Here is a 72,089-nt window from a genome sequence, read left to right on the forward strand (position 1 = left end):
CGAGCAGTATCTACATACTATCTTTATTTACTCTGCCTGGTTGTTCTATGTGTAGTATCCTGTATAGGGGTAGAGTAGATGGCATTCGTATATACTATACTTGTGACCTGGTTGGTCGGTTCTCCTGTTTGCATCGGTGACCTGTTTGGTCGTTCGTTACTTTCCGTATATTGACCTCTCTTGGTCGGTTCACGTTGTTACTTGATGACCTACACGGTCGGTTAGCCCCGAGGGGCAGTGATTGTCGGCTGATTGCCGACGGTTGGCTATTGATCATATCCGCATTGATCGCCACAGCTCGAGTGCATTTCACGTACACCAGCGGGTTGATCCCCCGCAGGAGGGTGTTCTTTTCCGGAAAAGTGGTCGTACATCCGACCCGTGAGCCCAGCGGTGTTCTCTTTGTGCTAGGGTTACATGCCAGGTGTGAGCAGATAGTGGCTTTTGCCTGAGGTCCTTAGACCGACACGGCGGTTTAGATTGGGTACTTTTGGGACTTCTCGTCCGGTTGACGCATATAGCTATAGTAGCGGTTGTTGCATATGTACTTCTAGTTCTTTCTTTACAGTTGTCTTGCTACTATAGTATTGATATCCTTGTATGCTTGCAGTTGTACATACAGTAGCGGTAGTTGTGTTTTCATATATATATATCTCATTCGTTCATTATCGTTGCTACAGCATTTTACTTACCCATACTGTTGGTTATCTCTTCCTGATCCGGTGAGTACTCCTCGCCTTCTTCGGCTTGCGGTACCCACTGGGAGGGGAGACATGTTTACATGTTCTCACCTCCCTCACCATTTTTCAGGTATCGCGGGCGATGAGTAGTGGGACGAGACGTGAGGTACGTGTGTAGCGGTCGATAGAGCTTCCGACCCAGGTTATTTTCGATTTAGTTATTACCCTCGGTATTTCTGTTGATATATAGTTTAGTCGGTTTATATGGTTCAGTATTTTTATTACTTTGGAAAATGTGGATTTCTGGATTTTGTAAAATAAAAGGTTTTCTACCCCTCGTGGTAGCGTTTTTAAAAGAATAAAGGTTTCTGTGTAGAAAACAGCTTTCAAAAGATTTTGTGGATTTCTGTTTAAACCTCGAATGTAAAACTGTGTTGTGAATGGGGAATGTATGAACGTATAGCTATCTGTATATTCATTTGATTGTGGTTGTATACTGTTTGTACTGTTGTACTTGTGTGACGCCGTGCAAGTACAGGGGAAACTCTGTCCGTGTGAACAGTGGATTCCCTGTATTTGTGGCGGATCTGGCATACTTTGGGGTCAGGTTTTCAAAAAAAAAATTCAAACGCTTTTCCGCTGTATTTCAAACAAAAAGGAGACCCCGGGGCGTGACAGTTTTTTAGCCCTTGGATTGAGAAATGTGCGGTTAGGATGACGTGGAGCCCCTAGGGTTGAGTGGATGGTTGGTTGAATAGTATAATTTAACGTGTAAAAATAATAAAAAAGATTAATCTAACGGTAGAAAACTTGATAGCACCAAGTGCTTGGTGCTATCGATAGTATAGCAGCCGGCCTCTACTTATGGAGGGTACAACAATTGAGGGCAAAGATAAAATACAGAAATAAATCTCTTGAGTGATCAAAAACTTTGATTTGGTATATGGGCCTCTTGAGTGAGCCAGTATCTGAGGGACTCTACTTTGGTATACTAGTGCCCTTAATACTATTATGATGTTTAGATCTAAATAGAATACTAAAGAGAAGTGATAGCTCCTTTTGTATTTTACTATTAATTTCTAGATCACTTGCTTAGGAGACAAAAAAATTGGAGCATTTTGTCACGGACTTAGCGTTTTCGTTTGCAAAGTCCGTGCGGCACCCACCTTTCTTCGCAGAGATGGACAAGCCTTTGTCCCTATTGCAAGCCCGGCCTTTCGCATCCTACGACTAAGTATGCAAAGGAAAGAAACAAGAGAAAGAGGCAGACGTTCTCTCAAGAAAACTAAGTACTACACTACTTAGAAAAAGAGATTACAACATACAAACACACTCTCTCTTGTGTGCTTTGGCCTTAGCCAACCCTACTATTTATAGGCTCCTAAGTACATTGAATCTATCCACTCAACACACCCACTAACTAATACATAATGAGCCCTCATAATAGCCAAAAGTCCAAGAGTCACACCATAACTCATGGTAACTCATGACAGTTTTGCAACCCTAGAGTTTTCCACAGCGGGTTGGATTTGGGTCTCCTTGACAACCTGATTCAACCCATTTTCGCTAGCAGAGTTGGGCCAGAGATCGGGCTGCCACAGAATTTTTTCTAAGTCCCTGACAACTTGCTCTATTCGCACACATGCGCGTGCACAGCACGTGTCGAGTCGAGTCAAGCCGGGCCGGGCTGCGGACAGGCTCATTTATACTTATATTGATACTAAATTTTCTCTGATATCGGTTTGTTACGACAAAAGTAAAAAATATTTAGTTCATCTGGCATGAAAGTACTAAAAAAAATTGAGAAAGTGAGAAGAAAAATAAAGCACAAAAAAATTTACGTGGTTTGATTATTAGTCTTACATCCACGGGCGAAGACGCAGTAGTGATTTTCATTATAATCAAATTGATGTAAAAAAATGTACCTCTATTACAAAACTCTAGTCCCAAAAATACACTCTTACTTTTTCTTATCTGCCGTACCAAATTAATAGAATAAACGGTATATTCATAACGGTGGTTAAATCGCAATACAATTAGAAATACAAATTCACTCAGATAAAAAATAATCTTAATAAAATTAGGTATAAATTAAACTTAATTTAATGGGACAACCAAAACAAAAAGAATTAGAAAACCTTACGGTTTCAGAATCCGAGACATATTTAACAATCTCCACCTTGACTTGAATTTTTTATTTTCTCCACCAAAACTCCAAAAGCTCATGAAATGCTGTTGCACGTACAAACCAAGCTATAGAATACTTGAACTTCGTCAATGAAAGATACTTAATGAGGAAATCCGTGGGGTTCTCTAAAATGTCAATATATCTTTTTTTTCTCCGGTTATCCTTATGCAACCTTTGTTGTATGAGAAGGATAACTTACCGTAAAACGAAACTGCTGGAGCGATCAAACTTCTCAATCTCAAGTTTTGTCGATGTCTTAAGCACCCAAACGAATAATCTGACTTCAATACTAGTTTGTTAGAAATCTGCAACTTACACTAATATCAAATTTGCTTCGATACCAACTTATTATAAAATGAGAGAAGAAAAATAAAATACACAAATATTTACGTGATTCGGATACTGGTCTATATCCATACTGGTCTATATCCATGAGTGAAGACGAAGTGGAAATTTTCATTATAATCAAAATGATATACAAAATATGCTTATCTTACAAAACTCAAATCCGAAAATATACTCATACTGATTGTCATTTGCTAGACCAAATTATTAGAATAAATGATATATTTATAAAATGGTTAAATCCTACAGTATATTTAGATTTACATATTGTATTTATAAAAATGGTTAAATCCTACAGTATATTTATATTTATAAAAATGGTTAAATCCTACAGTATATTTAGAAGAATGAGGAAGAACGCGAGTAAAAAGACCAATTGACACAAAACTAGATTTTTCTTTTATGAAAAATGCTATATATGTATACTTAAATATAGAAGTAAATCTTACGATACATTCTTAGGCTTATAAAAATTCATTTGGATTTTTGTGAAAAAAAAATTGATTAGACTTGTAGAAAAAAATCAGTTATAAGAAAAATAAAATGTAAAATAAAAGGCTAAATTACATAAAATTTTTCTGTCAAAATTAGATTTTTCACTTTTCTCCTCTGCCATTTAAAAATCTACACTTTGCTTCCTTATAAAATAAAAAATATTCACTTCGTTCCCTGCCATTAGTGATTGCGTTTATAAAATATTATTATATATTTTTTTATGCCAAAAAATGTCCTCATCTTTCTCTCCTGTGAACATGATGAGGAGTAAAATGGTGAGGGGCAAAATAGTTATTTTATTATCACAGTTCACACCGTACCCTATGTAAATATTTTTTATTTTACAAGGGGATAAAATATAGATTTTTAAATAACATGAAAGAAAAGTAAAAAAATTAAGTATTGACAGAAAAATTTTTGTAATTTAGTCTAAAATAAATACCAAACCTGTGCTGTACCGACTGCGTTTACTCAAATCAAATCAAGAGACCGCCACTCCCTTTTCTTTGAGGGGCCGGACATCACTAAAGGCCAATCCCACCAAAGACACAATCTTTAAAAAAAGAAACAAAAAAGGAAAAAAAAAAANAAAAAGAAAGAAAAAAAAGGACCATGTAGAGACTAGACTCTAGAGGCAAAGTCACCCCACAAATCATAACATCTACTCATTTTCTTTTGTTGGCACACTAATTAATGCACCTCTCTCTCTCTCTCTCTCTCTCTCTCTCTCTCTCTCTCTATATATATATATATATATATATATATAAAGAATTCAGTGCTTGCACCTCGTGTATAAGTACATCTCATTGGCAAAGAAAAAAAAATTTAGAATTTACCGGATATATTACTGATCTGACGTCATCAATAATAAAATTATCCTGCTTAAATTAATACGTCCCATCATGATTAAAAAAAAAATATTTTTATTTTTATTTTCTTTCAAATAGAGAGATATGATTGGCTTATTACTTATAATATATTGCAAGTGTGATACAGTAGACTGCCTCCTTATTCACAGTAACGCTAAAATCCGATAATTATTGCCTCAAAATCAAAATCTAACTCACTATACGTATTGTACAAACAGTTAAAAAATACATGTATATATAGAGTCAAACTACTATACAATTATAGCACTAAGCATTTGTTGCTATCAAGTTTTTCGCTATTAAATCTATCTTTTTGGCCATTTTCACCCGTTAGATCATGCTATTCAACCAACCACCCACTCAATCAAAGAGGATTATCTTAACTGCACATCTTTTCATCCAAAAACTGAAAACCTAATAGCACAATAAGTTGATGCTATTAATAGTATAGTTTCCTAATTATATATATGGCTAGGGCTACTATATTTTTATGACTATAGAGCCCTTCATACTCATAAGTTGTTTTCAATTATTGAGCTTCCGAATTGATGATCCACTCAGTTAAATATGATCTAGAATATTTGAAACTTTTAAAAAATAAATTTCGTAATTATTTTTCGAAATCATAATAAAATTCATCAAGCGGATATAAAATGAACGATCAAATTGAACGACGTCTTAAAAATGGATGATCGGATCCTTCAATTTAAAATCGGAATTATTGATCTTTATCTATGTAGTGAATAGAATTTTCTATCAAAAATTCAATTGATTTCGATTCTTTTACACTGTTAAATTAACAAATATTCCATACCGGCTGTTAAAAATTATCAATTTTGTGGCATTTTGATCGTAAGGTAAATGATGTCGAAAAATTATAAAATTTGATTTCTAGAAGTTTTAAATGTTCTAGATAATGTTTAATGGTGTGGATCAGCGATTCGGAAGTTCTATCATCAAAAATAACTTATGAGTACGATGTCGATCGTACTCATAAAAGTATAGTAGCCCCACTCTTATATATATATATATATATATATATATATATAGAGAGAGAGAGAGAGAGAGAGAGAGAGAGAGAGAGAGAGAGAGAGAGAGTTAGGCTGCTATACTATCGGTAGCACGGAGGCCTCCGTGCTACCAAGTTGTTTTCGATGATGCGGCTTCTAAATCGACGATCGGCTCCGTTAGACTTGATTCTACACTATTAAAAGTATTGAAATTATTTCATAATTTTTCGACATCATTTGGCTAGTGATCGAAAGGTCTCAAAATTGACAATTTTAATGGTAGATGTGATGTGTTTGTGAATTTAACGGTGTAAAACAATCAAATAAAATGAAATTTTTATAGAAAATTCTTTTTACTATTTAGAGTAAGATCAGTACCTACTGATTCTTAAATTTCAAGCTTCTATCATTAATTTTTATGAGATTTATTTACAGCCTGTTCATTTTAGACTATTCGTTTGATATGTAAATGATACGAAAAATTATGAATTACGTTTTCATACTTTTAATAGTGTAGATCAAGTCTAACGGGAGCTGATCGTCAAATTTGGAAGCGCGCATCATTGAAAACAACTTGATAGCACGGAAGCCTCCGTGCTACACGATAGTATACCAGCTAGCTCTATATATAATATATATATATATTATATATAGGCTGGGGCTAATATACTTATTTGAGTAATACAGCCTTTTGTGCTCATAAGTTTCAACCGTTCAGATGAAAAAAATATGCGATTATGAAAGTGGTTACGGTTAGGTTGATAGTGGGCCCCTAGGGTTGAGTGGGTGGTTGGTTGAATAACATATCTAATGGGTGAAAATGTATTAAAGAAGTAGATCTAACGGGCAAAAACTTATGAGTACAAGAGTTCTATATCATAAAAGTATAGTAGCCGACTCATATATATAATATATATATAATATATATATATAATATATATATACTACTATATATATAAAATCCGGCTACTATAAATGTAATTAAAAAGATATATATATAACTCACAAATTTTTGACATTAATCCTTTATAAATCAAACAGTAGTACTTTTCTCTACTGTTGTTTTAATTTTTAAACCTTTGATGCCCGCTTTCAAAATACGGTATTTTTTATGCATTAGTTATTTAGATGGTGTTCGTTCCTACCTATCAAATCAGATTTTGATTTTAAGATTTTAATCATCGAATATTAAAGGGCTCTTTAGTTTGATGTAATTACAAATTCAGTATAATTAAAAAAACATGTAATTAAAAATATATTTTTTATAATTATACATGTCTTGATTGGTTGAATGCAGTAGAAAGCGCTGCAGCTACAAATAATCTATCTAATGTAAAAGAAAAAAAAATTTGATTAAGAGGTGATCGGCCAAATAAGCTTATTTTTCTCTTGAAAATTATCTTTAACCAATTTGGATGTAGTTTTTACTATTAGAAGTGAGTTCTTTGTATAGTTTCAAATGCAACGATTGATAAAAAAGTAATCAAATTAACTAAATATTGTATTTAGAGGTTGTTTGGTTTGGTGTAAATAGAGAGGTAAAAGTTCCATCACTGTTGGTGTTTATTTTATTGTAAGTCAAAAAAATAATGCAACTCAAGTTACGTTAAGTGTATATTTATTTCACCGAAACTGGACTTTGGGTTGAAGCGAACTTTGGGTTGAAGTGGAGTTTAGTGAAAATTATTTCTTTTCCGCTGTTTGTTTCGTAGCTATGGAAGTGAAGTTCTATTAGTTCTGCTGTCTGTTTAGTAGGAAGGATATGATGTAAAAGTATAATTTATATATAAATAATAAATATTTTAATAAATAAAAATAATATAAGTATATTTTTATATAATTAAAATTTAATTTAAAACAACTAAATAATTTTTTTATACATAAATTATAGTAATACAATAATAAAATTATAAAGTAAAAAAATTATTAATACTTAATTAATCAATTTTTATCATATTTTAAATGTACAAACTAAATAAAGAAAATATTAAAACTTAACTAATCAATTTTTATCATATTTTAGATATATTAACTGAATAAAAAAAATTAGTAACATGATTATGTATATTTAAATATAACCATCTTTATCTATTATATTATTTTATTATTTTTTCTTTATCTTTTTTCACCGTAATTGACTTCGGCCCACGATGGGGCGAAGTCAATTATACCGTTTAAGGTTAACTCGAGTTTCGACTGTAACTTTTTTACGGCGAGCCAAACAACGAAAGTGACCGTTTAGGATGAAAACGATTTCCCTCCTCTCCACTTCCACCCCACTTCTACCCAAACAAACATGCCCCATCCACTTCACCAACTTTTGATTTCTCCCTCTAGAGTACAAAACTCGATCAAGTTCCATCACAATCACTCTCTAAAAAATTTATTAAATATTAAAGCCTAAACTCTACTTCCTTTAGAGAGGATTAGAGTTACTTTCTTTTATAATGGGTTAAGATTACTTCTAAATAATAATGAGTAATTCAATTATTTAATAGTTTGGATTTTATAGAGATGAGTTTATCACTATATTTAAAAGGCAACGATATCCACTTACTTACATCAAAATAAATAATGAGACTTAAAAAATTAATTTTATCAGCATTAAATTACATCAAAATAAATAAAAAAATAATTAAATTTAACTTTCAGACCATACGAGTTACATTAAAATAAACAACAAAAAAATAACCACACTTCAGAAAAATGTAAATACTACTGCACTTGAGTTACGGAGGATCTAAAAATTTGTCAATTTAAACACTTTCTTACAATCGTAGTGCAATTATAACTGTATGCAATCGAATAGTCCTTTAGTGCGGTCCGTAGAGCGCACTTAATTAATCATACACAGGATGTAGGCAATAATTTCTTACATGTTTATAAATTGACTGGTCAAACATGTGCATTGAATTGAAATGTCTAATAAGAGGGGACACTTCCTCTTTCAAAAGCTTTGTAGGACCATTCATTCCTTTCCTGTTTGAACCTGCAACACAAACACACAGCCCCACCTAGAAAGATACAAATAGGGCCAATTTTTTTTTTTTGAATCCCGCAACCGCAACGGTCATCTAAAGATTGATGATCATGATCATGATCATCATCACCAATTATTCCACACCATAATAACCTCAGGCTAAAAAATTCACTGACTATCTCCAGCGCAGATGACAAAAGACTCAATAATTAATATCCAAACTTGTAAATTCGAAATATAATTACTATACATTTTTAGCTAAGTTTGTTTAAAAGAGGGGATGAAGAGGCAACTTGCGAGTTTACATACGCGGCCATTTTGATGATCGTATGCCTTACATATAATGTTGTAAAGCTTCGAACCACAAAAAGAAAAAAAGTTAGGGTAAACTTCAATTTACTTAATTAAGTGTGTACCCTGCGATTGATATTGCATTTAATTATTCTGTAGTTTACCAGCTGTACTTAGCGTAGTTATCTAAGGGCTTAATACTTGATCTCGAAATTTCAAGTTCGAAACTTAGTTACTTCATATTTTTAGCTGAGTTTATTTCCAAAAAATAAATAGAGCGAATAGCACCTATCCTTAATCTTAAAAAAATGAAAAAAAAAAAATCTTGTGGCTTAGTAAGTTTTCACTTTACTATTTTATAGTTTAAAAAATTACACTTAACAATCATATGACTTTATTTTTATTTTATTATAAGAACGTATGATGCAACTTATAAATTTTTATATTTTATTTCTAAAAACGTCTTAATTTAGTTTTTGTTCTCAAATATATTTTAAGCGAAGAAGAAGTTACTGCAGGCACCAGATTCGTCCGTACATCCCTGCGGCAAGCATCCATTAGCTCTTGATCCTATCTACTCATTTCAAACTCTACAATAACTTTATTCTACTATATTAATTTAGTTGTATCGAAAATTAAATTATTATAAAATATATTTTATTGTACTAGCTTGTGCCACTGTGATAATGCAAATTATGTTATTTAGCTATTTTTTATCATATGATTTATAGTAAAAAATTATAATGATTTTTATTTGTTGCAAAAGTTATTATTATAACTCATAGTTATCAATTGCAACAGTACTTATTAGTAAGAAAGAATGAGTTTTTAGTATCCGTACCATTTTTTTACTTGAAAATTAGACGAATGAATTGAAAATGTGAGATGACTAAATGATAAATATACTTTGTACAGACATAGAATATCCATAAGATACTTTTTTACTTATTTAATAGGTAAATGATATCTAAAAATTATAAAATTTAGTTTTTAAATATTTTTAATAGTGTAAATCAAGTCTAACAGAGCCGATCGTCGATTTGGAAGCCGCATCATCGAAAACAACTTGGTAGTACGGAGCCCTCCGTGCTACCGATAGTATAGTAGCTTAGTTCTATATATATATATATAGAATTAGGCTGGAATACTATTAATAGTAAAACACTATTTTTGCTATCAAATTTTTAACCCTTGGATGAAAAATTGTAGGGTCAGGATGATATTAGTCCGTTAGAGTTGAATGGTCTCCTAGGGTTGAGTGGTCCCCACTAGGTTATAGTATTTAATCCAATGATTAGAAATAATGAAAAGAGTTGATCCAAAGGCTAAAAAATTGGTAGCAACAATGGAATTTTGCTACTAATAGTAGCCCAGTCCAACTCTCTCTCTCTCTCTATATATATATATATATATAGAATATATATATATATAATATATATATATATATATAAAAATTAGGTTGAATACTATTAGTAGTAAAACGCTTTTTGGCTATCAGTTTTTAATCTTTGGATGAAAAATTATAAGGTAAGGATGATATTAGTCAGTTAGAGTTGAGTGGTCCCCATAGGGTTGAAGTGGTCCCCACTGGATTATTAGTATTTAATCCAATGATAAAAATGATTGAAAGAGTGATCCAAAGGCTAAAAAACTAATAGCGCATAATAAAATTTTGCTACTAATAGTAGCCCAGTCCAATCTCTATATATATATATATATATATATATATATAATATATAATATATAATATATATGTATAATATATTTTGAGGACGAAAAGTGAAGCCTGGAATAAGTTTGGGGACTAGCAGTGCAGTTTACCAAAATTAGAGATCTCGTACAAGAAAACAATGTGCCGACTTTTGTCCATTTAAGCTCCAACCTGTGCCCACTTAGGTAACACATATTTAACGCTAAGAAAGCGAAGAGCCACAATTCACTCAATTGTTGTTACATGTTCATCCTATTGTGCTTGTGTTTTTGAGTGTTGAGGATTGGAGGAGGATGGAGCAGCAGCAGCAGCAGCAGGGCTCATATTCAAACTTTGTTCCGCCGCCGCCTGCATATTCCGCGCACTCCGCTCCGCGGTCGGTGGAGACGCTGGTGGTGGTACTGGCGGCGATCACGATCGCCGCCGTGCTCGCCGGGATCTGCGCGCGCATCTGCGGCGGGCGGCATTCGGCGGGGAGCGCCGACCGCGACATTGAGGGGTGGGTCGAGAAAAAGTGCAGGAGCTGTCTGGACAGCGGCCTTTCATCACCGCCGCAGCCGCCACTGCCGCCTCCGCCAGAGGGGCAGCAGGGATCAAAGCCTGCTGAGGCAAAGAAGTGATGCAAGTGAGAAAAGAGCAGAGAGCGAGAGAGAGAGTAGCAGGTGTAGTAGACACTCATTTAAGCTTTGTGAATTCAGTGAGTGTGTATTACTTTTCTTCTCTTTTTTTTTATTAAAAAAAAAAAAAACTAGGCTTGAGAGTCCAACTTTTCTTGCTTCAATTTGCAGAAATGATGTTACAGGGACAATGACAGACAGGAAGGATCTGTTCCCACAAGAAGGCTCCAACTCTTTTTTTTTTTTTTTTTTTTTTTTTTTTCTTTTCGTCTTTGTCGAGGTCCTCGTTGCCTCAGCTTGTTTCACCTAATTATCTCTTCAATGAATGAAGTAGGTAGCATGCTACTTTTTTCTAAAAAAAAATTTATAGAAATGATAAAATTAACCGTTTATTTTTTTAAAAAAATTGTGCGTCTTCGTGATATATGAAAGATTGATTAGACTGTCTTTGTTTAGCTCTGTTGTGACATTTTTGTGAGATAGGTCAAATTTGTGATGTTTTTGCTAGAAATGAACCCAGGAAAGTGTAAATGCACAAATTTAGAGGGGTTTATAAATAGAGTAATGCTATATTTTTTAACCACTTCTACATTATTTTATAATTTGTGTAGTTTAATGATTGGAAATTTTTATGTCCTGGTGATATGCACTTTTCTTTCCCCTTGTTATGCATAAAAATGTATGAAGAACCCCTGATATGCACTTTTTTTTTTTTTTTTTTGTNTTTTTTTTTCGTCTTTGTCCGGCTTTTCATCTCTTTAGAGGCCTTGTTGCCTTACCCATGTAGCTAAGTTCATATCCTGAATGAATGAAGAGGGTAGTGTGCTATCTTTTTCTCAAAAAAAAAGAACACCTGGGTTACCGGCGTTTCTTAAACTGCCCTCTCAACTTTCATTTTTTGTTGAGATTTTCTCAACTTCTACTTTGATTTTTTTAAATTAAGTAATTTTAGTAAAAAAAAAAAGGGTAAAAATTTATCATAATTTATTGGTGATTTCTTTTTAGCAAATAAAATTAGACCGGTTTAATAGTTTGATAAAATTTACGAGGAAATTAATTCTATTTCAAAATGCCCTATACTTGAGGGGGTCTTAGTACATTTTTACTAAAAATGGGGTAAAGTTTAATTTGTTTCCACTAGTTTATTTTTAGTTTGTCGCTTGTGGTTCAGAAATTACGCTTAAAAATCTTACCATTTTTATTTTTATTTCACTCTAAGTGTATACCGTTAAACAAAGTTAAATAAGATAGTAAAATAAAAGTAAAAGCAAAATGAAAAGATAAGTTAAGCATAACTATATTTAACTCTGTTTAAGGCAAGATTCAAAAATTAGTAGGAGGATCAAATTCTTGATTAGAGTAGCCTTCAGATGTATGGATGGGCGCACTATACTGTCTCAATATTATAATCTGGTCCCCATACATTTTACAGTAATACTTCGGTTGTCGAAGGTTTAGAAAAAAAAAAAAAAAATTAATATATCTTTCAAAACTTTTAAAATGTTTAATATATCCTTAATTGACCAAAATGTCTGTAGTGTACTAAATTTTTATAAATTATCTAAATTCTAGTAAGAAATACTACTGGATACTATTTAGTATGTTTTAGTAGAGGTTGAGATTTGTTGGAGTGGTATGGCACAAAAATGACGTGAAAATAAAATTTTGGGATCAAATTCTGTAGAGTACTAAAAGGTCTATTGCACATATCGGTACGGAAAAATAGAGTACCGGTATTCAATAGAAAGTTCAGCCGGAGAAACTTTCGGATTCTACGAAGCTTTTATGAGTTACCGGTGCTCAATCGGGGTTTAGTAATGATACTAGATTTGGAGTACCGGTACTTACCTGCATGGGGATTGGGGACTGAAATTGCTCAGGTTGCAATATCTCTTTCCATGGGGACCTATTTGGAATTTTGTCACACCTGTATATAATCCCAACCTCTCTTTCACTCTCATTCTCTCTTTCTCAAGAGAAATTTTGGCTAAGTTGTTATCTCCTCCACCTTCATTTACTTCTTCTTCCTCTTTTCTCCTCTCTTTTCCTCCATGCATTCATGTTCTTTTCCTTCTCCATTCTCTTCCTCAAGGGGCTTCAACCTTTTCCAAATTAACTTGGAGTTAGAGGAGTGGTTTGGAGCTTTCAATCTTCAATCCCTTCATCTTCGACGTGGATTAGGGCAGATCTAATTGAAATAAGCCTTCATGTTTAGAGCCTCTATATAGCTAGTATGTTAATTTTGATGTGATTTGGAGATTTTGGTAGAATATGGCACGTTAGGATTTAATTTAGAGATTTGTAATTTGAGGATTTCTATTTGAAATTGACGAATGAAAGGCCTCAACAACTCCAATCGATCGAGGCTTCGATAAGGATTAAGCGAGTTGAGATACTTTCTCCATATTTTTATATGAATTTTGGAGAAATTTTAGATAAGAACTTTTAGGGGTACGTTTCGATGAATTGGAAAATTGTCTTTAAGAAGGGTACGAGAGTGAACTCACAACTTTGGATTGGAAAAACAACAGAATTTAGCTGACTAGCTATGTGGTTGACGCAATCTAACCGAAATTGGTGAACCCTTTCTATATCGTCTACTCCTTAATTGGTTTTAATATCTTGTTAATTATGTTCATACACGACATTCCTCTCACATGCATGTTAGTAGTATAATAATCTACATTATATGCTTTATGGGAGCTTTATGTTGAGCATGCTTTATAAGCTAGTTGTTCTTTCCTTCTTATAGCGTGTTGATCGAGTCAAGATAATTGAGAGGGACTTCTATTTGTTGGGACTTGATCACAGAATTTATGAACACAACATGTAGAAACAGTGTTGCTAAGTTGAGAGAACTTGTTGACGACTCTCGTGTCGAATACCTGTAGGTTATATTGTTGTTGAGGATGATGCATGAGAGCAAAGTTTGCAGCTGACTGTTAGATGTGACTCGAAATTGATAATTGACTCAAGTTCGAATTTTTGGCTCGCTTACAGTTTCGCGGTGTGACCAAATTAGAAAATAAAATTGTAAAGAAAAAATGAATGTATGTGGTGTTTGTTAAGAGTTTTTCTTTTCGTTTTTGCCATAAAAGCGTGAGATCGTGGTTGGTTGTACTAACTGAACATTGTATTCCTTTTTTTGTTTTGATAGTGAAGCTCTCTCTTTCCTCGCCCGTGATTTTTTCCTGTAAAGAATTTTTCACGTAAATCTGTGGGTTTTATTTTGTTTCTGCTTGTGGTTTGTTTATTTTGTGTTCGTCATTTCGTTTCCGTTTGTACGTTTGTCGTAACACTGACAAACTCAGTTCAATTAACACATGCTTGTGAGGGTGGCTCTCTACAAGCCAAGACTCTTCGGAGATATAGCCAATGCGAGTAAGCTCACCCTTACTTTTGAGAGTTTAATTGGGATAAAAGTATATAGGAATATGCTTCTATATTTTTCGGTGGGATTACAAAAATATATGATAATCGACTTATCATTGCGATATGCGGAACGCAATATTACGTACAAAAATAAACAGAATATTTTTTCATTGTACTTTCTCATCGCACATAACACAATCTTTCCGCAATTCCAAACGAAGCCTTCATATTTTAAAAGGGTATTTATGGACGGGATTACGGTATATAAAATATCTAGAATAGGAATGGACCATTCTGATTTCGATTCTAAAGTTAATATAGAGTGAACCAAACATGCTATCTTAATATTTCTTTTTTATAATAAAACTTAAAGAATTTTCTAAACCCAAAGATAAAGAAGTGTAAGATCTACACTTCTTTATAGAAATACCAGTAGTATTTCTTTAAAATTAAAGAAATAATATTTAATAAGCCGTTCAAAATTTTAGAAATATCATATTTATTCCCGAATGACCAAAAATCCTTGTCAGTTTCAATTTTTTTTAAAAATATTCTCTTTACATTTTTAGGGTTTACTGATGGAATTAAATTTTATAAGAGCATTTGGGATATAAAAAGATAAATTAAAATTTTTTTAATAATAGTAAGGGACAAATAAGCCAAGCCCCAAAATTAAATGTCTAATAAAAGAACTTCTTACCCGTCGTTCCTTCGCTCGTTGTCTTTTTTATTATTATTATTACTTTTAAGGAAACCAGTTTTCTTAGCGAGAGTGTTAACATTGCGTTTACTAAAACTCTGAACAATTAAAACAAATAATACCATTTTATAGAAATATTAGCACCTTATGTTGGATTGTTGACACTAAATATAATGTCAAAAATTCGCGCTTTTGAAATTGTAGTTAATACTAACGATTCGCCAAATGGCATCAGAACAGAATTCTAGATTCAATAAGATAATTTCACATAATATAATTGTGCCGATACTCATGATGAGAGAGAGAGGAAGAGGGAGGGGGAGGGCAGAGGTCGGATTAGACTGAGTTACAATCGGAAATAATAAATAATGTGTATTGTTCTGCATATGAATAGCTCAAACTGTTGGAATTGTAATTAGCTCACCCAATCATCCAACACGTCAGGTCGCTTAAAGTAACTTTTTATTTTTTTGTTTGAATGAAAATATATATGTAATAATCACTAAATAGTGAAACAAATTAAGTATGCTACTGTTATTGGGGAGCGAGTTAGGACCGATTTGTGTTCGTTCGTTTAGTAAATAAGTCGAACATGAGCTGACTCGTTAAAATATCGAGCTGAAAAATTAAGCCCATGTTCGGTCGTTTATTAACGAGTCAAATAAGAGTTAGCTCGCGAACAATAAATTAGATTCTCATCCCTACTATTGGATAAGAAGTTAAAAAAAAAAATTATAAATTTCTTTATATTTGAGTTGGCTTAAAATCCAAATAGTAAAAATTTATAATATATATATATATATATATATATAGTAGAGCTAGAATACTTATAAAAGTATCATCCAAGTGATTTTTGTGTGTTTTTAGCCCTTGGATGGAGAGATGTGAGGTTGATATGATAGTGGTAGGTGGTGATAGGTGGTGGTAGGTGGAATAGTGTTTGATCCAAGGGCTATTAGTAATTAAAAAGTAGATCCAATGGCTAAAAACACACAAGTATCACTTGGGTGATACTTGTAAAAGTATTCTAGCCCTACTTATATATATATATATATATATATATATATATATATTATTAAGTTATATATAATATATAATATATAATATTTATATATATAAGAGTATGAGCTAAGAATAGTATCGGGATACAAACGGTTCCGTTGCCATTATTTATTTTCGATTGATAGAGCTATCAAACGACGATCGGACCGTTGATATGAATATACATTAAAGTGTTTAGAATCAGAATTTCAAATTTTTTTCGGAAATCATTTGCCAATATCAAAAGGTTTCAAAATTTATAATTTTAGCATGGTGATTATGAGGGTTTTTCTCGTTTACGGCGAGTAAAAATATCCAAATCAATTGAAATTTTGTTAGAAAATTCTTTAAATATTTAAAACAAGATCAATACTCTTATTTGACATCAAGACTCCTATCAATTCATTTTTAAAGAATATTCATTTCGGCACAGTTCTATTTGTGTCCACTCGATGATAAGAAACAATCTCTAAAAAGCTATAAATTTTGAATTTGCTAGTACTTAAGTCTGGTATAAATCATATTCAACGGATGGCCGATTCATCGATTGGAGGTACCGATCATCGAAAACAAATGAGGTGGCTAACGGAGCCCGTTAGCTACCGATATCATCTCCCCAGCTCAAACTATATATAGTATATATATATATATATTATATATTATATTATGACAAGAGGCCTGCTGTGCTCTCAGGAGACGGAGGCCTTCCAGTGCTCCCTGAGCCGTATTTCGAGGTGATGGAGTTTTCGAAATCGAACGATCCGCATCGATTAAATTGATCTAAGCGTTATTTAAAGTTTCTAGAAATAATTTTTTGCGATTTTTCGATATCATTTACCTTAGCAATCGATAAAGGAATTCAAAATCAATATTTATTAACGGCTGAAAATAAAATGCTATAAAAGTGGGACTATAGCCCCATAAAATTTCTCGATCAGAAATATAGATCTTGTTGTAGATTAGAATAAAGAATTTTCTATCAAGATTTCTCATCTGATTTGAATACTTTTACACCGTAAATTCAAAACGCATATAGCAACCATTTAAAATTATGGATTGAATCTTTCTGATCAAATAGCGTAAATTGATATCGAAAAATCGCGAAAAATTATTTTTTAGAAACTTCAATACGCTAGATCAAGTCTAACGGAGCGACTCGTGATTCGAAAATTCCCATATCGAAAACAGTCAGCGAGCACGGGCCTCTGTGCCTCCTGATAGAGCCACAGCAGCCCTGCTCTTATATATATATATAGTCTTCAGTGTTTTGAGTTATTTACTTCTTTCAAAGGTTTTTTTGTTTTTTTTTTTTTTTTTTTTGTTTTTTTGAGAGATAAGGTAGCACCGGCTAGCCGCTTCGTTAATTTCATTTAGAAACTTAAATTAGCTGGAAAAGTGAAATCAACTAGGATTGAACTATACGGTCATCGAGTTACCAACCACCAAGTCCTTTGCCACTTGCCTAAGAAATGCTGTTCGGTTTCTTTCAAGGTTTGTGTAAATTTAAAAAGAAAATATATATGTACTATATATATTAATATATATGTATGTATTTAATGTAATATATATGTTATATATATAATACAATATACATACATATAATATATAAATATACAATATATATATGATTATTAATATATATATATTAGTATATATATATCAATAAATATATTATATATAATATATATATATTTGTATATTATGTTATATTATGTATATATATACATATATATACATATATATATACTATTATACTAATATATATAACATAATTACATACATTATATATACATATATACATATATATATATATACATATATTATACATAATATACATATAGATAGTATACATATATATACATACATATATATATATATAGTATATATATACAAATGAATACATATATATATATCATATATATATTTATAAATATGTTGATATACATTATATCATATAATATATATTATAATATATATATATATATATATAGTGAACGGTACCATGCTATCGGAAGCACGGAGCATTCGATGCTTCCAGAGTGTTATTCGATGTGCGGACTTTCGAATTGTCGATCGGCTCCGTTTTTACACTTGATCTAGAGTATTTGACAGTACTAGAAAATAAATTTATGATTTTACGATATAATTTGCTATGTGAACGAAGGGGCTCAAAATCAACTGGCCTGAAATAAAAATCATTACAAAATGTAATAATATTGACAGTTTAAAATTTTAAAATCAAAGAATGATTATGTTTTTTATATAGTATAGAAGAATCTTTCTACTCAGAAATTTCAGTGATCTTGCGATATTTGTCACCATTTAAAACCTTGCAAGCTCACTTACCGGCAATTTGACATTTGTTGATTTTTGACGCCATTCTATCACTAGGCAAATGATAATCGAAAAAAATAATAAAATTTATTTTCTAGTGTACTCCAAATACTTAGCATCAAGGTTTAACGGGCACGATCGACGCATTCGAAAGTGGCAACATCGGAAAACGCAGCTGGAAACGGAAGGCTCCGTGCTTCAGTAGCATGGTAGCGCACTATATTATATTTATATATTTAGTGGGCTAGATACTTATAAAAGTATATGGGTGACTTGTGTTTTTAGCCTTGGATGGAGAGATGTTAGGTTGAGATGGATCGGTGGTAAGTGGTGGTAGGTAGGTGGTAGGTGGAAATGTGTTATCCTTAAGGGCTATTATATAAGTCAAAAAAGTAGTCCAATGGACTTAAAACCTAATGCACATGATGTAGATATTGATAAAAGTATCATAGTCAACTCCTCTCTCCTCCTATTCTCTCTCTCTCTCTCTCTTCATTCTCGTCTCTCTTCTTCTCTAATATTATTATATATATATTATATATTAGGCTACTATACTATCGGGTAGCACGGAGGCGTCGCGTGCTACCAAGTTGTTTTCAATGATGCGGCTTCCAAAATCGACAGATTCGGCTCCGTTAGACTGAGTCTACACTATGAAAAGTATTAGAAACTAAAATTTCTTAAATTTTTCGATATCTTCATATAAAACAAATAGTTCTAAAACTTGAACGCTGAAAATAAAATCTCCATGAAAAAATGATTGAATTAAAAGATTTTAAATTCAAGAAGACATATAATGATCTACTCTAATAGTCGAATAGAATTTCTATAAAATTTCATCGCATTTGGATTGTTTTACACGGTTTAAACTTGCAAACACACCACATCCCATTAAAATTGATCAATTTTGAGATCTTTTGAATCAATAGTCAAATGATGTCCAAAAAATCTAAATTTAGTTTCACATACTTTCATAGTGTAGACAAGTCTAACGGAGACCGATCGTCGATTTGGAAGCCGCCATCATAGAAAACAACTTGGTAGACGAGCGTCGTGCTATCGTAGCATAGTAGCCGGATCTATATTATATTATTAATATATATATTATATATATTAGAGGAGAGAGAGAGAGATCTGAGGAGATGAGAAGGAGATGACTAGAGAGAGAGAGAGTGAGCTGGATTACTATGTAGAAAGGGCTCTGTTGCCACCATTTTGTTTTCGATGATGGAGCTTCCAAATCGACGATCGGCACCGTGTTGAAAATGCATCTTACACTTGAAGTATCTAGAAAGTTCAAATTTATACTTTCGATATTTGGTTTTCTTGTCATCAAGTGGGCGTAAAAATAAACGGCTGAAAATGAATATCTCTAAAAAAGTGATGATAGAATTTTGTATCTATGATCGAAGAGTTATTAGATCGTCGTTCTAATGTTTAAAGAATTTTCTAACAAAATTCATGATTTTGATAGTTTCACTGGTTACGAGAAAACCTCATCAGTCAACATTAAAATTTATCACTTCTTGAAAACCTTTGATCATAAGGTTAAAATGATGTCGAAAAGATTTGAAATTTAATTTCTTAAATACTTCAAGTAATATGGATCATGTTAACGGTGTTCGATCGTCGATTGGAAGAGCCTCCATCTAAAAACAACATAGTGGCAACGTAGCCGTTTGCTATCGATTAGCATTCCAGCGCTAAACTATATTTATTATATATTTATATAATATATATATATATATATAGTAGAGCTATTATACTATCGGAAGTATAAAGTGGTTGGTATTTTCAATTTTTGGGCCCTTAGATCAACCCCATTGATCATTTCTAACCATTGGATTAATATTATTAATCAATGGGGACCACTCAACCCTAGGGGGACCACTCAACCCTAAGGGGACCGCTATCATCATAACCGTAGAATCTTTGATCCAAGGGCTAAAATATCGAAAGCACCAACTACTTTATGCTTCCGAAAGCATAGTAGCTCTACACTGTATATATATATATATATATATAAAGCCGAACATGAGCGAGCTAATACTAACTCGTGTTCGGCTCGTTAAAATTTTGAGCCGAAAATTAAACAAACTCATGTTCAACTTGTTTATTAAACAAGTCGATCGATGTCGAACTTATTTGAACTAAACGCGAGCCGGCTCGGGAACATGAGTGATACAATAGAGGTATCGTAATTCTTGGCCTAGATATTTTAGAAAAACTATATAAAGCCGAACATGAGCGAGCTAATCCTAACTCATGTTCGGCTCGTTAAAATTTTGAGCCGAAAAACATAACTCGTGTTCAACTCATTTATTAAACGAGTCGATCGATCTCGAACTTATTTGAACTAATCGCGAGCCGGCTCGGGAACACGAGTTATATAATAGAGGTATCGTAATGCTTGGCCTAGATATTTTAGAAAAAACTTCAAAAACTCTCCTGTGGTTTCGCACTTTTTCACTTTAGTACCTTATGATTTAAAGTGTATTAAGTTAGTACCCTGTGGTTTCGCACTTTCTCACTTTGGTATACTGTGGTTTAAAGTGTATCAAATTAGTACTCTCTGGTTTTATTTTTATATCAAATTAGTATCCTGCTGTTTCATTTTTTTCTTTTTATTATTTATTTCGAGATATTTTTTTTGTTAAATCAGTGACAAAATTAAAACTAAATGGTAGTAAAATGAATATTCGATAAACTTAGGTAGGGTATCTAAGTTTTTTGTATATAACTTAATGAAATATTAAACCACGGGATATTAAAGTGAGAAAGTGTGAAACCACGGAGTACTAACTTCTTTAAACCACATACTACAAAGTGAAAAAGTGCGAAACCACTTAGGGTATTTGAAGTTTTCCCTCTATTTTAAAGAGGGGCCTTGATTATTGGATTGACTTGGTAAACATCGTGTATATAATTCGTTTGTTTTTTCCCCAACTCCATCAAAATCAGTAAAAATTAATTACAGTTTACAATTTTAGCACAAAAACACTAGTGATGAATCTAACATTAGAAAGGCATGAACTCCTCGTCGATGATTTTTAACCGCTTCCTCACGTCATGCTGCTGCACGACGAGGACCGATGCCGTGACCGAGAACTCCGACGAGGCGAGGATGTCGCCGACGGGCCCTATCTCAGGGCACTCCGCCCACTCCGCTAGCCCATCCGTGATCACCGAATTCCGACTCCTCCCCTGCCCGACGATGAACAGCTGGTACTGACTCTCCAGTGACCGCAGGACCTTCACTATCTCCGCGCCGTCGCAGACATGCTTCTCGACGTAGCCCGCCGCCTTCTCCGCCACGTACCGCTCGTAGAACTTCGTGAAGTACTCGTCGTCTGCACGCGTTTGAGCCTCCTCCTCGGAGGAGGCGAACGCCGTCATCCTCGCGGAAGCGCGGGCGCGTGCTGCGGCGTTTGGGAGGATCCGGATCACGGTGAGCTCAATGCCCGGGTGCCGGGACATGCGCGCCGCCAGGGTCAGCGCCTCGCGGTCGTCGGCGCCCCCGATGAAGATGGCGACCACATTTTGCGTCGCTTCGGAGACCGACGATTTGTTCACTCGGCCTTGCCCGCGGTCGACTAGAATTCCGACCGAGCATGGCGCGTATTGCAGAACCTGCATGGAGAATTTTTTAAGGTCATGGATTATACTACAAGGTCATGGATTATACTACAAGATAATCTCAGTATAATTAAGGATATTTTTTAAATGACACTTAAAAAAAAAAACGTCCGCAAGCGTTCTTATAATACAGCAAATACCGGCGATTCAAAAAGCATCGTTATTTGCTATTAGTTTTAATTTTTAAGCATTTTAAAACGTCAAAATATATTTTACCGACACTTAACATAAATGTTGGTATATACATAATGACTATTTATTTATTGATATTTTTAGATATGGCACAGATGTTTTAAAATGCTTAAAAATTAAAACTAATAGCAAATAACGATGCTTTTTGANATGACTATTTATTTATTGATATTTTTAGATATGGCACAGATGTTTTAAGCATTTTTTTGATATATCAAAAGAGTCGTTCTTAATTTTTTATTTTTTATTTTTTATTATTTATTATTTATTATTATTATTTTTTTGTAGTAATTAGGAAGTTAGCTAGGAGTTTTCACCTTCTGGTTAACTTGTCTATGACCTGGGTGCCCTAAGTCCATAGATCCGTCAAGTTTCTGTCTCTTGTGGAAGGGCAGCACAATGAGCACCGCCAGTACATCCTCGGCATAGCTGCATATATCTCGGTGCATGTCGGAGAAGGAGGAGACCGCCAGTAGGCGTTGAATCTTTACTCCGTCGTTGCCGTCCTGTTGTTGGTATGCGACGAGCGCCTCCCCTACCAGCTTCCGAAACTCTACCACACTCTCGTCTCCGACGGTGACGACTTCCTGCCCGTCGCCTTTCACCAGGGTCGCGGCCGCCCGGTCGGTCATCTCGACCATGTCGATCGCGTACACCGTCAAACCTCGCGGCCCCGAGCCCCACCGCACCGACTCGATAAAGTTTAACGTCATCGGTATGTTGTCCGCCGCGTATAGCCCCGTCATTATCCGCACATCGCTCGTCGGATCGAGGAACTGAAGCCCCATCAGCTGCCGCTTCGCCCGCCGCCGAGACCGGGCTGCTATTGTGACGCCCACCAAGGGTGTTAGCATCGCCGTCCCGAGCACCGTGAACAAAATTGCCACGAATAACTGATCACTAATCATGGCACTATTCTAGGGAAATAAGGCCAAAAAAAAAAAAAGTTCTTTTAAATGAATCGAGACTATAAATCTTGTGCTAATAAATGACTAAATGATATATAATGTGCATTATCACAACGGCGCAAACTGTTGTAATAAAATATATCTGATGTACGGGAATCACATTGTTGCAGTGCTTGCGGAGTTACGTACCGTCGCTTGGTATGCGAAGAAGACGTGATAGTATCCTTTGATATTGAGGAGCAGACCTAATGCCAGCGACTCGAGCCAATTGAGTCCTTGGAAGCGGCCTGCAGCAAGAGTCCCCAAGACCTTTCCAGCGGCGGCGGCTGTACTGAGAATCGATAGCTTAGTCCATGACAGAGGAGTGTCGATCACGTAATCGCTCTTCGACGATCCTTCGACATTCCCGTCGTTCCTCAAGGAAAGACACACAAAGCAGACGTAGAGCGGAAGGATTACGGTGCTGAGGAGCAGGTTGATGTTGTTGACCAGCAGTCTGGATGCCCTCCCTTGACGCGGAAGCACTAAACCGATCAAGAAGACGGCCATGTTGGCGTCGCCGTGCAGCTTCGTGGCTACACCGCACAGCGCGAGAATCATCACCACCACCCCCGCAACATCCACGCCCTTCACGCGCTTCCCCTCCGGATTTCGCTCGCTGATCCAGTCCATGATAGGCTTTGCTACCCTTACAACCAAAGCCATTTCGATGATAAGGCCGAGCAAGCAGGACAAAGCTTTGAGTTTCCGATAGCCGCTGCTCAACAGCATCGCCCCGACGGACGTTAAGAAGGACGAAACCATGTCGGTGTGAATGCCGGCGCCGATGGCGAGGCGGCCTACGCGAGTGTTGGAGATTTTGAGTTCGGTGGTGAGACGAGTGAGGACGGGGGAGGCCGTGTTAGCGAGACCGGCGATCAGGCCGAGTCGCGAGTGCAAGTACAACAAATCTGCATGCTGCTCTTCTCCGCCATATGCATTTTTCGCATTCCTAGATTCCACAAGAACTGAGCTAAATAGCGCACCGACGACCACCGTAGAGAGCATGCTCACGTAGCCGATGATGGTGTCGGAGCCGGGGGATTCGAAAACCGTGAGGGGGTCCATCTCTAGGCCTAGGGCAAACATGTAGGCAGTGAAGCAGTAATGGCCAAAATTTTGGAGAATCATGGTTATATCCGGGCCGAAGCTCTCTCGAAGAAACCGCACCTTCGCTATCAGAAGCGCGATCTGCGATCGATATAGCAACCATTAGGTTTTATTCGATCTCTTCATCGAAAATATTCTTCGAATTCGCCAAATTCGACATGCAAATTACATACACGATAATTTTCATATTGTTACATAGGTATATATATGGCGCGTAAATGGAGGGTGTGAAGAATTTTACTCACAACTAAATCGGCAACGATTCGCGGCTGATAAAGTCGTCGAACAGCCAAATAGAGGAGTTTGCTGGATATGAGGATGAAGAAAAAGTGCACCAGCAAGACAGGGTAGGAGGAGACGATGGATGACCGCAGCAACTGACAGTGCTGCGCCTCTATAATCGCCGTAAAGTTGGTCGGCGGTGAAAGATTCAATGTAGACATCCTCGTGCTAGCGCTGCGGCGCAGCAAATTTACTTATTTTTTATCAAATGATACTTCTTACTATCAAGATGTGACTGCGTGACGATTCTTGCTGCACCCGCACGACCCTATCCATCCACGCCCGTGCGCTCGAGATACGACATCAATAAGAGAACATAAGGAAATGAAGATAAATTTGCGAGCTTCGATTGCCCATAATTCAGATTCACGCGATAGAGTCCGAGCTTCTATTACACCGGTTTGAATTCGAATTCCAATTCTAGAACAAGAGTTTTCGCAATGAGAAGACGAATCGAAAAGAGAATGAGAAAGGTTTTGTGTCATTAGTTTTCATCACATGTTTACTTTACATTGAGCCAGAATAATTGAAAGAGAAGGGATTAGGTTTGCGGTGGAGAAGGTTTTGTGGGGGTACCTTCTAAGTTTGTTGGATGTTTTACTATTTTTGTTTTTGCGCTTCATTGAGATGTAATGGTTGGTTTCGTACATAAGGAGTTTAACAAAACATGAAATGTAATTCAATAGTGATTTTGACGGCGGAAATAGAGTGCAAAATGGAATGAATGATTGGCAGGGTGTGGTGCATAAAATGAACGGACAATTATATCTATTGTGGAAAATAATTTAATTAATTTTAAAGCAGTTTTGATACATTAATTCTTTTACAATTCAGTGTTGTTAATTGGGATTATTGCTCAATTAAGCTTCAAAATATGGTAATTATTGGCAAGAAAACCTTGCCATTTTTATCTAATTAAAAAATAAAAAAATTTAATTAAAGATAAATACTGAATTAAATTAAGCAAATATACATTTGATCAATGTTTACACGCAATATAAAATTCTTTTCCACGGGCAGGTGTTTTGTGCTTAATATTTTTTGTACATTGGGTGCATGTAGGCCACAATGTACATATTTATTCCTATGCGAAGCGGAATCTGCATCTCATCTTATCTCATTACTAATTGAAGTTAATATTCACCAACTGCTTTAAATAGTAGTGTTGTCAAATTTTACTTTGTTATGTAACGCCCTAAGCATTTGTAAATGCAATTCGCTTTGATCTTTACAAAATGGGGATGAACCGCGATACAATTGCTTAGCGGTGTAACATCAAAATGGGAGATGGCGAGATATGTGAAACACGATACAATTTGAATACACGGAACATCTGATGATCCGTAACGCGTGAGAGATGGCGAGATACATGAAAGAATGTTAGTAAAATAAGCAACCCGATCCGTTTGTGGTTTTTGCTTACGTACGCTAGCTATCCAGTTTGTAAGTTTTTGCTGTCTTCTAATTCCAACAATTAATATCAGAATTTTTTTGGCTTGTTTTCGCTTTATGATCATACCTGGGATGCTTGTTTTGCATGCATGCTTTGTTGATCATTTTTTTTATATACATTTGTTCTGTAATCTTTTTTTATTCATTTTCTTTGTGAAATCGACAAAAAAAAAAGAGAATTAAATTAGTTTTGGTTTTTTTTTTTTTTTTTTACGTTGATCATGAGACATGCAAAAGTTTTTTAAAATTAGTTATGTTTTTTTTTTTTTTTTTTTTTTTTTGATAGACTCTTTTTGGAATCTAATTTTAGCTTATGATTTCTACCGTACTGCTAGCATTTTCTATGGTAAATATTATATTTGTTAAAATGTAATAAACTCCAGCATAANCTATTCCGTACATTAAAAAAAATTACATCTGCTGTACAATTTTTATTTTTTAAAAACTTTGTGCATCAACCCAAAAAAAAAAAAAACACAGCGTGGCGGACCCGCGTGCCGCAAGCGGGTCCACCACGCTTGATGTAGCTGATTTTATTATGCAAAAGGTGATGTAATAATCAAAGCTATATAAAAAAATATGCTTTGTACAGCGTCGGCATTTTTTAAATAAAATTTTGGCACAGATACTTATTTTTTATCTGCGTGATGATATTGCAAATCTCAATTCTCAATATATATTTTTTTAAAAGAAAGAGAGAGAGAGAGAGAGAGGTGTTTTTTTAAAAAATGGATGAGTTTTAATTTTTTGGATAAGTTCCAAATTAATAGAAAAATTAATAAAATTGTAATATTTTAAACCAACACTAGGTGATGATTACGAACTTAGGGAAGTTTTTGATTCCGTTGTGTCAGAAATAATGTTTCAATCTTGTTAATTTTTTAAAAATGTACCTAATCGTCGAAATATGTTTTGAATATAGTGAAATGACTTCCAAAAATGTCGTAACTGACCTCACTAGGGATGACAAACTAAATGGAAAAAATTATGATATTTGGTATAGAAAAATACAATACCTGCTAAATAAAAAAGAGGTTTTTAAAACTCCCTCTGTCAAAAAAGTTGTGCCTCTGGAAGGAACTACTGCAGAGCATGAAATGGTGGTCTATACTAAGTGGTTCAATGAGAATTGAACTGCTATTTATACTATGTTGTGTATCATACAAGACGATCTCATTAGACAGTATGAGACCTATGAGACTGCCAAGGACATGTAGAAAATCTAAAGATTCCTTATGATCAAATTTTAGTTACGATGCTATGTGCTTTAAATCTCAAATTTCAACAGTATACTAAAGACCTGAAACACTCAATGGCTAGCATCTCCATGTGATGAGCGTCATGATTAGGAACCTCAAGGCTGATGGAAACTAGCTCAACAATAAGCAACAGGTTATCACAGTGATTGTTCATTGCTAGACCCGAATGGTCCCAAATGAAGCTCCCAATGACGCACAATGAGAGTATTAAAACGTTTAATAGCATAGCATGCCATCTTGAGATCGAGGTAGAGCGCTTGGAAGTGAACCATTTTGTCACTCTTGTTGCATGCTCTGAAAGGCGCAGTGGGATCACACTCAAGTGCAAGAAGAATTAAAACAATGGAGCACAGAAGAGTCGGAATCAAGCTCCTTATGGTGAAGTTAGAAAACGTCACAAAGGCAAGTGCTTTGGCAGTAGGGATGCTGCAAAGCTGAAATGCTATAACATCAAGCAAAATAGTCACTTTGCTCGGAATTGTCCTGAGTCGAAAAAAGTAACCCTATCACTCAGCTCGCACTGTTTTGTTTGCTCTCATGCATTAGTAGCACATTCTCTTCCTAATTGGATTGTGGATACAGAGGCAAATAAACACGTAGTTCGTGATCGAGTAGGTTTTGTAGATTACCATCGAGTACAGTCGGACATGCAAGCCGTCACCCTTGGGAGTGGCACGAAGGAAGAAGTCCTTGGAGTTGGTTCGTACCAACTCAAGTTGCATGATCGTTGCACTTTACTTCTTCAGGACGTGCTATATGCACTGAGAATGTTCAGTTTTAGCTTTGCAACATTTAGGCTATTTCTTTCATTTTGACAAAGACCATCTTGATATTTTCTTTCATTCCGAGTGCTATATGCACTCGGAATGTTCTGTTTTAGCTTTGCAACATTTAGGCTATTTCTTTCATTTTGACAAATACCACCTTGATATTTTCTTTCATGTATTTTATTTGGATATGGTACATTAATTGATGATTTCTCTAAATTAGATTTGGAGGATGATTCATTTACATTTGCTTTTTTTTTTTTTTTTCTAATCTCTGTGACGAATCCGTCAAATGGCATGCTATATTAGACCATATAGGCTAAGAAAGAATGAATAAACAGGCTTGAAAAGGCTTTTTGCCATCTCTCACCAAAGTTGATCTATCTGTATGCGAGCCTTGTCTAGCTGGAAAAGCATGTAGAAAACCTTTTGGTAAGGCTACTCGTGTCTCTCATCCTTTGGAGCTGATCCACTCAAACATTCATGGGCCAATAAATGTGAGGGCCCAGCATGGTGTTGATATTTTCTTCCATTCATTGATAACTATTTCTGCTATGGGTATGTATATTTACTTTCTCGCTGATTTGAAGTTTTAGATTGCTTCAAGTGGTTCGTTGTGGAGGCTGAGAATCAAATAGAAAGAAGTGTAAAGGCGCTTCGCACTGATCAAGGTCGTGAGTATTTGTCTGATCAATTCAAGACTTATTGTGAGCAAAAGGGCATTAGTAGACAACTCACTATTTCTGATACTCCGCAAACAAAATGGTATCACAAGAACGAAGGAACTGTACTCTACCCGACATGGTTAGATTGATGATGGCGCAGGCTTATCTTTTCATAAATATTTGGGGGAGATGCTCTTTTGACTGCAGCCTGTTAGAAAATTGCGTATGGTAAAAACGCAGCGGAAAAAAGAAATCAAACAAATTTGATTTTGAAAACTCTCGAGATCCAATCTCAAAAACCACGCAATTAGGATCCCTCATGTTCTTTAAGATTAAAGAAGAAAAGCAAGATCGAATCTTTACCTTTTTCGCGGATAAATCTTCATCTCAATTTGATGATCGTCGAATCGGGTTCTCTTGAAGCCGCACACGCGTTCGGCCTCTACAGGTATCCGCACGAGATTGTTGATTTGATCAATATCCTCACCGGGGTGCTAGCTCCCTTGCAAAAGGACGTCTTTTTTACTAGAATATAGAAGAGAGAGGAGAAGAGAGATGACGGCTAGGGTTTTCTAAAAACTCTCGTATATTATATAGAGGAATATAATCCTCTTTCTAATAATAAAATGACAATTAAGGATAAAAACAAATCTAGATTTAAATTTATCCTTTCCTTAATTGGTTAGATCGATCAAATCCTAATTTAATTTGACTTGAACTTTATATTAATTTGATCTTATCAAATTAATAATGCAACATTTGCACATAAGTCCTCTTATAATTTACTAACTATTAGTAAGTCCTCTCTTGTAACATTTACACTTTAATACCACTAATTTGTAACAATTACAAATTAGTCCAATTATCAACATATTGACAATTAGGTCCTCCAGCGATTCAATAATCGCGATCTAGCTATCCGATCAATCACAACCTCTTATGTGTGTGACCCCATAGGTTCTATTCTATCTGGTAGTGAGATATATTTTGATCACTATCAACAATATCACTAAAACTCCTTTCAATGGATCGAAACAATTTCAACTCAGCCCAATGAGAATTATCGATCATCTAGATAATCCTCATGAGTCTCACAATCCACAAGTGACGCCTAGCAGCATGTAGTGGCATTCCAGTAGAATGGAATAATGAATCTCTTGGTGCAGTTACCGTGTGATACAGTCCTTCTATCATGAGTCCCGACTAGACGGAGTTATAGAATAACTCGCAAACCCCATCGTCTGTCATATGTTAAATTTATTCGACTCGAGTTTCTAATATCGGAAACCCTTTTCCGCTATTAACTCTGCCCTGGTCAAGGTCTTCTGAACTAAGTCTCATAAATCACATAGGACTAACACTCCTATCTACCAAGGGAGATAGATTCCATCTAAGTGCGCACCCTATTCCTATAATGAACTTACTGCAGCCAACATGCACCGTAAGGACCCGAATGGCTAGGGACCAAGTGTATGTACAGTCAAACTACAGTAACCTCATTGTGAATAGCCGAGGCACCGCAGGTCAAAGGACCAGTCACACTATTGCAACATTGAGTAAGTCACTGACGAGTGAGTAGACATCCAAGTGACTTCTCGTGTTGGTCACGCTCAGTACCCTTATTCTCTAACAACCACTTACATATTTGGTTCAGTGTCTCCACAGTGTCGACTCAAGACCCGTCTACCCAAAAGGGAAGCGACCTATGCAACAATCTGACCGGATCAATCACCATCCTTGTGATGATCTATTAATCAGGAGCATTTAGGAATTAACCACCAATGACACATGTCTCAAAATCTCAACTCTTGAGAATATATGTCATCATCTTATTAATTCCTTGGATGATTCATAGACACATAAACAACATGAATGAAAATAAGAACCCAAATTTATTCATAATATTTTAAAGTCAAATACAAATTTATGTCCTAAAAAGAATACATGTGTCGGTCTGGTTGGCTTCTAGGGCATACATCTAACATAGTCTACATCCTTAATCGAGTTTCTAGTAAATTAATACCTTCTACCCCATATGAGTTATGGAGTTGTAGAAAGCTGAGTTTACACTACTTACGTCTTTGGGGTTTAGCTAGATATGTTTACAGCCCCTCATATAAATTCGAAAAACTCGGCACTAGAGCAAGCAAGTATGTGTTCATCAGATACCCTGAAAACTCAAAGGGTTATGTGATGTATAATGAACACCTAGATGATGGACTGACCGAGATAGAGTCTCGTGATGTGGAATTCCTAGAAAAAGAATTTTCAAGCATTGCTGAAATATGAAAAGACGTCAGATTGTATGAGTTACAGGATGACGTAACTCCGTTGAGGGTGATTGATCACTTTACGAAGTCACTGAAGGAAGTGGTAGCGATCCTCCACTAGTGGGAGTGCTTCCATAAATGAGAGCATACTCCTGGAAGCCGACAATTTTGCCCTTAATTGCATAGAAGTGAACATAGACACATTCCCCGTCAGCATTTTGAGATCGAATAGGATATTTTTATGTGCACTCTACTCGATGATGACGAGCATGTTTCTTATAAAGAAGCACTACAAATACCAGCTTGTAGTGAGTGGATGGCTATTATGAGAGATAAGATAGACTCCATGAGCAAGAACCATATATATATATATATATATATATATATATATATATATATATATATATATATATATATATATATATATATATATATNAAATATTAGGACTTTTGCAGAGAAAACATATGAAAGTCAAACTTCTTAGGAATATATTTGCAATTCACAATGTTTGTAAGGACCTGTATGCAATTAACCCTAATATATGTGTACTTCCTCACTCTTGCACATACACAAATTCTCTCTCTCTTTCTAGCTTTAGTCCAAAAAAGTGCAAAAAAAAGTGGAAGGGAAGATGAAAGGTTTCAAACTTGGTGCAGCAGTTTTATATAAGATTGGCAATCCAGCTCGCTGTTCGTGAGCTAGTTCATGTTCAATTCAAAATGAGCTCGAAATTGATTGTTGGTTTTAATAAACGAGCCGAATAGAGTTGAATTTTTTGAGCTCAAAATCTTAACAAGCTAGCCGAACATAAGTTGGGGTTAGCTCGCTCGTGTTCAGCTCAATATAAATCGAATATACATATCGAACGGAGTTGAAACTTTTTAGCTCGAAATCTTAACGAGCCGAACACAAGTTAAGGTCAGCTCACTCATGCTCGGCTTGATATAGGTCAAATATATATATAGAATTGAGCTCCTATATATGTTTTTAAAAGTACAAGTCATTGGTGCTTGTAAGTTTTCAACCCTTGAATTAAAGGATGTACAATTGGGATGATAATGGTCCCGTATGGTTGAGTGGATTGTTGGTTGAATAATATGACTTAATTGATGAAAATAATCAAAGAGATAAATCTAACGGTGAAAAATTTACAAGCACTAAGTGCTTTGTGCTTTTACAAGCACTAAGTACTTTGTGCTTTTACAAGTACCATAGCCGGACTTTCTCTCTCTTTCTCTCTCTCTCTCTCTCTCTCTCTCTCTCTCTCTCTCTCTCTCNAAATTCTATCATCGAAAACGGCTCAGGAGCACGGAGGCCTCCGTGCTCCAAAGAGCACAGCAGCCCTGCTCTCTCTCTCTCTCTCTCTCTCTCTATATATATATATATATATATATATATGTCTTAATTATATAGTAGTGTAGTGACCCACGCATTACGGCGAGTAAAGAATAAAATATCAGTTTAGTACAAAAATAGTAAATATAATCTATATTATAAACAAAACACTTTTAAACAATAAAACTATAATGAAAAAATTTAATCGTTTCAACAAAACTATTAAACCTTATTCAAGAGATTGTACATAAATAATAAATATAGTCTATATTATAGACAAACACTTTTAAAAAATAAAACTATAATGAAAAAAATTTAATCATTTCAACAAAACTATTAAACCTTATTCAAGATATCACGCTCCGGGACCGCCAATTTGGTCAGTTCGGGCACGTACACAAACCACCGAACAGATAGAGCCTTCCCTGTCTGCCCAAGGCTCAACCACCACATTAGAATGTATAAAGAGTTTGCCCAGGAAAAACATCAGTATACATGACTTGCACGAGGGCAAGGATACAAGAGCGAGTGGAAGTAAATATCTATCTATTACAACCATACAATTAAATTTTGAGTACATTAACCCAAAATACATCTATTTTCATTTGTCATTACATACATTGTTCATCTCTCAAAACACATTCTTTACTAGTTCTTTAATCAAGTACAAAAGATGACAATGGAAGGATACAACTAATGCCGTGAGATCCTCTACCTAGGGTGCTATGCCCTTGCTGCGATCCTCAACTGCTCCGCTTGCGCTAGGATCTGCAAAATGGTGGGGTGAGAACTACAAAAAGTTTCCAATAGGTTCGGCCGCCGACCCTTCCGACTTTCCCACTAGGTCTAATCAAGCATAATCAGAAATAGATAGATACATATGTAACTCAAAACTAATGCAGCTACCATTCCTATAACATAAAACTAAAACAATATACTGTTATGCTCATGATGTATGTCATATTCGTTGTCATAACCCAATCATCTTGGCTAACCTATTGGTTAAGCCCAACTCACCAAACCAAATCCCTTTTGTCGGGGAGAATTTCGCTACAACTCGATGGAACCGTCTGCTGGGGAGAATTCCGCTACCGCCCAAGTGTGACAACTCCGGAACTCACAGCATGAGGTGAAGCGACCACCCTCAAGCACATTAGACTATATGTGAGTATGATCCAATCCTCTAATCATGAGGATATCATGTCAACTAATGTCATAACACTCATAATGTACCATTCTCTAGCATTCAATGCTTATAGGTGCTAATCAACTTATTTAGTCATAATGTCACCATGTTTACTACATTGTCAAGATTCACATTTTGGTTCATACATCTATAGGGTTCTCATGTGTCCGATATTCCATTCTCAATTTAAGTATAACTTTATTTTAGAAACATGCAAGAAGTTTCAACATATTACCATTTATTCCTATAATGCATGAATTCTATAGATACACATACATGATCAATATGGTGACTTAGATATAAAGAAAAATCCAACTGTTTCGAATAGCACTACCCATCTCGTAAGGATGCCAAGCTGCGGGAACTCAAGCCCCGCGATTCATCGTCGCCAATTTAACTCGACCCAACCCTAACGATAGCAAAACAACGTTTTTCCTCAACGGGACACCGTAGGTTCGAAGAAACTCCAATTCGAGTTGCCCAACGTGTCGAATTATCCTTCAATTAGGATTACAAGAGATCAATTTCATCATATAACTCATTTCCTATAAAACCCTAATTTTGACCCTAGGGTTTACATACACCAAGAATACCAAATTCTTTTGGGGATTCATGGACTACACTAAGTTCTCATATCTCATGAATCCTAAAAACATGCATTTTAGGGTAATAAAATCAAACCCTAACTCATATTGCACAAGAGACTCACCTTGACCACTTTGCACCACAAGCTCTTCCTTGTTCTTGAGCTTCTTCTCCTCCAAAAGCTTCAATCCACTCTTTAAATCTCCCCCAAAACACTCTTGTTGGAGAGATTCTAGAGAGAAAAGGAGAAGAGATGAGGAGAATATGAGAAATGAGAAGCTTTTCTCATGCAAAAGGAAGAGAATGCATTGGGCCCCTTTTATAAGCCCACACAATTACATTTAAGCCCTCCAAGTATTCACATTTGCAACCATTCAATTTCTGCACTTCGCAGAGCTGAGTATCGATACTCAAATTGGTGTACCAGTAAGCAAGTCCTCTGGTACCGGTACCCCAAACTCAGTACCTCAACCCGAGAGCTGGTTATTTGGGTTTGCTACTGAGTACCGGTACCGATACACGGCCTTCCAATACCGGTACCCCCAGCTCAATACCACAACCTGAGAGCTGGTATTTTTGCACTTGTATTGGGTACCGGTACTCCATTCCTGGTTTCGGTACTCAATGCAAATTCTGTTGTTCCAGCAGACTTAACACTTCGGAATCCATTTTCACGCCCACTTTACGCCGAAAATACTTAAATATTCTCGAAACTCACTTCTAACTATCCCAACGTCTTCAAGGCTGTACGGGAACTTTGCCTATTGCCTTCATACTACACTTCGATCAATTTGACCAAAGTTGGCATTACGATACGGAGATTCGGTATATTACACAAAAGAAGTCGCATATCATACAAATGGACGATTAAAATTATTTCTATAACACAATAATCAAATAAGAAAAAAAAATGAGAAAAAAAAGTAGGCTCCACTCTTTCCCAAATCAAGGAGGTGTGTATATGTAGAATGTAGCCATGCATGAGGATTAATATATAGGTATAGATATAAAGAGAACTAAGCTGTTATACTATCGATAGCACGAAGGCCTCCATATTACCAAATTGTTTTCGATGATGCGGCTTCCGAATCGACAATCGGTTCTGTTAAAATGATGTATACTGTTGAAAATATATAGAAATCAAATTTCATATATATATATATATATATATATATATATATATATATATATAGAATTATGCTACTATACTATCTATAGTACGGAGGCTCCGGTACTATAGTCTTGTTTTCGATCTTAGGGTGTTCAAATTAATGATTCATACCATTAAATATGATCTAGGGTATATGAAGTCCTTAGGAATAAAATTTTAGTTTTTTTCGACATTGTTTACTTAGTAAATAAATTATGTCAAAATGGACAGTGAAAATTGAATAATCTTTAAAATTTGAGCATAGGACTTTTAAATTCAAGATCAAGAATGTTAACCTTAATCTAGATAGTTTAAAGTATTTTCTATCAAAATTTGAAGAAATTCAAATTCTTCTACACCGTTAAACTCGAAACTCGCCATAGTAGCTATTGAAAATTGATAATTTTGAAATGGTTTGATCATAAAGTAAACTATGTCGAAAAAATATAAAATTTTATTTCTAAAAACTTTAAATATCCTAGATCAGTTTTAGCGGTGTGGATCGTTGATTTAAATACCCTAAAATCGAAAACGAGACTATAGTATCGGAGACTAACTCTCTCTCTCTCTCTATATATATATATATTATAAATTTTTATTATTTGAATAATAGGCTAATTGGATACCGGCTATTGTTGGGCTTGTTGAGAGTCCTAATTTTACAAACTACAAAAATAATATACAAAATATTTTAATTTTGATAAATATAAATTTTATTACCAATCTAATATTTATTAAGATATATTTATTATTAATCAATCAATTCATTTAGAAGCACCGGCATTTATCCAGTGCAAAAAAAAATCACATATTTCATTTGAAGACCGGAAGAAGTCTATTGTTTAATATTTGTACTATATTATCAAGGCCAATTTGCATAAAAAATTCACAAGTTTTGAGCTTTTGCAAAACTGGACTGTCTTTTTCGATTTTGCAGATTTGGTTCGAATTTTTAGTAAATTGACCAAAATACCCTTATACATTTTTTTCTCTCCTTTTTTTTCTGGCGTTTTTTTTTTTTTCCTCACCGAAGAAGGTAACAGAGGCGAAGGCGGAAACGGCCCCCCTCGCCTCTGCCCCTCACGCTCTCACCCTCGCCCGCGCACCCCCGCCCTCCTTGCCTCCGACCCCGTCGAGGTTGCGATGCGACTCTCCTTTTCTTCTCTCCGACCTTTTTCCACCGCCTCCGCAATCCTCCGCGACGATAACGAAGGCGGTACCGTGTCCTCTTCCTCCGCCTTTGCGGGAACTCGCGTTCCCATCACCGCCGCCAACGATAAAGAGAAAGCACTTCTCGACATCGAAAAACTCGCCGGCGGGTTGGAGGGGGGGGCACGCGGCCCACCCGCTTACCCCAGAAGGCGGTAGCGAGCGCTCCGCCTCGACGGTGTAGGAGGCGAGGAGGGCGAGGAATGCACGGGAGCATCTCTAGATTAGCATTTTTATTTATTTAAAACAAAAAAAAACTAATAGGCAAAAAACTAGAGAATAATAAAAAAAACCAGAGAAGAATGAAGAAGAAGATGAATTTGCACTGTTTTAAAAGAACGTTACACTATTATAGACGTAAGTTGTATTCTTTTAAATATAAATTGCATCATTTAAGATGAAAGTTACACTCTTTAAACGAAAGTTACACTCTTTGAGAGATATTTACACTGTTTCTCCTCTTGTTGAACTCTTTGATGTGTAAACTGTATCTTCAAAATGAAAGTTACACTATTTAAACGAAAGTTACACTATTTGAGAGATATTTATACTATTTATCCTCTTATTGCACTCTTTAAGAGGAGATATTTACACTATTTCTCCTCTTATTGCACTCTTTCTCCTCTTGTTGCATTATTTCTCCTTTGATGTGTAAACTGCATTCTTTAACAGGAGAAATAATGTAAATATCTCTTAAAGATGGCAACTTTCGTTTAAATAGTATAACTTTCATCTTAAAGAGTACAGTTTACATCTCAAATAGTGCAACAAGAGGACAAACAGTGTAAATATCTCTTAAAGAGTGTAACTTTCGTTTAAAGAGTCTAACTTTTATCTTAAAGGGTGCAGTTTACATTTCAAAGAATGCAATTTACGTCCATAATAGTGCAACGTTCTTTTAAAACAGTGAATTTAATCTTAATAGTGCAACCTCATCTTCTTCTTACTTCTTTTCTGGTTTTCTTTATTATTATCTAATTTTTGGCCTTTTAGTTATTTTTTTATTTTAAACAAATAAAGTACTAATTCAGATATGCCCCCGTGCATTCCTCGCCCTTCTCGCCTTCGGCACCGTCCAGGCCACGCTCGCCGTCGCCCTCTAGGGTAGGCAGGTGAGCTGTGTGCCCCTTCCCTGGCCCCCGAGCTTCTCGGTGATGAGAAGTGCTTTCTCTTTATCGTCGGCGGCGACGATGGGGATGCGGGTTCCGAAAAATGGGTTTGGTAGGTGTAAAATTCGCTTTCGCCGGAGTGTAACTATTTTTCTCCATCTCCCTCGCCGGCGTGCTTCTCGACCCCGAGAGACACTTCCTCTTTGTCATCAGCGGCGGCAGTGGGGACAGTGGGTTTGTTTGGCGGGTAGAAAATCTGCTACAGTGGAGGTGGAGGGCGAAGGCGGAGAAAGAGGACGTATTACCTTCCTCGTTATCGTCGCGGAGAACTGTGGAGGCGGTGGAGGAGGGTCGAAGAGAGGAAAAAAAAAAAGGGAGTCGCAACGCGGCCTCGGCGCGGTCGAAGGCGAGTAGGGCAAGAGGTGCATGGGCGAGGGTGAAGACGTGAAGGGCAGAGACAATGAGGGCCGTTTCCACCTTCACCTCCGTCGTCTTCTTCGGCAAGAAAGAAAAAAAAAAAACGCGAGACAAAAAAAGGAGAGAGAAAAAGATATAAGGGTATTTTAATCAGTTTACTAAAAATTCAGACTTAATATGCAAAATCGAAAAGGACGGTCCAATTTTACAAAAGCTCAAAACTTATGAATTTTTTATGCAAATTGACCTATTATCAATAACCAGCTAATTACATATCTCGTTTTGAAAGAAAAAAATATAATAAAAGTATTATTTTAGTAACTATGTTGGAGTGGATGAATTTAATAAAATAATTTGAGTAGTTAGTGTTTTTTTTTTTTTTTGAGAGATAGATAGCACGTTATCCACTTCGTTTATTTTATTTAGAAATAAACTTAGCTAGAAATATAAATCAATTAGAATTCGAATTTAGATCTCGGGTATCAGAAGTCCTTTGCCATTTAGAAATTTTATTTAGTGTATTTTTTTTTTTTATCAAATACTTTGAGGGGAATAATTTTATCAGGTAAAGAGAAGTATCCAGAACTTTTTGCGTTGGCACGTACGTGCGTGAGCGTTATTGGTTCGCATGTAAAGCAAATTAAAAATCTCGAATAAAATAACAAAAAATAGGAGGGGAATAGTCAACAACTGTGTTGGAAATGCCACCGCTAAACTTAGTGCCATGGAAACGCGTGTACTACTTTCCTTGTATGACAAGAGTGCCATTTTTTATTATAATTTTCCTTATTTACGAAAATAGCTAAATTTTTATTTCAACGTAAAATCGATTTAATTCTTACTTGTATCCGAACCAAACGAAATCTTAGAATAACTAAAAATAAACTTAATTTTTATATTTGAATGCTAAATTTATTAAGTAATAATTAATAATGAGTATTGTTACTTAATAAATTAATTAACCACAGATAGCTTAATAAATCAATTTAATTATTTATTTAGTAGTTGGGTTAGCTATTATACTATTGATAGTACCAAGAGCTTGGTGTTATCAAATTTTTTGTCATTAGATCTATCTCTTTAACTATTTTCACCCTTTAAATCATACTTATATAATCAACCATCTACTCAATTCTAGAAAACCCACTAGCACGATTTGGACGGCATATCCTATTTTTTGAAAGAAAGGTAGTACGCTACCCGCTTCGTTTATTTCATTTAGAAATAAACTTAGCTAGAAATGTGAATCAACTAGGATTCGAACTTAGGACCTCAGATACCAACCACCAAGCTCTTTGCCACTTGCTCTAGGGATGGTTGATTTTGGACAGCATATCCTAGAATGGACTATATGATGAAAGTGCACACTGTAGATAGATTGCAGTTAGATTACTTTTTATCTTATATTTATTTATCTGTACATTATTGTTACACTAGTAAAGGACCCGCGCGTTGCGGCGGAATAATTCCGTAAAAATAAATATATAGATAAAATAAAAATAGCAAAAAGAAGAGCCAAAAAATTATATAAAAAAAAAGCAACTGAAAAATAAACAACTATTGCTGCAATAAAAATATAAAAATAAATTATAAGAATGATTAAAAAAAATAAAGAAAAAAATCATACAAATAAGTAATTATATTTATAGCAGCAATAAATGTTGAGAACTAAAATAATATAACTTATATATATTTCAAATCAGAAATTAAAACTAATTAAAGTTTGAAAATCAAAGTGTCACATGCCTCATAGTTTAAATTATAACACATTAAAGTTCGAGAATTAAAGTGTCACCCGTCTTATAGTTTTAAGGACAAAAAGTGTAAATCCAATCTTTCAAAATTTTGTTTTTATTATCCAACTTTTTTATATTTTAGATTTGAGTTAGTTAATAATACTTTAGCTTTAAAAATTTGAATGTATCGCTTAACTCTAAAGATTTAATTAGTATGTTTTAAGCGATTCTTGCAACTAAATTTTATATAATATAAAATAAACTTAAACTCCATTAATATTTTTTTGATTTTTTAGTGTACAATCTATATCTAAATATTCAAAATTATAAAATTAAAATTTATATTTAATACAAATATTCTAAACTCCCACGCGCACGCGCCTTGCTCGCTCCCCTGCGTGCGCCCGCGCTCGCCCCCGCTCCCTTCGCCGCCACGTGTATAAAAACTGAGGATTCACCGCCATATAGAAACTGAGGATTCATATATGTATATAGATAGATATAGGATTGAATATTTTGTTGCATAACTCTGATTTATCCTCGAATATGAGTAGATATAGGTCTCTTTCTTTAACGTTTTGCAACTCCATAGGATTTAAATTCAAATTTTGGTTTTGAATCATAAAGAGATGCGGTGCTGCGATTTGAACTAGGAGGTGGTTCACATTCTAACAAGATTCAAATGATATTGAATTAAAAAATAATAAATTTAATTGGATAAAAAAAATTGGGTTAATTTCATACAGGTCTCTGCAAACATAATAAATGTCAAATATATCTCTACAAAATTCAACTTTCATATATTGTCTCTACAAAAGTTCTAATATTTTCAAATATGTCATTAACGTTGGAATTAATTAGAAAAATTTAATTAACCATAAGTTAAATACTAAACCATTGTTAGTTTTTGGCATTTTTATTCCTCTTATATTACACTGTTATGCCTTTTGGAGGGACATATTTGTGATATCAGTTGTCTAACGGTAACAAATCAGAGAGATATATTTGAAAATATCAGGGCTTTTCTAAGGACAACATATGAAAGTTGAACTCTGTAGGAATATATTTGTTATTTACTATGTTTGCAGGGACCTGTATAAAATTAATCCAAAAAAATTCATAAATTAAATTTTGACAAAAATGCAGCTATTTTTCATGAGAAATAAATTTATTAGTCCAATACAATATCACCTAGTTATTTATAATTATTAGGTATAATTATAGGCAAATTAGTTTAAAACGATTATAATCTATATATAGAGCTAGTCTCCTATACTTTCTATAGTACAGGGACTCCGATACTATAGTCTCATTTTCGATGTTAGGGTGTTCAAATCAACGATCCACACCGTTAAAACTGATTTATGGTATTTAAAGTTTTTAGAAATAAAATTTTATATTTTTTCGACATAGTTTACTTTATGATCAAACTATTTCAAAATTGTCAATTTTTAATGGCTACTATGGCGAGTTTGGAGTTTAACGGTCTAGAAAAATCTAAATTGCTTCAAATTTTAATAAAAAATACTTTAAGCTGTCTAGATTAAGGCTAACATTCTTGATCTTGAATTTAAAAGTCCTATGCTCAAATTTTAAAGATTATTCAATTTTCACTGTCTATTTTGACATAATTTATTTATTAAGTAATCGATGTCGAAAAAACTAAAATTTATTCCTAAAAGCTTCATATACCCTATATCATATTTAACGGTATGAATCGTTAATTTGAATACCCTAAAATCGAAAATAAGACTATAGTATCGGTGCTCCGGTACAATAGATAGTATAGTAGCCTAATTCTATATATATATAGAGTTGGGCTAGAATACTATTGATAGCAAAATATTTTTTTTGCTATCAAGTTTTTAGCATTTGGATCAAATCCTTTCATCATTTCTAACAATTGGATTAGATATTATAACCCAGTGGGGACCACTCAACCCTAGGGGAACCACTCAACCCTAAGTGACTAATATCATCCTAACCCTACAATTTCTCATCCAATGATTAAAAACTTGATAGTAAAAAGAGCATTTTGCTATCAATAGTATTCCAACCTAGCTCATATATATAAACTACAGGTGAAAGTAAAATAACAACCTCGAATTTATTAGGTGCATAAAAGGCGGGCTGATTTTGTGTTTTCATAAAAATATGCCTTTTTTGGGAATTTTGCATATAAAATTTGAATTTCTAGTAAACTAATCAAAATATCATTATTTCTTTTTCTCTCTCCCTTCTCTCTCGTTTATTTTTCTCCTCCCGCTTCGTCTCCTTCCTTCTTATCGTTTCTTCCTCTCTTTCTGCTTCCACTTTTTGTCTCTCCTTCTCTTCCTCCACCATCTTCACGTTGACGCCACACTTCTCTCTTCTACCTGGTCCACATCTCCGTCGAGGCCAGCAGTGGAGGCGCGGACTCAAATATGGTATAGATCACAAAGGTGAGGCTGTGGCAGAAAGTGTGACTATGGACGGCAACGGTGACAGCGATGATTAGTGCTATAGGGTTTGATTTAGAAATCAGTATTTAATAATTAAATATAATATTAAAATAATAATATATATGTATTTGATAAAATTAAAAGTAATAATTAAATTTATTTTAGATAATAATATATAGGGTTTAAAGTGCATCAAGTTAGTACTCTGTGTTTTTATTTTTGTATCAAGTTAGTACTCTGTGATTTTATTTTTGTATCAAATTAGTACCTTATGGTTTTATTTTTCTCTCAATGAAATATTATACCACAGGATACTAAAGTGAGAAAGTGCAAAATCACAGGGTACTAATTAACTTGATACACTTTAAATCACAGGGTACTAAAGTGAGAAAGTGCAAAATCACAGGGTACTAACTTGATACACTTTAAATCACAGGGTACTAAAGTGAGAAAGTGCGAAATCACAGGATACAAACTTGATACACTTTAAACCATAGGGTGCTAAAGTGAGAAAAAGTGAAACCACAAGGGGGATATTTGAAGCTTTTCCTACATTTTATAAGAGAGGGCAATTGTTTATATATCCTTAAAAAGTTTTCGACTTTCTTATTTATTTTTCCTAGAAGGCTAATATTAAAAATATATTTTTAAGATTCCAAAGTCTGTCAAATATACCTCCGTAGTTAAATTCTATTTAGTGCATTATTGGGAATAACTTTTATCTATGTAAAATTACCATTTTGCGTTTTAAAATATATCATCCTACCGTCACTGATTTTTCGTGTTTGGCTCATTTCGTAAACGAGCCGATCTCGAGCTGGTTCATTAAAGTATCGAGCCGAAAAATTTAGCTTGTGTTCGGCTCATTTATTAATGAGTCAAACACGAGCTGGCTTACAAACGATAAGTTAAAAGATTAGAAAAGATATATATAGAAAATAAATTTATGAGATCTTACCTATTAGATTTTAATCTAATGGTTGAAACTTTACAGATAAATGGACATTTTTATAATTGAGTTGGGCTTTATATTTAGGTTGAGCTAAAAATCAAATAATGAAATATGTATTATATATATAATTATTTATTTACATATATAAATATAAATTATATAAATTATAAAAATATAAAATATATGTATTTAAGCTGTTATCGAGCTGAACATAAGCGAGTTGACCCAAGCTTGTGCTCGGCTTGTTTATTAAATGAGCTGAAAAATTCAGCTCGTGTTCAGCTCGTTTACTAAACGAGCGATTCAAGCTCAAGCTTATTTCGAGCGGAGCGAGCTAGATTGCCACCCATAATAATGGGTACTAATAGTGGGAGTTTTTTTTTTTTTTTTTTTTTTTTTTTTGAGAGAGAGAGAGAGATAGGTAGCACGCTACCTGCTTCGTTTATTTCATTTAGAAATAAACTTAGCTGAAAATGTGAATCAACTAGGATTCGAACTTGGGTCTCGGATACCAACCACCAAGCCCTTGCCACTTGCTTTAGGAACGGTCGGTTAGTAGGAGTATTTTTTAATAATGAAAAAACTATATAAAGGGTATATATGTTTGAAATAAAAAAGAGTAAAAATAAATAATGTATTTCGGAGCTTTCGAGGATGTGAGGGGTTTATAAGTAATTAGTGTAGTAACTCGTGTGTTGCAGCGGATAGATACTAGTAAAGTAAAAATTTGTAGAGAATGAAATATCGGCAAAATGCAAAAATAGCATACAAAAATCATATTATAAATAAAATATTATTTTAAAAAAACTACATTTTGATAAAGAAAAAAAATCAATCATTCAAAACGAAATGATCATGTTGAAGAGATGTCGCATATCATGTTTGTAGATTACCGTCAATGCAAGGTTCAAGCAAAAAAGTGGGCACCGGTTCGATTCAAGCAAATAAAAGGAAACCTGGTTCAGTTCAAGTAAAGAAAGAAGAGAACTTGAGCTGGTTTAGGATGGAGCTCTTATTCATCAATTATTGGTTCAGTTCTGGTTCGCTTCGGTCCCATGATTTCAAAGTGAAAAGAGAAAACCGATTCAATGATGGAAACATATAGAACAGCTGGTTCGGTCCAATAATTTCAAAGTGGAACTCTTTATTCATCCATTATTGATTCGGTTCAAACAATTAAAAGAAAAATCTGGTTCAAAAATGAAAATATATAAAATACTTGATTCAGCTCAATCCAATGAAGCAAGTTGACCCAGTTCGATGCAAGCACAAACAGAGGGAAACCATGTTCAATTCAATCAAAGAAAGGTTGATTTATTTGAAAGACTTGAGCAAGTTCAAGATGGCACCCAGCAAATCGATTTGGAGGACTTGAGCTAGTTCAAGCAAAGAAAGGGGAACTTGAGGAACCCACACTTAACAAAGAAAAGGAATGTCGCCATCTGGTAAGATTAAGAGAAATAATGTATAGTAGTATAGAGACTCGCGCGATGCAGCATGTAGATAATAGAAGCAAAATTTTAAAATTTTAATAAAATTTATATTTATAGTTTATTGTTGTATAGGAATCTATACCATGTTAAGCATAGTCAATTTGCATGACTAAATTCAACTGTTAAAAAAATAAAATTATAGTTAGAAACTTATATATATATTTTAAATTATCGAAATACAGTAAGAGACATTCAATTTTATCATATTATGTGCCTCTTGAACATTTCGTTGTGAAAGATAAAAAAGAGCTAGCTCCAGTGCAGCTGAATCAACACAGTGGACACTTATATGGACCGCGGCTCGGTTTTGCAAGACGATACTTCTCGAAGGAGACAACGTTCTTCGCATGCTCTTCTTCTTCTTCATCATCCTCATCATCTTCATTAACACAATGAGAGAGAGAACTAGATGAGTGTGGGGTGGGAGATTAGATGATAATGTTCTTTTTTGCATGAAAAATAATAGACCATGCAAAAGAGAGGGGAGCGGGGGGATTAATGGAGGTGAGGAATGTATTAGAATTATAAAGCCCACTCATTGACGAAATATGATGCATATAATTAAATATTATATTTTGAATTAATTAATTCTCATGATTTTAAAGGACTGAGAGGTGAAGTATATGTCATGAATAGAGAAGAAGGGATGGGAGAAGTCAAGAGCATATGTCAGTTCAAAAAAAGGCTAGTAAGGTTGCAAAAAAACTGGCAACGTGAAAAAAAAAAAAAAAAAAAAAAAAAAAAANTAATAGAAGGTAGGTAGGTATTGATTATTCCTTATACAAGAACACGTAACGGAACGGGCCCACGGTGCAATTAAGCCGGTGATTACCATTGTTCACCCAGCCCTAAAATTTGTTCCCCATTTCCGGAGGGGGAGTGGGTGGTAGAAAACCCAAATCTCGAGCATCATCATCCATGGCGAAACCCGTCGACTCGGAGCCGCTGCTCCCCTCTGCGTTGCCCCAACCCTACTACGCGTCCCCTCCTCCGCCGTACTACTCCTCCGGCGACCCTCCTCCTCCGCCGCCGGAACCCTACCTCGTCGTCCTCCCCATCCGCCTCCGCCGCCGCATCCGCCTCCGCCGCCCCTGCTGCTCCCTCCTCTCCTCCGCCCTCGCCCTCCCCGTCGTCCTCGTCCTCTCCCTCGCCCTCGCCCTCTTCCTCCTCTGGCCCTCCGATCCCGACCTCTCCGTCGCCCGCCTCCGCCTCGACCGCGTCCGCGTCGTCACCTCCCCCGAAGTCGCCCTCACCGTCGCCCTCGGCCTCCGCGTCCGCGTCCGCAACCCCGACTTCTTCGCCCTCCACTACGACTCCCTCTCGGCCTCCATCGCCTACCGCGGGCGCCCGCTCGGCAACGTCGCCTCCAGCGGCGGCCGCGTGCGCGCGCGCGCCGTGTCCTACGTCGACGCCGAGCTCGAGCTCGACGCGATCCGGGTCATCGGCGACGTGTTCTACCTCATCGAGGACCTCGCCAGGGGCTCCATCCCCTTAGAAACCGTCACCGAGGTCAAGGGGCGCCTCCGCCTCTTCTTCTTTGACGTCCCCGTCCAGGTGTGTGCGAAACGAAACCCTTGTTCGTATTGATTGTTGGATTGCCCTTCATGAATGTTGTTTGTTGTGATAGGAGATAAAAGTTACCATATTGAAAAGTTTTAAGCTGTTAAGGTATTGCTAGAACTTTATGTTGAATGATCATATCGAGATCCTCATGAACCGAGTTTCTTTAACACACCAGTCATTTAGGAGAATTCATGTTGGGATCCTCGTAGTCCATTGCATCACTTTGCTTTGGGAAACGCCCTAACTTGTTTGCCCTTCTCAAATCCACCATTTCTATTGATTACTGAGATTTATGCTGGCCGTCGGCCTACCATGGCCTCTTTGTTGAGACTAAGGATCGGAATCGCTAAAAGTCATGTGCAGAGTTTAGCTACCCGTTTTTAAATATGTGAAATTTCTGAACTTATTTATGTAGACTCTTTATTGTTGGCATCGCCTTAGAAATATGACAATTAGGGATCATCATATTAGTCCGCGCTAACTGCATGTATAGGCTGTTCCTCTCTGATTTGCTGTATACTAGACTACTAGTGCGTGATGAAATATGTATGGGCCTTCACAGAGGGGAACATGCAAACTTCATCTAGTGTTGTTGCAAATTCCTTTATGGAGTGTACTGTAAAAACGGTTGTATCTGTAAACCCCCCCGTCATGATGGAAAAGTTTTGATGATAATAGTGATTTAATACTATTTACGGTCTCAGACTCTCCGCTGCATGCTCAAGTTTCATGCCAATTATTATTTAGGAGTTTGTCCTTTTGCCCATTTACACGGTTTGTGTTTCTAACAAATTTAGATTGACGAGCAAAGTCACTCGTCTATGAGTTTGCTAGAGAAATGGAAAGTTTTGGAAGGAGTACATGTAAAAGAATCAAAGATATATTCTTGTTGACTAATTATTACATTGATGTCTCCTAACCATCATTAAAGGTTAAAGTGTTCTTTTCTCCCCTTAACTTTTGCATGTTGTTATATATCATATGACATGAATGTCATATGTCATGGCTTCTTTACGTCTCTGCTCTTTTTGTCGTATAGTTGGATCTTACTTTAGAGGCATTTAGACTCTTGCATACACTATAATATCAGTTATCAAGTCTTACACACTTGATCAATTTAAGAGACAAATGAACTTTGTTAAATTAAACTAACATAATCATGCACTATGATGTGACAAATATGGCTTGGATTGATATGATAAATCTTTTGAAGGAAGAGGGAAAAAAGAAAAAAGCCTAGGCTATTCTAAATATACAGCTATAGTTGTGCACTTATATGCATATGTCCATGTGTTTATGAATGAACAAGAAATGATTTGATTTGGAGGTCTTCTATTTAAGCGAATTTACCAAAATGTGATGCTCTATTTGTGTTATTTTATGTGCTTTCCATTCTTTTGACAGTCTGATAGATGGGTGAGTGACATTTGACTAGTTTTGATCTTTTTAGTCTTATTTGGGAAGATCAAATAGATGGAGAAAATTATAACAATGGCTCTTCACTTTTAAATATGTTGTAAAGGATTTAATTATTTTGTGTAGTCAAATTGTTACATACCTGTGTATTCACGTGCATAGGTACAGAACTACAGATTCATGCATACTTTCATGTAAAAGAATTATTCTGATCTGCTTGCTTTCCATTTAAGTGAATTTCTTGTTGCAACCTAAGATATTATATAACCAACACAAGATCTCTTATTTGTTTAACTAACAAAAGTTAATATCTTAGCAGGGTTAATGGACAAAAAAATAACTTTATTGCAAAGTATGTAGAAGAATGTTTGAATTATCTGAGCCATATATGTGTTGATTCTATTGGAAAATAGGATTTATAAAGAAGTATCAAATTTGTGAATTATCTGCTGAGTGTTGTCTCCAATAATCCAATATGATGTAGAACACAGAGGCACCTAGATAGTTGAAGTATCCCTGCATTATTATTTATGGCTAAAATTGATGAAGCATGACAAATGTTAAGGTACAAAAGGTTGCCATTTATTAGGGCATATGAGCCCTAGAATTTCTTGCTCTATTCTTAAAAATATGATACATCGAATGTCAATTATTGCATAATTCTTGGTATCACTATTCATTCCACATACACTTCGATTACAATCGGAAGTCTTGTATCCTTTGGGCATTGTCTCAGCTATGGTGTCCAAACTTTGGAGAGCCATGCATCAATTTTCATGCCGATTTTCATGCCTACAATGTATGAAGCATCATACAGTAAGTTTTAATGTTTGTCATCCAATGGTTCATATTTTGAACCTTAGATATTCACATTTTGTACTTGATAAATTTGATTCTTTGGAAATCATTCTAGCATACTCTTTCATTCTAATGTTAGATAATATGTGTGCAAAGTCACATACAAAGACTAGTTTCTGTTAAGCTGATGATTTCAGCTGAATGGTTCAGACAAATATTGTGTAGAGGGGGTGGTACCACGATCATTGAGATTACTCCAGCTTCTATAGCATATGCTGCAAACTAAGGATGGCAACTTACCACTAAAAGGAAAACAGGGTCTTATAATCACTCATTCCCCCTTCCATTTAAATACCCTGGCGATTTCATTTGTAAAATGCGCCTCTAAAGACTGGCCCTGCCCCTCTGTGGCTACGACCCATCTCATCTCAGTTGCAGCAATTAGATCAGGGCAGGGTATGGTGGGTTCTAACCAGGCACGATTTAAATCAGCCGCCTCCTCAGACTCGCAATGTCTCGAAATCTCTGCTTTGCCCTGACCCTGTTTGCTGTTTAAGTTGCTAAGTTATTGTTCTTGTTGGAGCATCTCCGGATGTGCTCTACCTATTCATCTTATCCGTCCCCACTCCCTTCCTGAGTGAAAGCTTCATTGCCTTTTCATCTAATCACTACTCAGTATTGTAGATAACGTTTTGTCACCTTCTTTGCACCTTCAAAAGCGTTACAAGAATGCCTTGCCATATGGAGAACATCAACATGTGTCATCAGCTCCATGTGGAAGACGGTATTTGTGGTTGAAGATATTGTAAGAACCCGTCTCGTAGTCGAAGGTCTTCATCTCCTACGTATTTTAGAAAGGTTGCGTACGTTGCAGTTTTTCTGCTACTATTTTTTTTCCTGAGAAACAGGTCTGTAGTAAGACATGATATGCATTAATTCTATTTCTTGGGCACCTTTTACACAAATGAAATCCTATTTGTTCAGTGCTAGGTTGTCCACCTTTTCTACAGCTTTCGATGGTTCTTCTGACCGAGAACAAATTTACTTGAATTTCTTGTTTTCCTTTCCAGGGGAGAATTTCTTGCTCCGTGTACGTAAATCCAGAAAACCAGACCATTATTGAACAAGATTGCTACCCTGAGGTGAGGAACTCTGATTGTGTTTTTCTTTATCCAAACGATTCCGTGCTCGTGGGTTGTTCTGATATGCAATTTTTATTTCAGTGATATTGCTATTGGCTGAAAGCAATCTTCGTGACTACGCTATTAAAGAAGAAAACTTTTCTGGCTTCTATTCTTACTATGTTTTCATGTATGGAGTGATGTTGTTAGGTAACTTCATGTCAATCTCTGAATCGGGAAACACGCGAAACAAAATGTACTGTAGATAAGTCACTCATAATGTGTTGTTATGAAGTTGGTTATACTGCATTTAATATCAATTGGTGCTTGTAATGTAGCAGATATCTCAAATCTGTGCGCCTGCTGCTATTTTATTTTTCCCTTAGATATGATTTGCTTCGGAACATCTTCTATATGTTGGATCTTTCGTTATCTTCTTCATTCTACCTTTTTAAATACTTCCTTTTTATCTGCAGTAAACTAATTGTTTAGAGAGTTTTGCAAATTCGATTTAGCTGTCTACAAAATTTTTTTTATATTGTTTTCTACTATTTAACTGGCGACTTTTAATAAATTTATTAGATTTTGTTCCAAGGGCTAATTTCATAAAGGTTTTTACTCATACAGTGAAAAGCAAATATATTTTTACAAAATTTAACTTTTATATATTGTTCCTACAAAAATTTTAATGTTTTTAAATATATTTCTTTGATTTGTTACCGTCAGAGAATTGTTTATATTTTCAATTTTGCCATCACAAAATATGTCTCTTCAAAAGACATAACAATATAATATAAGAGGGGTAAAAATATCAAAAATTAATCAGAATAAAGTATTTAACTTATGTTTAACTAAATTTTTCTAACGTATTCTAATGGTAAAGACATATTTGAAAATATCAAACATTTGCAAGAATAATATATGAAGTTGAACTCTGTAGAAATATATTTGTCATTTATTATATTTACAGGGACCAGTGTGAAAGTAACTCATGTTGAAAATAATAAATTTGCTAATAGTGATTAGGAGTAGGGGTGGAAACGAGCCGAGCTCAAGTGAGCTTACCTCAGCTCAAGTTTGGCTTGAAATTAATTTCGAGCTTAAATTTAGGCTCAAGCTCGGCTTGAAATTAATTTGAGCCGAGCTCGAGCGAGCCTAGCTTCGAGTCGATCGAGCTCGAGCCCTAAACAAGCCGCTTGAAATTCTTAACATTATACAATCTATAATTTAATTTTTATAAAACATTATCTAAAATTTGATACAAAAAATGTCTAATAGTTCAACATACAAAATGAATGCATAAAATACGTTATTATAATATTAAAAAATATAGGGAAAGAGACTCTGCGAGCAAGTGAAAAAGAGAGAGAGAGCAATTAAAGTAGGATTTTGCTGGTTTAGTTTTGTGGGCCTAATAATCTAAATTCTATATACATATAATTAAAATACATAATATATATTATTTTATATAATTAAAGTATATATTATATATAATTATATATAGAGAGAGTTCGGCTACTATATTTTTAGGAATATAGATCTATTTGTACTCATAAGTTTTAGACAATTAGATCTATCATTTTAATTATTTTCATTATAGGGGACCACTCAATCCTAGGGGACCACTATCATCCTAACAGTTGATCCAACGGTTGAAAATTTATAAGTATAAAGGGGTCTATACTCATAAGAGTATAATAGTCTAGTCTCTCTCTCTCTCTCTCTCTCTCTCTCTCTCTCTCTCTCTATATATATATATATATANATATATATATATATAGAGTCTGGCTACTATACTATTATGAGTACGATCGCCCTCGTACTCATAAATTATTTTCGATGATAGAGCTTCCGAATCGACGATCCACACCGTTAAATGTTATCTAGAGCATTTGAAACATTTAGAAATCAAATTTCATAAATTTTCGACATCATTTATTTTACGATCAAAAGCTCACAAAATTGACAATTTTTAACGGCTGGTATGGAATACTTGCTAGTTTAACGGTGCAAAAGAATCCAAAGAGGTTGAATTTTTGATAGAAAATTCTATTCACTACCTAGATAAAGATCAATAACTCCAATCTTAAATTGAAGGATCCGATCATCCATTTTTAAGACATCGTTCGATTTTGACCGTTCATTTTATGCCTGCTTGATGGACTTTATTATAATTTCAAAAAATTACGAAATTTATTTTCTAGAAGTTTCAAATACTCTAGATCATATTTAACGGAGTGGATCGTCGATTCGGAAGCTCCATCATCGAACTCATAATAGTATAGTAGCCCTACTATATATATATATTGTCACGCCCCGGATTACACAATTCCCGGGCACGTCGATAAATCCGCCGTATACAAAGAATTTTTCTTGTATACGAAGCGTATCAGTAACTGAAAATATACAATACTACAACCAGTAGTATAGAGTTGTAAAGAAACCAAACAGGTAGAATAAAACAAGTCTCACGTACATACAAAAAAACGCTATACAAAGGTACTCACTCCAGCGAGTTATAACAACTGTATGTACATGAACTCAACAAAATAAACCAGAACTACCTGCAGTGGTGGATTCTTTATCTCAGCAACTCGTCGGGTAGGGTTCTAACTCGCGACGCCCTTGCCTCGATCAGCCTCGGAAGGCGCAGCAACTGAAACCAGTGGCTCTGCAAAACAGTGGTAACAACTGGACGTGAGAACTACTGTAAAAACAAGTAGTTCTCAGTGGGTACCGCCCTCAACATCATCGGTCCATCCACTAAGACTACAGTCAGAAATAAAGTAGTAATTAAAGCTGGAAAGAAATCTATAGCTACCTGCCACTACACTATCCAACTATAGTAGCTGTCAAATCTGACCCAATCTCAATAGGGACTGTGAACACACCCTTCCCGGGGACAGTATAATGCGTCAAATGGAAAAAAAAAAAAAAAAAAAACTAAATTACAGTTTAATAGAGTGTAATTAAATCTTTTCACTGTCTTAAGCAATAGATGCTTTTTGGAGTAGCTTTCCCTAAGGATTATAAAACAGTACTAGATTTAAATCAAATTATAATCTAGATGTTACGGATTTTGTATTGACAAGTTTCGTGATTTGAATCAGAGTTTTGAAGAAGTCGGTTCGTGTTGTCGAAAGTTAAAGAATTCAAAATTTTGAGAAAAACTTAAAAATATCTCACAGTATGAATTACGATACATAGATAAATTTTTAAATATCTTTACGGTTTTCATAACCTACACTAGAGATCCACAAGCAAAATAAATGAAAATTTGGGGGAAAAAAAAATTGTGTAATAGGATGTGTTGGCTGATGAATCTTCGGTATTTGGCATTATTAGTTGACTTGTAAATTGTAATGCATTCCAGCCGAATGAAAGATAATATATTAAAAAAATATATAAAAAGAGGGGAAAAAATTGTTATTGAGTTTTAATTTTTTGTTGTTAATAAATGTTTTCCGTGTGTAAATTACAAGCAATACATTATTGACTCGCCTTTTATAGCACATTTAGCATGTCTGAAAAAAAAAAAAAAAAAAAGTTAGGACGAGCGCATGAACAAAAATAGAAAACGACGAAAGTAAAATAAACAAAAACAAAAAATAAAAAGAATATAAAAATTTACGTCAAAATTCTTTGTATGGAAAAAAAAAATAATAGGCGAAGGAGGAGAGAGCTTCCCTATGTACAAGAGAGTATAATATTATGAAAATTACAAACGTTGCTTTGCGTCTAAGACGAGAAGAAAAAAATTTCTTAATGGGTTTTGCATCGCGTCTACGGACTCAAACCTATCAGCTCGAGCCCTTCACTACCCACCACATACATCCATTTTTCCTTCACAATTCATTTTTCCTAGAAAACTGTGGCACCATAGTTTATTGCAAAACTGTAAAGGAATCGGGAGGCCCAAAATCAAAGTCGATAACCAAATTTCAAGGCACCTATATTAGAACTCTATAGCAAAAAAAAAAAAAGAGTATAAAATTTATCTAAATTATGGTTTATTTTGAATCAGTTACACAATCTTCCAATTTGTTTGATTTGAGTCAGTCAATGATACTTTAACTTTACAATTTAAACTAATTACTTATTTTAATAAATTTATAATTACAAGAATTATATAAAGCATACTGATTAAATCTGTAAACTTAAATTTTAAAGTCAAAATGCCGCCAACGGACTCAAATCAAACAATTTGAAAAAATTAGATAGTGAATTAAAATTTTTGCAAAATAAATAATAAATTCAAACCAGTCCATAGTCCAGGTAGTTTGTGTACATCTTTAGATAAAAAATTATTGCCAACCTACTTGGTTCGGCATCAGGTTGGCTTCTCAAAAGAATTTCATTTGGAGGGGCTTTGGAGTTAGGGTAAAAAACAAATAAATAAATCAATCAATCAATCAATTACTACTTTAATAAAGCGAAAAACAAATTAACTAGAAAGGGACCCGTTGTTTATATATTTAGAACAAATGTAACAAATGGATAAATTTTGGGGCAATTGTGAGACACATAATAAGATATTAATGATCAAACAATATAGCTTCAATTTGTTCGAATCTTCTGAACAGCTCATCACAAATTCTCTCTCTCTCTCTCTCTCTCTCTCTATATATATATATATAGAGTTAAGCTAGAATACTTGTAAAAATATTATGTGAGTGGTGTTTTTGAGTTTTTAGCCATTGGATGGAGAGATGTGAGGTTGAGATGATGATGGTAGGTGGTGGTAGGTGGTGGTAGGTGGAATAGTATTTGATCCAAGGGCTATTAGTAATATAGGAGTAGATCCAATGGCTAAAAACCTAATAGCATTATGGAGGTGATACTTGTAAAAGTATTCTAGCTCAATTCTATATATATATATATATATATATATATATATGATTAAGATGATTCGAAATATCTGTTCAACGCTTATACCCCTTATACACCTATACAATTATTATTCTTTAAGTTAACTTGGGTTAAAGATGAGTTAAATATTAGAGTTAAAAAAAATTAAAATATCTTTTTTGTTCTTAACTTAAGGGCAAATAAGAAATATTAGTAATGGTAGAAGAATATATATTTGAAAAGACTAAAAATTAAAAGACTTTTTGTACTCCTAATTTAAGGAAAAATAAGAAAAGCTAATGATGATAGAAGAGTATATTTGAAAAGACAAAATAATAAATTCATACAGATAATAATTATTGCTAACAGTTTATTAATAGAATTTAACTCTATAAGTATATTTAAAATAGGTTGGAACATAAAAAAGATATTTTCTTTTTTTTTTTGAGAAAAAGGTAGCATGCTACCCGCTTCATTCAATGGAGAAGTGAACTTAGCTACAAGTGTGAGGCAACTCATGCCTCGAAAGGGACGAAAAAAGAAGAAGAAGAAGAAGAAGAAGAAGAAGAAATCGTCAGCTGATTTATCGTGCTAGTGACCAGAAAGAAATTCCACCCATTGGTCTGTTAACTGCTTAATCTTACGAATTCCAATAAAAGGGTCAGGTTTGATCGTTCTGAATATCACATTATTTCTTATCTCCCAAGTGACCCACCAGTATGCAATTAAGCCTAATGGCCCAGGGTTTGAAGGGAGCGAGCTTTTTCTGCATATCCATGTGTCCCAGACTGAAGTCACGTCATGACCCAAATCCCTCGGTTGAATATTCTCCAAAGCCAAGGCCATAAGGAATATGGAAAACACACACTGGGTAAATAGATGATCCACAGTTTCTTCTGCCGTCCCGCATAGACATTTTCAATATTAACCTTCTAAAAGGAATAAATCAGAAAGTCGGAAACATCAATTTGGATCATGTATAAATATATGATTAACGATTTTTTTTTTTGAGAGATAAGATAGCACGCTACCCGCTTCGTTTATTTCATTTAGAAATAAACTTAGCTGGAAATATGAATCAGCTAGGATTTAAACTTGAATCTCGAATGTCAACTATCAAGTCTTTTATTATTTGCTCTAGGAACGGTCGGTTATGATTAACGATTTCAACGATTTGAAACATATGTTCAACTCTTTATATCCAAAGTATAACAAGAAAAAAAAAGCTTTTTCGCTATCTATATATGTTGATGTGGCATGTGCCTCTCGTGATCCAAGGAAAATAAAATACTTAATTATTATTAGCACGGAAAAGGCAAGTGGAATATTTATTTATTTAAAAGGACAAATATTAAATTTTTTCGCACTTATTCAAATAGATAGGACGATAACTTGCAGATTATTATATGACATTAAAGTATTCTATTAAAGATACTGCTCTGTGATTTATGATAATATTACTTTACTATCCTAGTTACCAGCCGATTCTTATAATGAAGTCAAAATAAAATTACAAGGTAATAAAATGTAATTTTTAAAATCATACATATTAATAAAGTGAAATATGCTAAACTAGCTCCATGAGGCAAATTTAAGTTTACTTGCACTAAATAATACTCCATGCAATATTTTTAGTACGTTAATTATTTTCTTAAGAAAAAAAAAATATAATGCATTTTAGGGTTGCAAAGAGCCATATGTAGGTACCTAACTATATATACTAACTAAAATTGCAAACACTACATTAGAAATATAATACTATATATTGAATATGTAGATATATAGATTTTTTTTTCAAATAAGAAGTTTAGAATTTTATTTTTGTTTGGCTAAATTATAAGAAAACCTCTTTTTCAAAACTCGATTTTTCACTTTCCCTCCTGTCATTTAAAAATCTATAATTTGCTCCCTTGTAAAATGAAAAATGTTCACTTCACCCCCTGCCGTTAGTGATCTATTAGAATTCCGTTTATAAAATATTATTATATATTTTTTTATGCCAAAAATGTCTTCAGCCTTCTCCCATGTTGCCAAAAATGGTGAGAAGTAAAATAGTCATTTTGTCATTACAGTTTATACCGTACTCTCTGTGGCCATTTTTTATTTTATAAAAGGGCAAAGTATAGATTTTTAAATGATATGGGAGAAAAGTAAAAAATCGGGTTTTGACAAAAAGGTTTATATAATTTGGCCTAAATTTCTCATTCTTAATAAGACTTTGGATTGTTTTTTTAATTGAATCGCTCAATCATATAGAAATAAAAGACAAGGCGAAACAGACACTTAATATCTTGTCGAATATAAGAAAATCGATAATGATAATGATGGAAAGATACTCTCAATAGTGTGCTAAATATCTTAGATTAATCATTTGATAACCTACACATTAACTACACTAATATTTTTAATCCTATATAGGATTGGCCCATGCTACGTTTTTTAAATTTCGTGAAGCACATGGTTGGCTATACAAATTGGCAATTAAAATTTGCATGATAGAATACAAAGTCAACTTAATTCTCATTTTTATGTGTGTGTATATATACACATATAACTATATACGAATATATGTATACGTGCACCTTTTTTTTTTTTTAAGTCAATTAAAATCGTACAACTCATCCTGATCTTATCTTCTTTAAATTTATTTATTATTTAAGGAAGGTGGGAGAAGAAATAATATTAAAAAAATGTTGAACAATTAATTTTGTTATATAAATATATGTTAAAAAATGTAGGAAAAGAGAGTTGACGTTTCTGTAATTCTTATGGGGTTTTGAGATACAAATTATGTAGAATTATACATAACTCTAACATAGAGTAATTAAAAATCAACTTAAACATTTTTTATATACATCAAAATTAAGTTACCGAAATCAGAAAAGTAATTAAATCTAAACAGTCGAATATGCATGATATATAATATGTAAAATATTTATATGTAAATGGTTATAATTTTTGAAAATCTGTGAGTAAAGTATGGTTAATATTGACATGTATTGAAATTTTTTAGATCATTAATTAATTTTGATACCAATTGTTGTTTGGAAAATAGATTTTGAAATTTTGTAAAACGTTACCATTAAGCCGCCATTTAGTATATAGACTTTTTCTTAAAAAGATGATAATAATTAGACTAATAATAATAAGGCTAAAATATATAGAAATTTTTTTTTGCACTTTAGCTCCATTTTCAATTATTTTTTTGCATTAAAAATTGCACACCCTGGAGTGTATCATCATCTCAAATAGATTTTAAAAATTTAAAAAATTGACAAATTAGACTATAAAACTTCACTAAAACGAGTTGACATATCGCATTGCCCCACAACTCAACATATTTCCAATTTGTAATTTCAAAAAAATAAAATTTAGATAAACAAGATCTCTAATTTTGCTAATACTATTAAAATTGATAGTTTATTTAGCAATTTATTTAATTTTTATGATTCTTTTGCATCATTTATCAACAATCTAATTTTTTAAATTTATTTTTACAAAGTTTTATAGCCAAATTTAATAATTATCTTAAACAGCTGGATCTATTTGATATAATGATAAAATATAGAATCATAATTAATGCAGTTTTTATGCAAGGATAATTAAGACAAGCGCCAAAGAAGTATTAAAAAAAAGCTTTTTATAATTTAACACCTAATAATAATAAGAGCTAGGCTCTATGCTTTCGAAAGTAGGAGGTCTCCGTGCTTATAAATTATTTTCGATGATGGGATATCTGATTCGGCGATCGGTTTCGTTAGACATGATTTATGCTATTGGAACTATTTAGAAATCAAATTTTATAATTTTTTGAATTCGTTTATCTAGTAAATGAGTAGCCTCAAAATGAACGGTTGAAAATAAAAATTTCATAAAAAATAGTCATAAATGACTCAAATTTCAAATCGAAAGTATTGGTCTTGATATTGATGTGAAGTAGAATTTTTTATTAAATTTTCATATAATTTGGATATTAATTTCTACACCGTTGAACTTAAAAACGTGCTACATCGGCGATTAAAACAGTCATTTTTTAGACCTTTTGATCGCTTGGTAAATAATGTTAAAAAATTATAAAATTTGGTTTCTGGATAGTTCCAATATGGTAGATTATACCTAACGGAGCCGATCACGTGTCGAATTGGATGTCCTATCATCGAAAACAACTTACAAGTACGGAGATCTCAGTACTTTCGAAAGTATAGAAGACGTGCTCTAATACTAATAATAATAATAATAATAATAATAATAATAATAATTTATTACAAGTTGGGTGGTGGTTGGTAGGGAAAACAAAAACAAAAAAAAAAAAAAGAAAAAAGAAATAGCATGAGTCATTATCAACCATCATCCCAGTGGAGATTGTCTTCAGAAATCTCCGCCTATCTTATGAGTATTTATTTCCCGTCAGAATGACTCGTGAAAAATGCTGTCTTCACAGCTCATCATCTGTCTCATTTCTGAACACATGGGCGGCTGGCTATCTTCGAAAAAAATTAAAGAAAAACCAAAAACTTAAAAATAAAGGAGCAAAAATTTTATAAAATAATTATTACTTACAAAGAAATAGATAATGAACACAATCTTGTTCATAGTTCACATAAGTTTCATCCTCATTTACAAAGAACAAACTGTAACACCTTTTACGTGATCCCAAATTTTGGGTCCCTGATAATATTATTGATGTATTAGTATGCACATATGCAGAGGTTAGGATTCAGAATATAATGATGAATTTTAGGATGTAATAATAATATTTAGAATTTAGTAATTATTATTCAGAGTATAAAATAATGATATTGTCACGTCATCATCGCCAACAATAACTATTCATTCCTAGTGCAAGTCGCAAAGAACTTCCTAGTTGGTATCCTAGACTTCAAATTCGAAACCTAATTGCTTCATATTTTCAACTAAGTTTATTTTTAAAAGAAATAAACGAAGCCGGTAGTATACTACCTTCTTCTAAAAAAAGGGATAAACTTCAAATACCACATCTGTGGTTTTGCATTTCTCACTTTAGTACTATATGGTTTAAAATATATCAATTTAGTACTCTGTGGTTTTTTTTTTTTTTTTTCACTAATTTAATAAAAAAAATTAGTAAAGCGATAACAAAAAGAGAAAAATAAAATTATAGAGTACGAAAGTGATACACTTTAAATCTTAAAATACTAAGGGGGCATTTGGTTCCCCGTAAAAATGATTAGAAAAAAATTTTTCACTTGAAAATTATTTTTCTAGCGTTTGATTTGACGTAAAAAAATTTTACAGGAAAAATTATTTTACAGATTCTATGGAAAAGCTTGCTTCGAAAACTCACCATGGAAAAATCGCGGCTCGTGCTTTTCCTTGCATCGGGGTCCACGAGCTCATGTAAGAGCTAGTGAACTGTGAGACCCCAGATAGTCCTATATATGAGATATAATAGGGCTAAACTCTTAACCCAGCTTAAACATTTTGGATGGTGGTAAGATCCAAGAGATTAAGAGAGTTAAGCGTGCTAGGACGGGAGTAGTCCTAGGATGGGTGACCCCCTGGGAAGTTAGGGCGTCACAGATGGTATCAGAGCCAATTACCAGCCGGAAGTGTGAGATGAGTCTCGGCTGAGCCAGGGTCTGGATGACGGAGCTAGCGAGATGAGCTCTCACATCGCCTGTACTTGTGAGTTGCGCCTGACGAGACGCACTGCGGCTTAAAGCGCATGGGAGATGTGAGATCCCAGATATTCCTATATATGAGATATAATAGGCTAAACTTCTTACCCGCTTAAAGGCATTTTGGGATGGTGGCTAGACTCAAGATCGTTTAAGAGAGTTAAGCGTGCCTAGAGCGGAAGTAGTCCTAGGTATGGTTGACCTCCGGGGGAATGTTGGGCTGCGCGTCAATGGACCGAGGTAGTGGTCACACTGGACCACTCATATACCAGTTATATAATATATATAATGTAAATATATGTACTGTATATATATATGATATATATATATATATATTGTATATATAGTATGTATTATATATAGTATATAGATATTATATATGTTTATATATTAGTATAGTTATATTATATATTATATATATATATATATATGTATATATATACATAGTAGGTGTTACTTGCTATTGATGAGCACAGCAGCCTTGTGCTCTACTAACTTTTAATCCCCATCAAAGTATTGATCAGTGGTAGCGGTGAAAGGAAAAAAAATAATTAGAGTAAAAATTCAAAGAGAACAGAAATTGAGAAACACCAATTTCTCTCTAATTTACTCCTCCTTTCTCACCCAAACATTATCAAATTTGATGGGGCGGTTAAGAACTTAGGAGACAAAAGGTTGTTGTGCTCCTTATATATATATATATATATATATATTATATATATATATATATATATATATATTATATGGCCAATTTGCCATAAAAAATTCATTTATTTTGGCGCTTTTGCAAAACCGGTGCGCACTTTTTCGTTTTGCAGATTCGTCGTCCTTTTTCGTGCCGCCCTGACAAAATACCCTTTATTACTTTTTCTACTTTCCGTCTTTCTCTCTGCCTTTCATGTTTGCTATCGTTTTGGTTTTTTTTTCTGCCGCGCGACGCGTTCCCCTCGATCCTTCCTGCGTATCGTCCCATCACCGCCGCGTTCTCCCGAACCGCCCCGCCTCGCTCCCTCCCCGACGACCCGCCACCTCGACTGCCCCACGACGCTCTCTCCGCCGCCGGCCGCGCGATTCTGTTTTTTTTCTCGCCGCGCCGCCCGTTCTCCTCGAATCCTCCTGCGCCGTCCCCATCACCGTCGCGTTCCCGAACCGCACCCTCCTCGCTCCCCCCGGCGACCCGCACCCCTCGACGGCCCCCACGGCCGCTCCTCCGCCGCCGGCCGGAGCGACCCCCGCCGGCCGGCGGCGGAGGAGCGGCCGTGGGGGCCGTCGAGGGGTGCGGGTCGCCGGGGGGAGCGAGGAGGGTGCGGTTCGGGAACGCGACGGTGATGGGGACGGCGCAGGAGGATTCGAGGGAGAACGACGGCCGCGGCGAGAAAAAAAAAAGAGCGATAGAATTACACCATTACACCATTACCATTACATCATTACCATTACACCATTACACCATTAGCATTACACTATTACACCATTACACCATTACCATTACACCATTATTATTACACCATTACACCATTACACCATTTACGCCATTATACCATTACACCATTACACCATTTGCCGACGGAGAAGAACACGCGCGGGTCTTTTTCATTTTCTTCTTCTTTTTCATTTTCTTCTTCTTCCTCCTGCGGAGGACCTCGACTCCCTCGATCTCCGCTGACGGGGGCGCCCCTTCCGCCGCCGCCTCGGCGGCGCGCGGCGGCGCCGATGGCGTCGTCGGACGAGGAGACGTTTTACACGCCGCAGCGCTCGGCGGAGTCGGCGTACAGCGACAGCCCCAGCAGCCCCATCTCGCGGCGGTGGTATCGAAAGCTCGTCGGCGATGGTGAGGGAGCTGCTCGAGGTGTTGCTCGCGCTGTTGAGCTCGGGCTTGGCGGCCAACGACCTGCGCTGGTCGACGAGGCCGCGCAGGCCGCGGGCTGCGACGAGCGGAGAAGCTGCGAAGCTCGGGGCCAGCTCCGCCACCACCGCCGCGTTGCTCCGTCGCAGCCACTCATTCTCCTCCACCAACGCCGTCGCTCCTCCTACGTTGGCGGCGACGGCGGCGGAGGCGGTAGAGGTGGGGCCGAGGACGAGGAAGCGAGGAGGAGAGGGGGAGTCAGTCTAGGGCTGGGGGTCCGCGGCGACGGGATCGAAGAAAGGAGAGAGAAAAAAAAGAGGAGAGAGAAAAATATATAAGAGTATTTTGGTCAGTTTGCTGAAAAAGTGGACCGAACCTGCAAAAACGAAAAAAGTGGTCCGGTTTTGCAAAAATCCAAAATAAGTAGATTTTTTATGCAAAAAGGCCTATATATATATATATATATAATAATTTATTTTATAATATTAAATATATATTATTATTATATATTATATTATATATTTATTATATAATATATTTTAAATATATCTTGTTTATAAATATAAATTATAATAATTAAATATATTATGATATAGTCGTAATAATATATATTAGATAAAAACTATTTATATATACTTTTTTCACTATGTGCATAATAATAATTATTATATATTAATACTACTTTATTTTATAAAATATTATTATATATATATTTTTTTCATAAACGAGCTTTTTTTTTTTTTTATACTTTACAAGCACAAACGGGATCGAATGATAGATTATAATTATATATAATAATTAATTTTATAGCAGTGACTTGACTCATCAACGGTGACCATTGAAGTTTCTGGCCAGCCGCCCTGTTTTGATCATAACACTTTCCCCGTGGCCAAGTCTGCCCTCATACCTTTTATATTAGTGCTCCTATATTATATTCCTCATATTCCATTATTATTATAAACACCAAAAATCGCTAAACCCAAAAACTTCTCCCTCACCTCCACCCCCCCCCACCCAATATCAGTTCAGATGAAACATGCTGTACACATGAGTCTGCAGTCGTGAGGGATTTATTTGCTGTGCAGATCAATAGCATATATATATTATATAGATATATAGTTTGGAATATGAAGCAGCAGCGAGTAGTTGTAGTAGAAGTAGGAAGAAGTGTAGTAGGTTGGTGGTGACGCGCGCGGTGTTTTGTTTGGATCTGTGATCGATCGAGTCGTATGTGGTTCACAACGTGTGTGGACGCGCATGACGGGGATAGAACTTTCAGTAAGGATGGAAGGCAGGGGAAGATCAGGTGGGGAATGTGTTGTGCTCATGGGCGCAACGTCCTCGACTTTAGGCGACTTCACTGCCTCCTCTTCACGGCCTCCCGAGTTCTCTCGGACCCGGCGGTTCTCTTCCAACTCGTCAGTGCCACCCACGTGTCGGCGGTAATCAACTCGTTTTTTTTTTTTTCTTCTCTTTTCTTTACAACATAAACACGTTCTCGAGAGACAAGTGACAAAAAATTTGATGGTTGGTATCCAAAACAAGTTCGATTCCTAGTCGATTCACTTTCTTAGTAGTTTATTTTATAATGAAATAACGAAAGGTGACCAGGATAGCTACCTATCTCTTTTTCAAAAAAATAAAAAAAAAACTTTTAGTTCTAGTCATGTATTGCCAGTTTTTTTTTTCTTATTTTTTTTCGTCTAGTATAGTTATCGTGTAGTGGGTATATATAGTATATATTATATATATATGTATATAATAGTATATACTATATTAATAATTGCCCTTTTCACGAATTTTAGTATTTATTAAATCAAAATCCAATATGTGTTGACTGAATGATAGGATGATATTAGTCCTTAGGGTTGATTGGTTCTCCATTGGGTTATAATATTTAATCCAATGGTTAAAAATAATAAAAGGAATTGATCTAAAGGCTAAACTTGATAGTAAAAAGGGCCTTTTGCTATTAATAGTATTCTAGCCTAACTCTCTCTCTCTCTCTATATATATATAGAGCTAAGCTGGTATACTATCGGTAGCACGGAGCCCTCCGTGCTACCAAGTTGCTTTCAATGATGTAGTTTCTAAATTGACGATCGGCTCCCTTAGACTTGATCTATACTATTGAAAGCATTTGAAAATTAAATTTCATAATTTTTTTACATCATTTACCTATTAAACGAGTAGTCTAAAAATGAACGTTGAAAATAAAAATTTCATAAAAAATAATGATAAAAGATTTGAGTTTAAGATCAGAGGTACCGATCTTACTCTAAATAGTGAAAAGAATTTTTTATAAAAATTTCGTCAGATTTAGATTGTTTTATACTGTTAAATTCACAAACGAATCACATCGACTATTAAAATTATTAATTTTGAGACCTTTTGATCACTAGCTAAATAATGTCAAAAAATTATGAAGTTTAGTTTCCAAATACTTTTAATAGTGTAAATCAAGTTTAATTAAGCCGATCGTCGATTTGGAAGGCGCATCATTGAAAACAACTTGGTAGCACGGAGGGCTCGTGCTATCGATAGAATACCAGCCTAACTCTCTCTCTCTCTCTCTCTCTCTCTCTCTCTATATATATATATATATATATTACGTCATTATCATACTTAAAAGTTATTTCGATAATAGGATTTTCGATTTGACGATCGGCTCCGTTAGGTATAATCTACTTTATTGGAACTATTTAGAAACTAAATTTTATAATTTTTTGATATTATTTATCACGTGATCAAAAGGTCTCAAATATGAACTATTTTAATGGCCGGTGTGGCATATTTTTAAGTTCAACGGTATAGAACAATTCAAATTATATGAAACTTTGATAAAAAATTCTACTTAACATCCATAACAAGATTAATACTTATGATTTAAAATTTGAATTTTTTATCACTATTTTTTATAAGACTTTTATTTTCAGTTTATTCTTAGGCTACTCGTTTACTAGAAAAATGGAGTCAAAAAATTATAAAATTTAGTATCTAGATGGTTTCAATAGCGTAGATCATGTCTAACAGAACCGATCACTAAATCGGTTGTTCCATCATCGAAAACAACTTACAAGAACGGAGGCCTCCGTACTTTCGAAAACATTGGAGCCTAGTTCTATATAGATAGTATAGCTACCATGCTATTAGAAGAAGCATAATAGGATTAATGCTTTAGATTTTTTTAGTTTTTGAATCAATCTTTTTAATCATTTCTGATCTTTTGATTAATATTATTACCCTATATAAGGCACTCATTCCTAAAGAGACCACTCATATGTAGGGGGGACCACTATCATCCTAACCATATAATTCGTAATCCAAAAGTTAAAAAGTATGAAGCACCAAGTCCTTAATGCTTATGAAACATAGTGTAGTTCTACACTATATATATATATATATATATATATATATATATATATATATATATATATATATATGAGTCCGACTGAAATACTATCGATAGCACCAAACAATTGATAAAATTCAAGAATAACAATATCTTAAGTATGGCAATAATCTAAATTTTTTTTTTTTGAGTTGTTGCCATACTTAAGATATTGTCATTCTCGAGTTTTTTTTTTAAAAAAAATTATTCATCATTTGAATGTTTGTCATAGTTGACAGTTTTTTAATTTTCAGTATTTGATTCAACTATAATTAATTTCTTAATTTTATCATGATCCTCCATTAGTTTGAAAATTTTACATGTTCCTTTATTCCAAAAAAAGATCCTTTAATTTATAAGTATAATATCTTTGTTGTTCTTTAGAAAAACTAAGAGATTATTAATTTCCTTAAACATAAAATATAATCAGAAGCAGACTCAATCACCGAGCCTTGATTTTTCACTTCAATTTGAACCAAACAGGTCTAAATCTAGTTTTTATTTTTAGTTATAAATTTGATTTATTAACTATACAATACTTAAATTTATAAATTGTATTTTTTATTTTTTTTTATTTTTTTATAGGATTAAGTCGTATATATGCCTAGATCTGCGTGACATTTAATTAATTATATTTTGGTGGTACTTAGACAGCTAATGAATGAATGGATCTGAGCTGTTAAGAATTGAATTTGATGTTGAATTGACTACTAAAAAGCTATCAAATTTAATTATTATTTACTAGCACTACAACAAAAACTGTTTATAGCGACACTTTTAAATGTAGGTACATGTTAAAAAAGTGCTGCTAGCTAAAATTACCGACACTTTAAAAAGTGTTGCTATATGGGGGTTCGCTAGGTATATAGTGACAGTTAAAGAGTGTCGCTATAACCTAAAAGAGTGCTGCTAATTTACCAACACTTATTTAAGCATTTAGCAACCGCCGAAACTCTATCTCGTTGGCTGCGGTGACGGAGGAGGACGACAGGAAAGGCTCTTCGTCTAAAATTTCAGTGGATTGAGTGAAGAGAGAAGAAAAAATGGTAATTAATTTTTTTTTTTTTTCTTTTCTGTTTGTAATCGGGCCAAATGGACTGGGTGTGGTGGGTTGAGTAGAGTAATCTTTTATTTTTGGTTGGATTGGGCTTTATATTTAGGCATTAGTAGATATTTTTTTAAGTTTTAGCATAAATGGGACACTTACTTAAAAGTATCCCAAATATGTGTCCCTATAATCTAATTCTGTTATAGTGTAGCTGCATTTAATTAATTTTAAATTAAATTATACATTTTTTATTTTCAAAATTTTGAATTATTATAACTAAATCTTAGAGTCCAATTTAGTTACTTAGATATGCATATTTTATGTAGTGATGTGAAAATAATGCGACATAGTAGTTATATCTCTCTAGTGGCTAAAATACTATTATATTATTATAATATCGGAACATATATAGCATCATTTAGTCAACTTAATTAAACTTTAGTAAAAATTATAATAAATTAAACTTAGAAACTAAAATAACATGTGCCACCAAAATTTGAAGATCAAAAGCACAATTTTCCTAGCAAGGTGGACCAACTCCCTATTAACTCAAAATCTCACATGATCAAATTAATATTATGTGCCGAAAACGCTTCAATATTTGTTAATTTTGCGTGGTGTTTTCGATTGTATAGATATCATATATGTCAACACATTAAGCTGACGTATTCTGATGTGACGTATAGATAACGATAATAAGGGGAAGGTAGGGAAGCCGGCGTTTCTGGAGGAGTGGGTGACGACACTGACGTCGATATCGGCGGGGGAGTCGAAGTTCAAGGTGACGTTCGACTGGGACGACAGTCAGGGCATCCCCGGCGCGGTGATCGTCAAGAACAACCATCACTCGGAGTTCTACCTCAAGACCCTCACCATCGAAGGCGTCCCCGGCCGCGGCCGCATCCACTTCGTCTGCAACTCCTGGGTCTACCCGGCCGATAAGCACAAGCAGGACCGCGTCTTCTTCACAAATGATGTATTTGGTGGGAGAACTAAAACTGTCAGAATATCTGAACGAAAAAACCTTGAATGGTTCTCCTGTGTGTTACCTAAAAGATCGTTTTGATAGTAAACGAATATAAACCAGTAATACTTAACACTCGTACTCACATCAATGATAAATATGATAAGTATGTGAAAATTAATTATATGGGCATGTTTGGTTCGCCGAAAATGTAACATCGAAAGTGGTACTTTTAGAAAGTGACGTTTTATCAATTGTTTAGTTTACGAAAGTGGATATGAAAGTCACTTTACGAAAGTAAACTGATAAAGTGAGTTATAACTAAATCTCACTTTTTTTATTTCGACTAAAAAAATTCGGAAGTCACCGAAAGTGGAGAGCTTATCTAAAAGATTATATTTGGCCTTAACTTTAATACTTAAATTTATTTTTAAAGTTTAATTTGACTTTAAATTTGAATTAAAATTATGATCACATTTTGAATTTTATTTGTAAATTAAAATTTAACATAAAATTTTTTAAATTCAAATTTATGACTTTATATTTAAATGTAAAATTTAAAATTTATTTTTATTTAAATTGGAACTCTAGAATTTAATTTTAAATTTTAAATTTTAAATTTTAATCAAATTATTTTTAGTTAAGAACTTCAATTTTAATTCAAATAAAATTCAAATTGAACGAAACGGATAACATTTTGTTCTTACTACATTTGTTCTTCATCTATACTGTTTGGCATTTTGATCTTTTTTTTGACACATTTCAAATTGTAGTTCCTGCTAAGTAGCCTAAATCTCAATCTTGATGCAGACATACTTGCCAAGCAAAATGCCGGAGCCGCTGCGGCCATACCGGCAACAAGAACTGCTCAACCTCAAAGGCGCCAACGTCGCGCCGGGACCGCTCAAGGAGCACGACCGCGTCTACGACTACGACGTCTACAACGATCTCGGGGACCCCGACAAGGGTGCAAATCATATGCGCCCTATACTTGGTGGCTCCCGAGAGCATCCCTACCCCCGTCGCTGCCGCACTGGCCGCCATCCTACAAAAACCGGTACACCTATTTCTCGTGAGCTGATTTTGATATTGACAGATAGATTTATTGAATAGATTTGTTCAAACCGATCATTATTTAGTGACTGACCGACTGAATTTGACCAAATTCATTGATACTGATGTGACCGTGATAAAAGAGGCTTTCGTTTCTTGTACTTTGAATTGGATTATTTATAATGATGAGCGCAATCGATCTCATTTCGTAAGCATCAACCATCATGCAGATCCGAAATCCGAAAGCAGGCTCCCGCAGCTGAGCCTAGACATCTACGTCCCCCGCGATGAGAAATTCGGGCACCTAAAGATGTCGGACTTCCTCGGATATGCACTCAAATCCGTGACGCAGGCTATCCTCCCGACACTCCACACCATCTTCGACATGACGCCAATGGAATTCGATTCTTTTCAAGACATCTTGAACCTCTACGAAGGCGGTATAAAACTCCCGAACTCCCCGGAGCTCGAGGAGGTTCGCAAGCAAATCCCCTTCGAGATGATCAAGGAGCTGTTCCGCTCCGACGGCGAGCACTTCCTTAAGCTTCCCTTGCCCCAGGTCATCAAAGGTAACTTAGTGCTCGTTAAGACCAAATGGATTTTGATAGATAAACGATTTTTCTTCGCATGTACTAAACATTTGACGGTTATGCCAATGATCAGAGGATAAGTTTGCGTGGAGAACCGACGAAGAGTTCGCGCGCGAAATGCTCGCAGGAGTGAACCCTGTCGTCATAAGGCGCCTCCAGGTAAATCTAGGATCCGGCGCATCATGTGACCCACTATTATATTATTTTCTTGTGGAATTAGACAAGTCGCCAAATCACGTAAATTTCTGTGTCTACGCTATGAATTCTTATTCAATCTGCATGTTTTTTCGTAATGCGTATCGTTCGTTTAATTACTCTCCATATAAATGTTGTTAGTTATAGATAAGTGTGGTTTAATTTGGGACTAAAAAGTGTTCTTATTCATATGTAGGAATTCCCTCCAGCTAGTAAGCTTGATCCTAAAGTGTATGGTAACCAAACTAGCACAATAACAGCAGCTCACATTCAGAAGAACCTTGAAGGACTAAAAGTGGATCAGGTACATATGCATGTTTGGTTTGCTTTTAGTACATACATTACACATTATATATGCATGTTAGCTGTGTTATGATTATTCTCTGGTCATTTTTTGTTAAATGGATATTTTGAGTTTCATGGTATATTTCTTGAGAGAAAGGTAGCATTCTTACAATTTTCGTTCATTTTTTCATAAATGAACTTAGCTGCAAACATAAAACAATTAGGCTTCAAACTTGCGACCTCAGGTATCGACCATCAAGTGTTTTGTCATTTGCATTAGGAACTGTCGATGTCTAGATAAAAAATATTAGACCCGTGCATGCAATGCTACAATTAAAATAAGAACAAAACAAGAAAAAAATGATGTTCTAGCTTTTTTTTTTTTTGATTTTTTTATAAACTTAGGTGAAAAACCCACTTCCTTCATTATTTCTTAATTGAAAGAGAGAACTCCCAAGAAAACTACAAAGAGAGGATCTTCCTAGCTAGTTAGTTGGGATATTCAAACAAAACCCCCTTTTTCTGTAAAATTCTGGAGAATTTTGATGCATCCAAATAAAACCTAAAATAGATTTTTTTTATTTTTTTATTTTTTTTTTGTTTCATTACCGTTTCTTCTCAGATCGATCTTTTCGATTACAAGCCGCTACACAACGCGAATGGTTTTTCTGAAATATGTAACAATAACCTGCTGCAGGCATTAAGGAGCAACAGGCTCTTCATTCTGGACCACCATGATGCATTCATGCCCTACCTAAACAGGATCAACTCACTTGGCCACATGTTCATATATGCTACCAGGACTCTCCTGTTCCTCAAGAGTGATGGCACCCTGAAGCCACTTGCAATTGAGCTCAGCTTACCCCACCCTGATGGGGACAAACATGGTGCTGTCAGCAAAGTCTTCACTCCGGCAGACAGAGGTGTTGAGGGATCAGTTTGGCAGCTGGCCAAGGCTTATGCTGCTGTTAATGACTCTGGTTATCACCAACTCATTAGCCACTGGTATGTTCATATTATATATATATATATATATATATATATATATATATATATCCTCACAATATATACTTGTTTGGTGTTCTATTTTATAATTAACCATCCATATATGCGCAAATTGCACCATTAGTTTCTGAATTAAGTGCTCGAGTTTTGATCTGTCGCATCGCGGCATCAAACTTTTAGAATACTTCAATCTTATTTCGAAGTCCGCAAGTCTAGCTAGTCTACAAGTCGGTGTATGTAACAACAGTAACACTCTTTAATGTTCCGAATTTAGCTCACTGAAGAAGTACTCCGAATTAAAAACATCGTCTGATTGGAGGATCCGCCGAATTCGTAGTACTACTCTTCCACTTAAGAACTGACGTGAATTACAGAAACTGAGATTAGTGCGTCCTTCACGTGAGCCAGAGTCGCTGATTAGCTCTTTCGAGAATCAGGCTGAGAGTAACGGTTCCGCGTGTCTCGACGTGCAGGCTGAACACGCATGCGGTGATCGAGCCGTTCGCAATCGCGACGAACCGGCAGCTGAGCGTGACGCACCCGGTGCACAAGCTGCTGAGCCCGCACTACCGCGACACCATGAACATCAACGCCCTCGCCCGCCAGACCCTCATCAACGCCGGCGGCATCTTCGAGACCACTGTCTTCCCCGGCAAGTATGCCCTTGAGATGTCCTCCGTCGCCTACAAGAACTGGAACCTCACCGAGCAGGCCCTCCCGGACGACCTCGTCAAGAGGTAACAATAACTAACTGGATCGAACTGAAAATATTAATTTACTACTCTACGTAAGGGTGTGTGTGATTTAACGTCCTTGATGATAATTTTTTAATTATTTTTAACGCACACACACACACACACACACGTGTGTGTGTGTATATATAGTAATCATTGTCCGTTTGAAATACTCTTCTATTAGTCGATGAAATATTTTATAATTGTAAAATTTATAATTTAGAAATTTGATTGAGAGTGCTATGCTTCTAAAAGCAGGGGACCTCCGTGCTATCAGTATTTTCTCTAGGATATGCTGCTAATAGAAGATCTGCTTCGTTATACTTTGATCTATGCTATTTGAAGTATTTATAAACTAAGTTTTATGATCGATTTTTCGATAATATTATTTATTGATCGAAAAGGTCTCAAAAATTAATTATTTTAATAGTCAATATGGGATACTTGTAAGTTCAACGGTATAAAAATACTCAAATTAGGTGAAATTTTGATAGAATATTTATCTAAGATAATTATCTCCGATATAAAATTCAAAATTTTCTTCATCACTTTTTATGAAATTTTTATTTATAATTTTTCATTTTAGAACATTCAATCACAAGCCAAATGAAATCGAAAAAATTATAAAATCTCACTTCTAGATACTTCAAATAGTATAGATTAAGTCTAACGGCACAGATCATCAAGAAAAAAACACACACACACAGAGTAAACTCGCTCTATAAATTTTATTTTTTTTAATTTTTAATCA

The 72,089-nt window shown here is 34.8% G+C and overlaps 4 protein-coding genes across 5 annotated transcripts in view; 3 read left to right on the plus strand and 1 right to left on the minus strand.

Moving 5' to 3' along the window:
• Positions 10,804-11,411, plus strand: LOC109707024. 2 transcript variants are annotated; one of them, XR_002215397.1, is made up of 2 exons: positions 10,804-11,266; positions 11,358-11,411. XR_002215397.1 is itself a non-coding variant. In XM_020228074.1 (2 exons), exon 1 carries the CDS (start codon positions 10,863-10,865, stop codon positions 11,187-11,189), a length of 327 nt encoding a protein of 108 aa, XP_020083663.1. In that variant the 5' UTR covers positions 10,804-10,862; the 3' UTR covers positions 11,190-11,231; positions 11,358-11,401. The 2 variants fall into 2 exon arrangements, 1 of the variants encoding a protein (XP_020083663.1); XM_020228074.1 differs by having other exon boundaries at positions 10,804-11,231; positions 11,358-11,401.
• Positions 21,539-25,257, minus strand: LOC109719255 (cation/H(+) antiporter 28-like). The gene is made up of 4 exons (XM_020245831.1): positions 24,764-25,257; positions 23,559-24,599; positions 22,779-23,378; positions 21,539-22,263 (listed from the first exon to the last, which is right to left on the minus strand). The coding sequence occupies exons 1-4, from the start codon at positions 24,959-24,961 to the stop codon at positions 21,652-21,654; spliced, it is 2,451 nt and encodes an 816-aa protein (XP_020101420.1). The 5' UTR covers positions 24,962-25,257; the 3' UTR covers positions 21,539-21,651.
• LOC109716843 lies at positions 45,605-50,140 on the plus strand. Its single transcript, XM_020242448.1, has 3 exons — positions 45,605-46,381; positions 49,675-49,746; positions 49,828-50,140. Exons 1-3 carry the CDS (start codon positions 45,746-45,748, stop codon positions 49,828-49,830), a joined length of 711 nt encoding a protein of 236 aa, XP_020098037.1. The 5' UTR covers positions 45,605-45,745; the 3' UTR covers positions 49,831-50,140.
• LOC109712859 (probable linoleate 9S-lipoxygenase 4) overlaps positions 67,199-72,089 on the plus strand; it is a 6,032-nt gene continuing 1,141 nt past the window's right edge. Inside the window, exons 1-7 of the mRNA XM_020236647.1 lie at positions 67,199-67,488; positions 68,287-68,533; positions 68,760-69,098; positions 69,193-69,278; positions 69,511-69,618; positions 70,297-70,604; positions 71,078-71,341. Of these exons, the coding sequence (XP_020092236.1) occupies positions 68,305-68,533; positions 68,760-69,098; positions 69,193-69,278; positions 69,511-69,618; positions 70,297-70,604; positions 71,078-71,341 (1,334 nt within the window). The 5' untranslated portion in view covers positions 67,199-67,488; positions 68,287-68,304. The remainder of the gene's footprint in view (positions 67,489-68,286; positions 68,534-68,759; positions 69,099-69,192; positions 69,279-69,510; positions 69,619-70,296; positions 70,605-71,077; positions 71,342-72,089) is intronic.

This window comes from Ananas comosus, linkage group 1 (genome assembly GCF_001540865.1).
Source record: "Ananas comosus cultivar F153 linkage group 1, ASM154086v1, whole genome shotgun sequence".
Taxonomy (NCBI): Eukaryota; Viridiplantae; Streptophyta; class Magnoliopsida; order Poales; family Bromeliaceae; genus Ananas; species Ananas comosus.

Bases quoted from the DNA above. Each gene is read 5' to 3' on its own strand.
- LOC109719255 (XM_020245831.1), bottom strand. From the start codon at position 24,961: ATGTCTACATTGAATCTTTCACCGCCGACCAACTTTACGGCGATTATA. The intron at 23,379-23,558 runs GTACGTAACTCC...TTATTTCCCTAG, and splicing joins TCTTCGCATACCAAGCGACG to AATAGTGCCATGATTAGTGA. The intron at 22,264-22,778 runs GTGAAAACTCCT...TTCTCCATGCAG, and splicing joins ATAGACAAGTTAACCAGAAG to GTTCTGCAATACGCGCCATG.
- LOC109716843 (XM_020242448.1), top strand. From the start codon at position 45,746: ATGGCGAAACCCGTCGACTCGGAGCCGCTGCTCCCCTCTGCGTTGCCC. The intron at 46,382-49,674 runs GTGTGTGCGAAA...TTTCCTTTCCAG, and splicing joins TCTTTGACGTCCCCGTCCAG to GGGAGAATTTCTTGCTCCGT.
- LOC109707024 (XM_020228074.1), top strand. From the start codon at position 10,863: ATGGAGCAGCAGCAGCAGCAGCAGGGCTCATATTCAAACTTTGTTCCG.